At 40.7% G+C, this 57,438-nt stretch overlaps 1 protein-coding gene across 2 annotated transcripts; it reads left to right on the top strand.

The window, feature by feature from the left end:
• Positions 1-6,982: 6,982 nt before the first annotated feature.
• On the top strand, positions 6,983-45,669 carry OPTN (optineurin). Of its 2 annotated transcripts, XR_006271556.1 has the most exons (15): positions 6,983-7,201; positions 13,644-13,820; positions 14,695-14,897; positions 18,864-19,046; positions 21,284-21,357; positions 23,182-23,316; positions 32,373-32,475; positions 33,932-34,047; positions 35,207-35,356; positions 35,720-35,813; positions 36,601-36,759; positions 39,911-40,041; positions 41,296-41,378; positions 42,571-42,653; positions 45,489-45,669. XR_006271556.1 is itself a non-coding variant. In XM_043479434.1 (14 exons), exons 2-14 carry the CDS (start codon positions 13,655-13,657, stop codon positions 45,611-45,613), a joined length of 1,722 nt encoding a protein of 573 aa, XP_043335369.1. In that variant the 5' UTR covers positions 6,983-7,201; positions 13,644-13,654; the 3' UTR covers positions 45,614-45,669. The 2 variants fall into 2 exon arrangements, 1 of the variants encoding a protein (XP_043335369.1); XM_043479434.1 differs by lacking the exon at positions 42,571-42,653.
• Positions 45,670-57,438: the final 11,769 nt, after the last annotated feature.

Raw genomic sequence — 57,438 nt, forward strand, 5'->3', positions numbered from 1 at the left:
GCCTTGAGCTAGGGCATCAGTTTTATTCCTTCCTTCAGGTTCAAGTTGAAATATCAACTTCATGGGTCTCAAACCTGCCAGTTTTTGGCCTGGAATCACAGTATCAGCTCTCCATCACACCCAAGCCTGCATGTCTCAGCTTACCAACAGCAGCCTCCATAATTGTATTAGCCAATTATTCATAATAAGTCAGTATTTCTCCCTCTCTTTCTCCCTCTCTATATATATATGTGTGTATTTCAAATCATAAAATCAAAATGACATATATATGTAATATATAAGTATATACCATAAATATAATATATACTATAAGGATAATGTTGTTCAGTCACTCAGTCATGCCCAACCCCATGGATGCAACACACCAGGCTTCCCTGTCCTTCACCATCTCTCAGAGCTTGCTCACTCATGTCCATTGAGTCAGTGATGCCATCCAACTATCTCATCCTCTGTAATATATATATGTGTATATATATATATGATATATATGTAATATATAAGTATATGCTATATACTTATATATGTGTAATATATAAGTATATGCTATAAACATAAGCATAATATTATGTAATATATAACATAATTATATTAATATAATATAGTATAATATATAATATGTAATGTATAATATAAATATAGAATATAACAATAATATACAACATAATATAAAATATGTAGTCTGACACCCAGGTCTGTGTCCCTTACTCCACCATACAATTCTTCTGAGAAGTAAGACATCTTGTTTTAAAAAAAATAAGGGAGATAAGAACAAGAAAAATCATGTCCTTCAATACTGACAGATGAATTACTTAATCAAAAGCAAAAAACTCTCTAGAAAGTGAGATACCAAGCCCATTTCTCACTGAGGCACACAAAGAAAACAGGGATGCTTTTCAGACCATGATGAAGAATTATGGCGTCTCACAGTGATTATTTTCCCAAATCAACTATAATGGTTTAGCTGCTAAGTTGTGTCCAACTCTTGTGACCCTATAAACTGTAGCCCACCAGGCTTCTCTGTCCATGGGATTTCCCAGGCAAGAATACTGGAGTGGGTTGCCATTTCCTTCTCCAGGGGGTCCTCCTGACCCAGGAATTGAACCAGGGTCTCCTGCATTGTAGGCAGATTCTGCAGGCAGACTCTTGCATTGCAGGCCAATTCTTTACTGACTGAGTTATGAAGGAAGTCCCCATCAACTGTGATAGGTAATTAATACTTAAACAAAAAAGTCTGCACCAGGAATTCTTAGCAGCTTTACAGCAAAATGAAGAAATAAGAACTTAATGTTCCTCCATGCTCTGCTTTGATTTGCTGGAAAATCAAATTGCAGGGACCATGACAGCTTCTGTGTTTATACAACGAGAAGAAGTAGGAAGTAATTAATAAGTAGTATTACAATGATCATGGACCTAACATTCCAGGTGCCTATGCAATATTGCTCTTTGTAGGATCAGACCATCACCAGTCACATCCACAACTGGGCGCTGTTTTCTCTTTGATTCTGTCTCTTCATTCTTTCTGCAGCTATTTCTCCACTCTTCTCCAGTAGCATATTGGGCACCTACTGACCTGGGGAGTTCATCTTTCAGTGTCATATCTTTCTGTCTTTTCATATTGTCCATGGGGTTCTCAAAGCAAGAATACTGAAGTGGTTTGCCATTCCCTTCTCCAGTGGACCACATTTTGTCAGAACTCTCCACTATGACCTGTCTGTCTTGGGTGGCCCTACACAGCATGGCTCATAGTTTCACTGAGTTAGACAAGGACAGCATATTAAAAAGCAGAGACATTACTTCGCCAGCAAAGGTCCATCTAGTCAAAGTTATGGTTTTTCCAGTACCCATGTATGGATGTGAGAGCTGGACTATAAAGATAGCTGAATTGATGCTTTTGAACTTCAAGATTCATCATGTTGATGAACATAGTTCAAAATGTTCAATGATGAACATTTTGAACATCAATGTTCTTCTTCATCAGTGTTGGAGTGATCTCCTTGGACTGCAAGGAGATCAAACCAGTCAATCCTAAAGGAAATAAGTCCTGAATATTCATTGGAAAGACTGAGGCTGAAGCTGAAACTCCAAAACTTTGGCCAACTGATGCAAAGAACTGACTCATTGGAAAAGACCCTGATACTGGGAAAGATTGAAGGCAGGAGGAAAAGGGGACAACAGAGGACAATATTGTTGGATGGCATCACTGACTCGATGGACACAAGTTTGAGCAAGCTCCAGGAGTTGGTGATGGACAGGGAAGTCTGTCATGCTGCAGTCCATGGGGTCACAAAGAGTCAGACATGACTGAGCAACTGAACTGAACTGAACTGAACTATGGTCTTCTTATTCAGTGTTCACAGAGGCCTGAAGATCACCTAGAAGATAAACCCTCAGCTTCTTCTCACAGAGTTGACTATTTCAAAGTTTAGAGCTGTGAAGCTGTGAAGGAGAGGAAGGAAGTGTAGACCCCCCCACCACCACCACCACACACACACACACTTGCTCTGGCTCTTCAAAAGCAGAGCCATGGCCCTGGGACTCCAGATGCTTGTCTGAGGCTGCTCTGACGAACGGAAGCCTCACTTCTTATCCTGGGAGACACCGCAATGCCAGGTATCAGTAAGAGGAAAGCAACCTATTAGAGGCATTTACATGCACTTATTTGAGTCCCTGTTTCCAGTTCTTCAGGGTGTATACCTAGGAGTGGAATTGCTGGGTCACATGGTAATTCTGTTGAACTTTTTGAGGAACTCATTCTGAGAATATTTGGAGCCAATGGTGAACTGAATCTAACTAAAGCTCCAACAAAACCCAGACTCAGCTCAGTTACACAGTAGATGACTGACATGGCCATTACAATGCTGGCCCAACAGCAGAAGGGGTATACACTTTACCAGACAGCATGATGATTTACTTCTGGCATTATTTTCAGTAGGTTGTTTTTTTGTTTGTTTTTGGCCACACCACACGGCTTGCGGGATCTTAGTTCCCCCAACCAGGGACCCAACTCATGCCCTCAGCAGTGAAATCAGAGTTCTAACCAGTGGACCACCAAAGAACTCCCTTGGTGCTATTTTTGCAGCTGTGTTAAGATATAACTTGTTATTGTTCAGTTGCTCAGTCGTGTCCGACTCTGCGACCCCATGGACTGCCGCACAGCAGGCTTCCCTGTCCTTCACTATCTCACGGAGTCTGCTCAAACTCATGTTCATTGAGCCAGTGATGCCATCCAACCATCTCATTCTCTGTCATCCCTTCTCCTCCTGCCTTCAATCTTTCCAAGCATCAGGGTCCTTTCAATGAGTTGGCTTTTTGCATCAAGTATTGGCCAAAGCATTGGAGTTTCAGCTTCAGCATCAGTCCTTCCAATGAGTACAGGGTTGATTTCTCTTCGGATTATATGACTTAAAATTCACCCATTGTAAGTGCACAATTCAATCATGTCTATTCTAATAGAGCTGTGCAATCCTCATTACCAATCTTTGCATTCACCAACCCAGTTTTAGAATATTTCCATCAACTCTTCAAATTTCCGCAAGCTCCTTTGCAGTCAAAGCTACTCCCAGCCCCAGGCAACCACATGTCTGCTTTGTGTCTATGCTGCCCCTTTCTAGACATTTCACATATATGGAATCACGATATAGGGAGATCATAATTTAAATTGTCTTTGGATCTGGTTCCCAAGTGTGTACATTCTTCTACCACTAGCTCAGATATGCATTAAAATGTAATATATCTTTACCTTCTCTCCAGCCAGCCCTGGCCTTGTAGGAGTGTAGGAAAATCCACTCTTGAACATCTTGGAGGCCTTGAGTGGAGGCTCTCCTTTTGTGGGGTCATGAAACAATCCAAGAGGGCTTTTGGTATCCACTGGAGTTCGGGCCAGTTATTCTTCAGCCCACGTTAACTTGATCAGCCCATTGAGGCTGGTACCCTTGCCATCTACCATAAAGCTTCTACTAAGGAGAAGGCAGGTTGCTCTGCTAAGTAACTAAATAACTAACTCATAATAACTAATAGTAACTAACTAACAATAACTAATAATAACTAAATAACACTGGTTATTTCCAGTGACAAGCCTGGATTCCAGAACCTGCTGAATCTGTGAGATCAGTTTCCAGGGTCCAACAGATGCCTCATACAGCTGTGTCACTCCCAGAGCTGGCTATGGTCCTAATACTGTAGAGGTTGAGGCGTCTTTGATGCTCAGGAGACCACCAGCCTCCACCCAACTCCCACTCTGAGGGACTCACTCTTCCCCTCAACCGCCATGAAAGCCCCCCACCCCACCTGGGTTCTCTGCAGTCTCCTTCCAGGACACCTGGGGTAGACGATGCATTTACTGGGATTGGGTTTTCTCTAAAGACAAGAGAAAGGTTGATCTTCCAAGAATCTTGCAAACACCCCCGTGACAGGAAACACAAAGTGATTAGCTGCCTTTTCCAAGCAAAAAGAAGGGGCACCGAAAGCATGAAACAAATGAGTATCTCACTAAATAGCCTACCACACTGCTTTGCATTCACCTACCACAAAACCACATCAGTGAACAGCGGAAGGCATATCATAATTTCAGTTTTCTTAGCTGTGCTTAGATTCTATCTACTCATGGAACCGTGAGAGAGGAAGAAGGCACCCCTCTGGACTACTCAGGCTAAGAAACAGAGTTGGTTCTAACCCCAGCAGTAAGAATAGCAACTCACATTGTGCATCAGGCATGGTTCTGAGTGTTTTACATGTATTATCCCTTAATCTTCACAGTGACATTAGGCAGTAAGCTCTGTATATCCAAATCCTTTATTTAAAGCCCTTGGCGCAAGCTGTTCCTGAATCCAGAATTTTTTGGACTTTACAAGGTAATAAGGTGCATGTAATTTACATAATATAATTTCCCCAAGAGGGGCCAAAACAGATCTCATACAAACTAAATAAGTTGCCTTCAAAGAAACAATCATATCAAGTGGTGCAAATAAAGACAATAATTTTACATTGGTTTGGGTCAGTTTTGCCACCAAAAGAACCAAGGAAGGCATTGAATTCTCAGATCTTTGGAATCTTGGACCTGTATTAGAGGCCCCATTTTACAGATAAAGAGAATGAAGCACAGCTAGATTAGGTAGCTTGTCCAGGGTCACACAACTATGATGTGGTGGGAGTGGTCAATGTTTCCAGAACAAGTGGGTCTGATCGGTTTCTCTACCAGAAACTCATCCACTCTCAACCTTCACACTCCATAACTAAGGCAGTCTTGGGTATGACACCCCCCCCCGGCCCCCGCCAACTGCCATCCTCCCGCCCCATCCCATCCCCTCCCTGCCCCTTTAATGAGTATTAGATTCTCTGACACTCATTTTCTCTCTCCTTGGTGGTTTAGTTGCCAAGTTGTGTGGACTCTTGGGGAATCCATGGACAGTAGCCCACCAGGCTCTTCTGTCCATGGGATTTTCCTAGCAAGAATGCTGGAGTGGGTTGCCATTTCCTTCTCCAGGGGATCTTCCTCCCCCAGGGATCGAACCTGGGATTCCTGCATTGCAGGCAGATTCTGTTTAAAATAACGGAAGTAAGGCAGCATAGCTGACTCGCCCCTAACAAGCCCAGGAGGGGCCGTCTGCAACGGGGTCTGGGGCAGGCCCTGATTTGCTTGTCCTCTGTACCTTGAGTGGGTTTCCCTGGTAGCTCAGAGGGTAAAGCATTTGCCTGCAATGTGGGAGATCTGGGTTCAATCCCTCAGTCAGGAAGATCCCCTGGAGAAGGGAATGGCAAACCACTCTAGTATTCTTGCCTGGAGAATCCCATGTACGGAAGAGCCTGGTAGGCTACAGTCCACAGGGTCTCAAAGAGTCTGACAGGACTGAGAAACTTTACTTTCTTTCTTTCTACCTTGAGCAGGGGGTTAAATCTCAGGGTGATGTTAAGGGCCGAGTAAGAAGAGCTGGCCTGGAGCAGGCTGTCTAAATAGAGGAGTTGAATCCTTCAGGATACCAGGAGAGGGCGCGTTTCCCCTTTTCCTATTTGGATTAGGGTTGTGTGTGTGGGGGGCGGGGGGGTTGTCTGTTTTGTTTTGGGTTTTTTGTTTGTTTGTTTGTTTTTTTCGTTTCTAACCAGCGAGCAGCCTCGATGTGCAACAATGTGCTTGGTATCCCGCTGATTTAAGCGGCGTCAGCCTTTTCATTCATAAATTAAGTTCTCTCTTGTGATGTCCTTCTTGGTCTTCGGGACAAACCTGCCCCCAGGCCCTCTCTCCCTTAATTTTTGTTTTCTGATCTTGCACGGGAGGCCTGTTACCGGGAGAACCGGCCGCACTGGCTTGGAGCCCCTGACCTTGGTATCAGACGCCTGTGTCTGCGCCCTTGCTAATCCCTCCTCGCAGTGCTTAGTTTGCAAACCTGGGCGGCTCTCCCTCCTTCCGTGTCTTGTTGCCTCCCATTTCACTCTGTCGAGTCCAGAGGCATCCACCCTCCTCTAGTTCAGTAAATCAGTACCACTGCTTTTCAGATGCAATCCAGGTTAATCCAGTAATCCCACCTGTCTGGAGCATTTGGAGCCAATGTCGACGGTTGGCCTGTTCCCCGGCAACAAAAGCCTCAGAAACATCCTGCTGGCTCTGTGTTTTTAATTAAAAGTCTGTTTTAAGGGCAAAATTGGGTGGAAAGCAGTGCGTGCTCGATTAACTGTATCTAAATGGAAGTCCTTTAACAAGAGGCTCATCTCCCTCTTTCGGTGGGATGCAGCGACCCCCTGTGGCTCGACTTCTAAAAGGACCTCCTTCGACGATGACCGATTGCTCACACTTCATTTACTTAACAGTTTGCTTTAATTAACCCCGTCCTTCACGGCCGTCACACTAACACCTTGGCGCAGTCCGCATTAACCCGGGTCCCCTGACCATGAGCGAGCCTTGGGATTGGGAGGATGTGGGCTGGTGGAGGAAAAAGGAGGGGCGGAGAGCTGGGGCGGGGCCTACGGGGGCGGGCCTGAGGGCGGGGCCTGGGAAATTCCCGGGCGGAGGTGAGGAGGCTGCCGCGGCGGTCAGCTGAGCAGCGCTGGGCGGGGTCGCGAGGCCGCAAATCAACCTAAAGCTCGCCAACCCCCGCCGCCGCCCCGGCCGGTCCCCCGCTTGGCCTTTGCGTCTGGGTCCGGAGCCCTCTCCCAGCGGGAATGATGCCCAGGAAGCAGTGACCCGAGGGAGGCCGGAGCCCGCGCGCCGGTGAGCCAGGGCAGGGGGCGGGCAGGGTCTCCCTTTCCGCCCTGGAAGCTGTTCTGAAGCCCCCTTCCCTGCGACCCGGAGCCGGTAGGGACGTGGGTGGCGAGGGGTGGGGCGTCTCCTCCAGTTGGACGGCGGCGCTCGCTAGGAGGGTTTCCAGGCCCTGGCGATCCTGACCTGGTGCCAAAGGGCAGCAGGGGCGTCCATCCCAAAGCGCCCTTCCCCCTTTTTTCCCCGCAGACTGGCCGCAGGTGACTTCCTCTGTAGGTCATGAAGGTGGTTTAAGGGTGACATCCTTCCGCAGATTGGGGATGATTATACAGCCAGTTCCTCATTATAAGAGAAGGGGTTAAGGACACACCTTCGAAAGACGTAAAAACTAGCTCCACGAGACGACCCAGTACACTAAAGCGCCAGTGGCCGCGCTCCAAGGTGATGGGATTACTGAACAGCTGAAAGGAATCTTCATAAACCGTTGTGTCTGGGGGAGCTTGTGTGTGTGTTTGTGTGGGTAGGTATAGATACATACGTAGAGAATATGAATATTTGCTGAAGCGAGAACCCCAGAGGGGTTGTTTCTGTTGTGTAAGCTGTAGGCAGTAAGCATCACTAAGAGAAAATGTAACTCAGGCTCCAGCTAGGCTCCTCCCTCCACAAGAAAAACTGTTGTTGGAAATTATGTGCCACAGAACTGCTTAAGGGTGAAGTGGGAAACCGAAACTTTGAACATCAAAAGCCTAGGCTCGATCTGGTTAAGCAAGCGGCACTATTAACAATGGGTTTCCCTGGTGGCTCCGTGGTAAAGAATCTCCTGCAGTGCAGGAGATGCAGGTTCTGGAGAAGGGAATGGCAACCCACTCCAGTATCCTTGCCTGGGCAATCCTAAACAACAGCAATTATTAACGGAAGAACCTCTCATGCTTCCTCCTTGCCTGGAGAGAGGAGCAAGGGGGCCCTGGCCACCTCCCCCCACCCCAAGATAGGCCCAGTTTGGGAGGGGACTGGCCAGGTGTAGTATTTTTTTATTTTTTGGTAACTGACCACAAGTTGCATATTATGCTGTGTACTCTGACTGAACACCAAAAAAAAAAAAAAAAAAACAAAATCAGACTTTATTTTTGAAAGGAACTGGTCATTGTTTTACCTTCCCATGCGATCTCCCGCCTTAGGTAGAGGCACAGAAGTCTTCTCTTCTCCAAGCCTCACTCTTTCTGAATTTTATAAAGACTTGGAGTGTTTGGTATGTTCTTTGGGATTTATGGAATAGTAAATTCAAAGGAAAAGAGGGAAATTAAACTGTGTTTTAAATAAAATCTGTTTCACTCAGAAAATAAGTTTTCTTTTTCATTTTGACATGTGTATATGTGGGCTGAGTGATGAAATATGTGTTATGAAATGACACCCAGATACCTTTGTAGTGATATTTTTAAAATAGTACTGATTTTCAAAATAAGTTTAGTTCAAGAATCTGGAAATGAGTGCCATTGTAAAACTGTAGAAAAACTTGTAATACTAGTTATGTTGGATTTGTTGCCTACTGAGCAGAAAGTGTTTTACAAGTGTAAGGCTTTTACCTCGTAACACTTGATAGTTTCATTTGATTTCAACAAATGTTTACTGAGAGCCTGCTCTCAGTGTACCAGTCTCTAGGAAAAATAAAATAAACACCTCGACTTAGGTTTGATGGGAAAGTTGACTGGCATGGGATAATACAGTACTTTGCATAAAAGAACCAATATGTAAAGCACTATTGGGTACTCAGAGGAAAGCGTAGGTCTTTTTACATAAGACATCTATTTGAGCTGGACGTTAAACTGTCCAGTAGACGTTTGCCAGGGTAACAGCAAGTCTAGGCATCTTGAGAAAGGATAGAAAAGCAAAAAGCATGGAACTGTGAACTCTTTAGTGTGCCCCAGGCATGAGTGGTGTTGGTGACAGGAGATGGTACTGGTGGATGAGTGGGGGCCAGACTCTGAAAGGCCGTGTTTGTTTTGCTCGGGAGCTGAAGCTCTGTCTGTATGGGAAGGGTGGAAGTAGGAGGATGCTCTTGTGTTGGGGAAGAAACCATGGAAGTAGTGGTGCTGCAATGGAAAGAGATGAGTCAGACCATGGAGGAAGCTATGTAAATTCATTCAGCATCTATTTGTTGAACCCCCATATATTTCTGGGAATGTTCTAGGTGCTAGAGACAGTGCAGTGAACAGAACAGACAAAAGCCCTTTCCTCTGTTGAGGACAACATTGCTGTAGGCCAGATAAGACAAGAAGGACCTGACCTAAGTGGTGGAGATTGAGAGGAAGTGGAAGTAACAGGACTGGGTGACCCTTTAGACTCACGGGAAGAGGAGATAGGAGTCATCAAGTATAGCTCCTGCCCTGGGAGATGAGGCTAAGTCTTTTTCCATTTTCTGTATGTCCAAAAGTCAGACTACCATTTCTGGCATAAAAGGTAAGGCCTCTTTTGCCCCTTAATAGGATGTGTACTTTGAGTTCTTTTTCCAGGATTGTGATGAATTTTGTTGGTGCAATCTTGGAGTGTTACTCAATCCCCTTGAAAAGCCAAGCCAGAATTTTCCAATAGCCAACTATTCTCTATGGTCAGGAAATAGGTTTTCACTGTTGAAAACTAATTTTTGCATGTGCGGGGTGAACCTGTGAGTACTTAGCAAATTCAGAGAATCAGCCACACCAGGGTAAGGGCATGGGTTTATTCTGTGCTATTCTTGCTGGTCCGATGTCCAGTGGGTGGAAGTCAGTATAAGGCAGATTTCTGTTGGATACAAAATGACTTTCTGGCAGTCACAGCCATCCGGGAATAGAATGGGCAGTTGCCTGCTAAAGTCATGTGCCCATTTTTTCTGCCGTTGAAGTCATTCAAGCCTGGTCTATATGTCCATCTGCCGTGGAAACCAGCAGGACATTCTTGCATCAAATAAGTTGGGCTGGGCCATTTTTAAGACCAACTCAGGAATGCAGTTCAAGCTCATGCCTACAAAGCCAAGTCACTGCTATAATTACTTGACCTCTGGAATTAAGAAGGATTATTATAATCAAGAATTCAGATAGCAAATCTGGCAATAAAATCTAGAGATTTTGCTTTTGATTTCCACCTTCCAGGTAGTTCCCATTCTTCCTCATTGGTGAAATCTTGACATATCCATGCTAAATTATTAAATCACCCTTCTGCCTAGAAATGATGCATTTCTGATTCAGATTGGTTGGGTTTTTATGAGAAATTCAGTTACTAAACAGGCAGAACCTTGCAGTAAATGCCTTAGGTCCAGTTTCTGTAACCTTTGAGGATGTATGTGTGCAAGGATTTATAACCTATCTGCATTTTCTCAACTGAAAGTAGTTCAAGGGGATGCTAAACATTTAGAGAATTCAGCTTTTCTAACTGGCATTCTAACTGACATTTTACCAGGAGACATCTCATATATACACTGTATTGTGATAGCTTGTAATGATGGCCCCCCAAATATTTACAATCATAAAATGCACTTTGAGTCACCAAAAATCAATTAAATTGCTTTTAGCAAAAGTTTGGTTCCAGTATTTATATGCTTATCTTTGGCATTTATGCTAACTTCCTATTGCTCTGATGGGTATATTTCTGGGAATGTTCTAGGTGCTAGAGACAATGCAGTGAATAATTTTTTTCTAGCAATGCCGCATAACAAAGAATTCACTATAATTGGGACAGGCATTTGTATTAGTGAGAGAGGGCAGCATGGCCATGAGGGTACTGGGATATATGTGTTGGATAGTGGGAACTAGACCGTGATCTTGATAGAACCTTAAGAATACTTTTTATAGCTCTTTTGAACTGAAAGCAACCATAATGATCATCATTTGCTAGACAAGTCAGTAAATCATCACAGGAGGTCTTCTCAAGGTCACACATCTGGTTAGTGTCTTCCAGTTTATTTTTGTATTGTCTCCCTTATTATAACCCTGCTTTTTTTTTTTCCCCCTCATGCCCTGTTAAAACCTGGGCAACCAGAAAGTCAGTAAGTAGAACTGGTTTTAACTGTTATGGTTGTGCCTCAAGTCTTGGTGGAGATAAAACAAAAAGTCAAAGATGAAAAGGAACAGTACCTCTTCCCCTCCCCTTCCCTCCTTTCTCCTCCCTTCTCTTCATCCATCCCCTCCCCTCCTCATCTTTCCCTCTGCTTTAGATACTTTTTTTTTAAAAACCTGTTAAATGTTTCCTTTTACTTTTGAAAAGTATAGTCTAATCCTTGAAAACTTGAGGAAATTTAATATTGACAACTGAATAAAACATGTTACAAGGATTTTGCCTTTGTCAGGTATTTAGAATTCTCTGCAAAATAGATAGGAGCACTTTTTATTTAGTAAAAAACCCATTTTTATGAAATTTCAGCTCCAGCATAGTTCTGTGAAAAAGTGAGTTTTAGGGAAAGCCAGAAACTGGCTTTTTCCAAATTATTATCATCCAAATTATTTTATGAAAAATAACCCAAATAATTTTATTGGGGAAAACAAAAGCAGTCTCTTCTGGTCACCTCATGCCAAGAGACAGCACACTTCGGCAGTGTACCTCTTTCTAAATAAATCAGGATATGTAAAACACAGCTGCTTTCAAAAGACTCAGAATGCTTTATCCGTGTTTAACACTTCATAGAATTGCCATCCTCATTAAAGAATTCCAAGGATGCCTTTCCTGTGCGGGCTGCTCTAGAGAAGTCAGCAGGCCACCAGGGCCAGGGCCCGCTCTCCCCTCAGTAGTCCTACAGGTATCTTGCACTGTCTCTAGTCCTCTAGGTGCCTTTAGACCAAGAGCAGGTCACCAGACTCTCAGTTCTGGGAAGGCTCCAGAGAGCCCAGGAATTGCATCCTGCCAGAGTGGGGAGGAAGCAGTGCTCTGCGCTCCGAGGGTTTGCTGCATTCACGTGCGAGCACTCATAGCTGGTACTTTCCCCAGCTTCTCCCCTCACACATTGAGGAACTTAACAAAAACCATAACCAAAGTGTCCCTGGTAGTCTCTTAAAGACACAGTTGTTTATACTTGGCCCGCCTGCCAGCAGTGCCAGGTTCCTTTGGCACATGTGGGAGCTACTTAATAGGGATGTGGTTCTTGGGACACAGTGAAAATGTAAGTTAGTAGTAACCTGTTTGTAAGCAATTCATTGCTAAGAAGTAGGGGAAAAAAGCCTTCTGGAAGCCTTAGTTATTTGTTTAAGATTGCTGGTAGTGCAGGATGGAGGGGTAAAGTAGAATCTGCACTTTGGGTAAGTTGAATGGGGCAGCCTTCAACGCTCATCTAGAGCACACACCCAGAGGTTATGACACAGCGCTAGATGAGAGAGCACTTCTCTCCCGTCAGCTTCCAGTGACTCTGCAGTGCCTCGTGAAGGGACGAATCATCTTTGTGAAATGTGGAAAAGAAAATGTTTGCCCACGGTCTTTGACTTCTGTGCCTGCTGAGGTGGTAGGCCATACAAAAATACAGTTGGGATATACCCATCTATCTTATCTATGGGAAGGGCATACACACTCCAGTAGTCTTGCCTAGAGAATCACATGGACAGAGGAGCCTGGCAGGTTACAGTTCCTGGGGTCACAGAGAGTCGGACACTACTGAGCAACTAACCCTGCATTTTATTTGTGGCCACAGTGACCCCTTTACAAATTATATGCTTAAAATAGTCTCAGAATATGCAAGAACTAAGCAAGGTTTTCTTAGTCTTTTTAGTGTGCTTCTAAAAGTAAACTATGAAAGCCTAGATACTCAGTGGTACCTTCATTGTATGACAGGGCTGGGTTTTAGAATCATCCTTAATGCTCGATTTTGCCTCTCATTAAGTGACCTTGGATGAGCTCTGTGAATTCAGCTCTGTCACCCAGGAAGTACCCATCTAGTTGAGTTTTAGTGAGGATTAGACCTTGACACTCTGGTGTGACAATTGAGCACATAGTAATTATCTGAAATACGTTACTTCTCCCCTTCCTCTTAGCCAAAAATATAAGAAATAAAATATGGAGATTCTTTAACAGTTAATTGTTGAGATATAATTCACATACCATACAGTTCACCCAAAATATGGAGATTTGAGCTTAAAACATTTTTCTGGGAAAAAATCAACTTAATAATCCTTTGCCCACATCTACAAATACATACAAAAACCCTCTTGAACGCCTCACGTTAGGATTTCTTACCATCTTGATATCATTCCCATCTCTTCCTCCTCCACCCCCCCAGCTCCTCACTGTACCCCTTTATACACAGACACATACATACAGACTGAAGCAAGGATGTATCTTTCTTGTTTGAAAGAAAGAATCAAGATTGTTCAAAATGTAATGGGAAAGAAAGTCAGCCCCTTCTAGAATACTTCTTAGGACTTGCATATGGGTTTGTGAACTCCTGAGGACCCAGTGTGGTGGGAGATGGTTATGTTTTCAGTTTGTGATTTTTCCGTAGGAACTGCTGCCATGTCCCACCAACCGCTTAGCTGCCTGACTGAGAAGGGGGACAGCCCCAACGAAACCACAGGAAATGGACCCCCCAATCTGGCTCCCCCAAACCTGGACACGTTCACCCCACACGAGCTGCTGCAGCAGATGAGAGAGCTTCTAATCGAGAACCATCAGCTGAAAGGTAAGCAACACCCCGCCCGGTGTTTCTCCATGCACCCGTGGCCTTTGGGAACACAGTCCCTTGGTAATAGCTTGTAGGTGAATCCCTTTCTCTGCACCTGGTTCCTTGGGGAGAGATAGAGCACACGACTAGCTCTTAGTCAGACTAAAACTGCTTCCCGGGTGGCTCAGTGGTAAAGAATCCGCCTGCCAATGTGGGAGATGTGGGTTTGATCCCTGGGTCAGGACGATCCCCTGGAGAAGGGAATGGCAACTCACTCCAATATTCTTGCCTGGAGAATCCCATGGACAGAGAAGCCTGGTGGGCTATAGTCCTTGGAGTCACAAAAGAATTGGACATGACTTAGTGACTAAAAACAGCAAGGCTAAAGCTGTTCCCATTGTTTACTTTTGGATGCAGGTAAGAATAAAATTACGTATCTCTGGGAAATGGCAAAATGACATTTAGCCTTAAGTTTAAAAGGAAAAATAAAAAGGCTGCTATTATTACAGTTAGTCCTAAATATTACCTTAAGAGAAAGGATTCTAATATCTCTAGCCATGGCTTTTGGCAGAACTAGTATTGGAATCCAGGAGTAATGGACCTCAGTCTAGCTAGTTATTAATAGACATTTTTTTAAAATAAATCAATAAAATCAGTTTTATTTTCTTGAGAGTCTTGAGGGCAGTTGGTGACATTAGACCTTGTAGTCCTGTTTGAAAGCATGGACTACTCATTTTGCTATGTAGTCTTTCCAGCTGACCCTGGAGCCCACGCCAACCCTGGCATTTTGATGTTCAGAGCTACATGGTGAGGTGATCTATGGGGAGGTTCTCTTCATGACCCCAAGTCCAGTCCCCTGGTGTTTTGACCTCTCTCTCTGAACCCCATGCAGAAGCCATGAAGCTAAACAATCAAGCTATGAAAGGACGATTTGAGGAGCTTTCAGCTTGGACAGAGAAGCAGAAGGAAGAACGCCTTTATTTTGAGACTCAGAGCAAAGAAGCCAAAGAGCGCTTAACAGCACTGAGCCTTGAAAATGAAAAACTGAAGCAAGAACTTGGAAAATTAACAGGGAAAACTGAAAGGGCATTTGAGGTGAGTGGACTGATCAGCTGTAATTTTATTATGTTCGTATTTGTAGTGGGATCTTACTTGTCTAGACTTCGAGATCAAAACTTTCCCAGTTCCAGCTAGATGCTTGCATTATCTTGAAAGAATAGTGATGAGAAGATTGGTTTCAGTTTTAAGGGTCATGTGTAATCTCTGGTGAAGGAAAGAAATGGGTCAAACTTTGACCTTATTGATTATAGTCAGAAGAGTGTTATGGTTATAAATCAATATTTTGTATTCATTGTAGATGGTACAGAAAGACCTCTGCCTAGAACCATTCAAATGTTGGTCTTTAGTCCTTGATATAGAATTACATTTTTAAAATCTATCTCTCAGAATTTTCACTTATTGACCTTGTCCTTTCTCTCCATCTACAGTAGATTCCTCACTTTGTGTTCTACATTTACTTTTGAAAAATGGTTTGACAGATATTATATCGTGTGATATGAGGCTGTAAGGTTGCCACATTTCCACTAACTCAAAGAACCTGAGAAATGTGCTTTGATACCCTTGAGAACAGGTATCGAAGATGTGAATGAAAAGTCCTGTTTGTTTTCCAGAAAGGTCCCAGTATTGAAAGAAGTTGAGACTAGAAGCTGGAGCTCTGGACAGCTTCTTTCAGTGTAGAGGATCCGTTGAAGCAAACTATAGGCAGGACTCAGAAATGAGTCCTTGGGACAGAGAGACACTGAGGATTCTTCAAAACCCTTGGTCATCAGTTTTTTCTCCACAAGCTGTGCCTTCCAGGCCCCCACCTGCCCCCCACCTCTTTTAATTTTTGTTTCATGGACCACTTGAGGTGTGTGTTTGTTTGTTTTTAATTTAGCCTCTCATCTTCCTGATTTACTGAAGCTCTCAAGGCCTCTCACTCACTCACGCTGACCTGTCTTTGCTGCTGCTTCTGCAGGCACCCCCGCCCCGACCCCCTCCAGCCATCAGGGTTGCCCTCCGTGTTCTGTGAGGCACAGGGAAGGAGCAGGGAGTTTCCACTGAGACCTGCCTTCCAACCCTCAGGGTGAGGCTGAGGTATGACTGATTCTGTCCTGATTTCACTGAATTACAGACCTGGTGGCTCAGAGGGTAAAGCATCTGCCCGCAATGTAGGATACCCGGGTTCTATCCCTGGGTCGGGAAGATCCCCTGGAGAAGGAAATGGCAATCCACTCCAGTATTCTTGCCTGGAGAATCCCATGGACAGAGGAGCCTGGTAGGCTAAAGAGTCGGAAATGACTAATCGACTTCACTTTTCATAGACATCATGGTGATCTCTAAAGAATCCTTTTTTTTTTCCTTTTATTTATTTTTAATTAAAGGATAATTGCTTTACAATTTGTGTTAGTTTCTGACATAACATCAGCATGAATCAGCCATAGGTTTGTGCGGTGGTAAGTCACCGACTCGATGGCCATGAGTTTGAGCAAGCTCCGGGAGCTGGTGATGGACAGGGAAGCCTGGCGTGCTGCAGTGCATGGGGTCGCAAAGAGTCGGACACGACTGAGTGACTGAATTGAACTGAAGTCACTTCAGTCCTGTCTGACTCTTTGCGACACTATGGACTATAGCTCGCCAGACTCCTCTGTCCATGGGATTCTTTAGGCAAGAGTACTGGAGTGGGTTGCTATTTCCTTCTCCAGAGGATCTTCCCCAGGGATTGAACCCACGTCTTTCACATCTCCTGCATTGACAGCCAGGTTCTTTATCACTAGTGCCACCTTGGAAGCCACCATAGGTATACAGATGTCTAAAGAATCCTTTTTGACTTTTAACTACAAATTGCCAGGCAAAGGTCATTAGACTTGTTTTGTATTATAAAATGACATATCAGCCTGGGCACATTTCCAAGACAATAGAAGCACAGAAAAAGGGAAATTGTTTCCCAAAGGCTAATCAATGCTAAGTGCTCAAAAAGTGATGAAAGATAGAAATAATTTAGTTGGGCTTGAGATCCCAGAGAACAAACCCTGGGAGTTTCATCCAGGAAGATGATGGACAGAGCCTAAACAGTGAAATGAAGAGAAGTTTTAAGTGTCACCTCACAAGGTGTTTTGCAGATCCATAATTTCCCAAGGATAATTAAGTGTTAGTCATTCAGTAGTATCCGACTCTTTGCAACCCCATGCACTGTAAGCTCCTCTGTGTGCCCAGGCTCCATGGGATTCTCCACCCAAGAATACTGGAGTGGGTTGCCATTCCCTTCTCCAGGGGATCTTCCTGACCCATCAATCAAATACGGGTCTTCTGCATTGCAGGCAGGTTTTTTACTGTCTGAGCCACCAGGGAAGCCCGAGGATAAAGAAGAGATCCACACAATTGTGAAAAAGAAAATTAACCTGACTTCTGAGACTCAAGAGTCATGGCCTTATATCCCTGGTCCTCAGGCACTTGTTTAAAACTCTGTTTCCTTCCTTTGTGGAAAGATGTGGAAGGAATGGACTTCTATCCATTCCACTCAGTGTCCTCAGGAAGGTCAAGAGAGTGGATGTGAAGGTTTCTCACAGGGCATAGTCTTCCCCTTGCCTGCTTGCTTCCTGGTTCCAACTAGGCAGTACCTTTCCTTTTTTTCACTTTTATGCCTTTAAATATACATTTCTGTGGTCTGAATCATTAGCAGGAGAGACTGTACAAACTTTGAGCTTTTCCTTGCAGACCTAACTCTTCAGTTTTAGGAGTTGCTTTTTCCTAAAGCCTATGAGAGTTTCCTGGCAAGGGGATGGTCCAGAAGAAGGCAGAGCGTGATTCCACTGGTGTGATGGGCTCTTCCATGTGCCAATTACTACCTAGCTCTCACTATCTTAACACTTCACAGACTAGCTGGTTTATGATCCATACACATGCCTTTCTGATTATTTTTTGGTTCTACTATGAGCCTTTGGGCCTGTTTACCATTCCTTACAAAATCTGTCAGAGGGTGTTTGTTGGGGGGGTGGGGGGTGGGGCGCGGGGGAGGGGGTTGAATTTTCAATGTTGCAGTCCTCTGGTAATCTCAAGTATACATATTTCTGGTGGTGCCATGTTTATAAGAGCCGTGAGGGAAGAAATCAGGAGGCCAAGGTTACAGCTAGATGAGGCCACAGAGACAGCATGATACCAAGTCTTTCTGATCCAAGAAAACTGAAGCCAAGACTTTAAGGGAATCTGTTCAAGGCAACACATGCTCTGATTAGCAGAGTGTGGACTAGAGTCTGTTCTCCCTTCTCCCGAGTAAAAACACCACATGTTAGCAAGCTCTTTCTTTTATGACTTTGTCATATGTGGTAATTGCAACAGGATGAACACAACAGGTACTCGACATTAGGAAAATATTAATGTTTATTAGTTTATCAAGGGAAGCCCGTTAATGTTTGTAGAGGCCAAAATTAATTTTCCACCCTTGGTACCAGCCTCTGAATTTTCAGTTTTCTTATTTCTCACCAGATTTACCTTTAGCAACCTTAAAACACCAGCATAAAATATTGTAACAACCAACCTACATGGCTGGGAGGATTTGGGACCTTTCATTGTGTTTTGCCATCACCATACTGTCATACCCTTGATGCTTTGGCTTGTAGGCAGAAATGACAAGTATGAGGAGAGAGGGGGTGGAAGGAGAAAAAAAAAGAAGGAAGAGGTTGAGTTGTGGCAGTTCTTTATCCTTATTTTCTGGGATTTGGGGCTGTAGTTTACTAGTCAACCATTGCCAAAGTCTGGTTGGTTATTTTCATGATAATCAGGTTATTTCTTTCAGCATATTGAGGAAACCTTGCTTGTCATGAGTTTAACTTCCTATTATTTGCACACGACAAAGTAAATTTTTCCTTTTTAAATGGTATATCAAAATAAATTGCCGAGGAAAAGCTAGAATTCTCTACTGTGAAGCACAGCTCTGTTACCAGGAGGTATAGAGGCACTTGAGTTTGATGGCAGAGTCCTTGGCTTGAGTCATTCATTCACTTTGCTCCACATTGTTTCCAGGACATCACTGGGGACCCCAAGGTCCCCAAGGCAGAAGTGGAACAAGAAGTGGAACAGCTGAAGACCCAGGTGGCACGCCTCCAAGCTGAAAAGGCAGATCTTCTGGGCATCGTGTCTGAATTGCAACTCAAGCTGAATTCAAGCGGCTCCTCTGAAGACTCCTTTGTTGAAATCAGGATGGCTGTAAGTGTGTTGGTTTTGGTTTTGTCTTAAGCAAATTATAAAACCTCACCTGGACAACTGCTAGAAATATCACTGCTTCCTTTCAACATGGGAAAGCCAAACAGTCAGCGTAGTCAGCATAAATATAAAACATCATGCTTGTGGCTATCACAGCTGAAATGGAAAATACTGATTACCTTTTATGACTGGAGAGATAGTCCTTTTTTTCCCCCAGTACATCCTGAATAATTTATCTGACCTAAAAAGGAAAAAAGAAAAGTATAAACTTGTTCAGCCCAGGTTTCAAAGCTGTGTTCAGCATTTCACTTAGGTAAGCAGAATCATGATCAGATGCAGTAAAATCAAAGGCTCGCCACTTACTAATCATAGAATCCTCTTTTCAGACAAGTCCTATGAGGAACGTAGGCATATTAAAAATAAGAAGTGGAGAAAAGCAGGAGCAGAGGTGCTCTGGCTGTAGCCCCAGGGGATAGCCGGGCTTCTCCCTCCGCTCCAACAGCAGCTGCTAGGGAAGCGCCGAGGACAGATTCTGAAGCCAGCATTATCTTACTGGCTTTTATGTGCAGCCCCAAATGAAGCGAGCTGGGCAAGGCAGCACAGGCTGGCCTGTTCTGATGAGAAGCATGTGTCGGCGGGTAGCTGGTGTGTGGGTAGTCCTGCTAGAAGGGAAACCTCCTTCTTTGCTACTAGAAAAAAAAAAATGGAATACAGATTGAGGGAGACAGGCACAGGATGGTACAGTCCTCCACTGTACAGTCAGCCCAGCTTTGTCAGAGCACACGTCTGATACAGGAAGAGAGCTTAACTGTGTCTCTGGAAGAGAAAACCCTCCATGTAGACAAGTGGGGGTGAGGTGGAGTGACAGTGCACCTTACAAACAACTCAACTACTGGATATGTCTGAAACACCAGAGCATGACTCTCTTCACTTTATCATTAATCTGCTGCGCTAAAGATGAACAGAAATGGAAAATGGCTGTTAATAACCCTGCCACCCACACCCCTCAGAAATTTTAGATGAATAGGGGCTGAAGTCAAGAGAAAATCCTAATCAGGAGGTACCCTGTGTCAGAGCACTCATTCTGCACACGAGCAAAGATTATGAAAACATTGATCAAAGAGCTTTCACCTTCTGCAAATAACTGATAAAATTCAGGAAGTCTAAGGAGCGTATCAGAAGTTTCCAAATGAGGCTTCTTTCTTTGGGGTGCATGGTTACCATAATGTTCTCCCTCACTGATGAGTGACAGTTATTTCTAGTGTAAACATGTTTTTCTTGCCTTGCTCCTATGAACAGAAAAACACTGCCCAAGACTTAGGAACAGTGTGTGCATACAAAATTATCGAGAACCACCTCTGTATTTTTCCACTAGCTCACTGGACTAGAAATGTCTTTCAAATCATTGAAGTGGTCTTAGCGCCCCCTGTTCCCTAAGTGACCCAAGAAGCAGATGAGTTTCAATTCAATGGGAGCCAGCCTTTCACTTTGTGAGCCTTGCCCACAGAAGACAGCCTTCTTTGCAAGTGGCTTCAGCAAGTTCTAGCATTTTGCATTTTATTTTTTTATTTTTTCAGATTTATTTACTTATTTCTGGCTGCTCTGGGTCTTTGTGGTTGTGCACAGGCTTTCTCTAGTTGCAGCGAGTGGGAGCGATTCTTCTCTTTGCAGTGGCTTCTCTTGTTGTGGAACACAAGCTGTTAGGTGAGTGAGCTCAGGAGTTGTGGTACATGTGCCCAGTTGCTCTGCAGCACGTGGAATTTTTCTGGACCAGGGATTGAACCCATGTCCTGCATTGGCAGGTAGATTCTTAACCACTCGACCACCAGGGAAGTCCCACATTTTGCATTTTGAAGGAGTGTGTGGGAAAAGCATGTGGAATTGTCATTAGCTGTGTGTGACCTTAACTTGTAGAGAAGGGAACTGCCAACGAGAGAGAGAGAGAGACGAGATAAGCTTTCCTGTATGTGGGGTCAGGATGACTGTGCTGAATGAGAGGAGCCCGGCCTTCTCGTCTTCATCTGGATATTTATAATCCTGACGGGGCATGCAGGTTGAGGGAAGGATAAACTTCCATTCCATTTGAGTGACTGAACTGAAGCATCTCATGTTTCTGTGTTTGGTAGATTCCTTGGGTTATGTGTCATCCAAATTCTTGATCTTTCACCTTTTTCTCTTTTGCTGGAGAATTTGTCTTACAGGCATGCTATGTTAAACCTCTCTCATTTCTGCTTTTACAGGAGGGCGAAGCAGATGTGGCAGCAAAAGAAATCAAGACAAGTCCTAGGCCCACAAGAACTCATTCTGTTGACAGGTGTGTGAAGACAGAGTCAGGCTATCAGACAGGCACGCTGGGCGGTCCTGTGACTTTGCCCTCACCCCTGCGAGGCCAAACATGGTGGGCTGAAAAAGCCACTTACCGATTTACACTGGGGCCTTTCCAGAATGTTTAGTTTGAATGCTATTCATATTTATTGTTGCAGCCCACTGGTAGAGAATAAAAACTATGTTTGGTGCCTTGGTAGGCTAACTAACCCCTCACCACTCTGTGTAGAGGTGTTTCATCGCCATCAGGTGAGAAGTGAAAACAAGCTGGTTCTCAGTTAAGAGACCCATGTTTCCTCATGTGTTTACGAGTGCAGTCTGCCCCGGACTAGGCTTCCCAGCTGTTAAGGACGATGTTTCCTTTTTCTCTTCCCTGTTCATTCCCGAGTACAAGGCAAAGTGGCTAATATAGGATAGTGTTCCATAACAATGACTGTAGTTGCTCTGGGTTATGGCTGTTTTTTCAGAGTGTCCAGATATTGTACCTGGGGAATCTTCAGTAGACTTGTGCCTAGTAGACAGCGATCTTAAATAGTAGGGGGACCTTAAGGAGGCGATGGCAGGGGGTCTGGGCACCTGAGTCTCTTACAAGTAGCTGTGACCCAGAATGTGCTATTAGCTCATCCCCTGTAAGCAGGTTACTACTGTATGAATCTGCTTAAGAAGATTTACCTGAAATTTCCCTAAGCATCTCTTCCTTCAGAGACTTTTAATATCTTTTTTCTGTAACTTGATGAATGGACTTATAAAAATGTTTTTTTTTCCCCTCAGTTATGCTGCCAAGCCCTTGTATGAGGCAAAAAATCAGGATTAGATTTCTTTCACCAAACAGGGCAGTTGGCAGAAATGAAAGTTACTCCCTTTTTTAATTAGAAATAACTACCCCCGCCCCCCATATTGCCTTTTTAATATCAGAAGACTTTCCTGAAAGTGGTGAGAAGGAAGAAAGATGTGTTCGAAATTTCTAAGCCACTTCCTCTTCATGTATAGCTGTGTAAATACCACTTCTTCTTTTAAACCACACAGCTGTGTTTTAATAACAGCTTCTTTACCTTGTTTGAAAGTATTTTAAGGAGTCAGAGATTGATCTCCGGGGTTGGAGTTTGAGCTTTGGTGATGGGAACTGGGATTGAATCCTGAATCCTGGCTCTTTGTTAGATGCGTGAACTTGGGTAGGTTACTGAAGGCATAGCTGCTATTAGTATCAGCGTAGATTTCCAGAATGTTTAGTTACTGCAGTGATGGCCGTGGTTTTCTTCATCATTGAACTGCCTCTTCATTTAATCTGAGTTTGAAGTCAAGAAATATATTTGACATATCAACAGTGCCTACATTTCTGTACTCTAGTTATTAGAAACCAAAAACAAAAATGCTTTTTCTTCTCCTGACTTAAGAATGTGGTGTTTTCTGTCAAGTTGGAGAAAGACCAGTGGACTGCATGTCACCACAGGCAGCACATGTGTGACCGTGGTCCTCTTGGAGATGAGTCCTCTAGGAAAGCAGGGCTCCAAAACCGGGGCTCCCTCTCCTCCACTGCCTCTGTGGGTCCTGGGGTCTGGTGCTGTGGACACTGTGACCACGTGGAGGGAGTGAGCGTGTGCAGAGTAAGGGGAGCCGACTCATCAGCCTCACTCCTTCCCCGGACAGCATGGAGGACCCAGGCTCTGGTTGTCACCAGGCCAACTATGCTTGGTCTGTAAATGAGAATTAACAAGAATATTCTGGAAAGCTGTTCCTTTTAACTAGTTCCAGTAATATTGTTAGACTCCAACATTTTCATATTCTCAGAAACCTTTCTGCTGTCCTGATGTAGGAGCAAATCTGCAGAAGGTACCAGGAATTACGTGGAGTTTGAGGAATTAACTGTGAGCCAGCTCCTGCATTGTCTAAGGGAAGGAAACCAGAAGGTGGAGAGACTTGAAATTGCCCTCAAGGAAGCCAAAGAAAGGTATGAAATAAGCAACGCAGAAAATGCATACATTGCTTTTTTAATGGCTTTCAGTTCAGTTCAGCTCACTCACTCAGTCATGTCCAACTCTTTGTGAACCCATGAATTGCAGCACGCCAGGCCTCCCTGTCCATCACCAACTGCTGGAGTTTACCCAAACCCATGTCCATTGAGTCGGTGATGCCATGCAACCATCTCATCCTCTGTCATCCCCTTCTCCTCCTGCCCTCAATCTTTCCCAACATCAGGGTCTTTTCCAATGAGTCAGCTCTTCGCATCAGGTGGCCAGAGTATTGGAGTTTCAGCTTCAGCATCAGTCCTTCCAATGAACACCCAGGATCTCCTTTATGATGGACTGGTTGGATCTCCTTGCAGTCCAAGGAACTCTCAAGAGTCTTCTCCAACACCACAGTTCAAAAGCATCAATTCTTCGGCACTCAGCTTTCTTCACAGTCCAACTCTCACATCCATACACGACCACTGGAAAAACCATAGCCTTGACTAGACAGACCTTTGTTGGCAAAGTAATGTCTCGGCTTTTTAATATGCTGTCTAGGTTGGTCATAACTTTCCTTCCAAGGAGTAAGCGTCTTTTAATTTCATGGCTACAGTCACCATCTGCAGTGATTTTGGAGCCCCAAAAAATAAAGTCTGACACTGTTTCCACTGTTTCCCCATCTGTTTGCCATGAAGTGATGGGACCAGATGCCATGATCCTAGTTTTCTGAATGTTGAGCTTTAAGCCAACTTTTTCACTGTCCTCTTTCACTTTCATCAAGAGGCTCTTTGGTTCCTCTTCACTTTCTGCCACAAGGGTGGTGTCATCTGCATATCTGAGGTTATTGATATTTCTCCCGGCAATCTTGATTCCAGCTTGTGCTTCTTCCAGCCCAGCGTTTCTCATGATGTACTCTGCATAAAAGTTAAATAAGCTTTATTGGAATATAATTAAGATGCCATAAAATTCATCCATTTAAAGTGTACATTTTAATTTTTTTTTAGAATAGTCACAGAGTTATGTAGCTTTTACCACATTATAATTTTAGAACATTTTTTCCCCCAATAAGAAACCCAGTACTTGTTAGCACTCATTCCTCTTTCCTCCTGGTAATCTACTTTTCTGTCTCCATAGACTTAGCTTTTCTGGACTCTTCATACAAATCGAATCATGCAACATGTGGTCTTTTGTGACTGGCTTATTTTATTTACCATAATGTTTTCAAAGCTCATTCATGGTATAGCATTTGTCAATCTTCATTCCTTTTTGTTGCTGAATAATATTCTATGGTGTGACTAGACAGCATTTTGTTTATCTGTTCATCATTTAATGAACATTTGGGTTGTTTCCACTTTTTGCCTATTACGAGTAATATTTGCTGTCTACATTCAGGCACAGTTTTTTGTGTGGGCATAGTTTTTTAATTCGCTGGGTATATACCTAGGAGTTAAATTGTTGGGTCACATGGCTACTCTCTGCCTAATGTTTTAAGAAACAACCAAACTGTTTTCCACAGTGGCTGCACCATTTTACATTCTCACCAGCATCCACGCCAACACTCGCTGTTTGTCTTTTTGATTATGGCCATCCTTGTGGATGTGAAGTGGTATCTCACTGTGATTGTGATTCTGTTTCCCCAGGGATGAATACGCATGTTGGCCATATGTGTATCTTCTTCTTTGCCCATTAAAAAGTTTGGATTGTCTCTTAATTATTGAATGACGTGAGGTATATGATTTGTAAATATTCTCTCCCATTCTGTGAATTATCTTTTCATTTCTTTGATGGTATCATTTGCAGCACAAAATTCTTTTTTATTTTGCTCTAGTCCAATTTATCTATTTGGATTTTGGGTCACTTCTGTTTTTGGTGTTGTAGCTAAGAAACCACTGCCTAACCCACAAAGATTCACTCCTGTGTTTTCTCCTAATTGTTTTATAGTTTTAGCTCTTACATTTAAGTCTCTGATCTATGTTGAGAGTGCATTTTTGTGCATGGTGTAAGGTGAAGGTCCAACTTCATTCTTGTGTCTGTGGATACCTGGTTGTCCTGACACCATTTGTTGAAAAGATAATTTTTTTCTCACTGACACCCCTGGCGTAAATCAGTTGACCATAAACAAATATAAAGATTAATTCCTAAATGCTCAGTTTTGTTCAGTTGATCTAAGTGTCTGTCCTAATGGTGATACTACACTGTCTTAATTAGTTTTGTAATAAAATTTGAAATTCTGAAATGTAGGTCCGCCAATTTTGTTGTTCTTTTAAAAAGATTGTTTTGGTGGGTCCCTTGTTTTTCTTATATAACTCTTAGAATAAGTTTATTATTTTTAAGCTGGGATTTTGTTAGGGATTGCATTGAATCTGGAGATCGATTTGAGGAACATTGCCATCTTAACAATATGAAGTCTTCTGATCCATGAACATGGGTTTCTTTCCATTTCCTTAGGTCATCCTTAATTTCTTCCAATGATGTGTTATAGTTTTCAGCGTATAGGTCTTGCAGTTCTTTTTCAAAATTAATTCCTATGTATTCCAGTCTTTTTGGTACTATAATACATGAAATTATTTTCTTGATTTCATTTTTGGATTTTTCATTGTTAGTGTTGGTGTTCAGTTGCTAAGTCATGTCTGACTCTTTGCAACCCCATGAACTGCAGCATGCCAGGCACCTCTGTCCTTTACTTAATCTCCCTGAGATTGCACAAACTCATGTCCACTGAGTCAGTGATGCCATCCAACCATCTCATCTTCTGTCATCCACTTCTCCTCTTGACCTCAAACTTTCCTAGCATCAGGGTCTTTTCCAAAGTGTCAACTTTTCACACCAGGTGGCCAAAGTACTGAAGCCTCAGCATCAGTCCTTCCAATGAATATTCAGGGTTGATTTCCTTTAGGATTGACTGGTTTGATATCCTTGCTGTCCATTGTTAGTGTAGAGAAATATAACTGATTTTTGTATATTGATCTTGTAGCCTTCAACCTTGCTGAATTCATTTATTAGCAATAATCTTTTTTTTTTTTTTAGTGGCTTCCTTAGTATTTTTTTTATACAAGACCATGTCATTTGCAAAGAAATAGTGTTACCTCTTCCTTATCAACCACTATTTCTTTTATTTATTTATTTATTTATTTATTTATTACTTCCATGATTGCCCTGGCTAGAACTTCCAGTACAATGTTAAATAAAAGTAGAGAAAGTAGATATACTTGTCTTGTTCCTGATCTTGGGGGGAATGCGTTCAGTCTTTCACCACTAAATTGGTGGTATTAGCTTTGTTTTTCATAGATGCTTTTGTCAAGTTGAGACGCTCTTTTCTATTTCTGGTTGCAATCTTTATCATGAAAATGTTTTGCATTTTGTTAAATGCTTCTGCTGAGTCTATGAAGATGATTGTGTGTTTTTTTTAACTCTAAAAGTATTGATTGATTTTCTGATGTTAAACTAACTTTTCATTCCTGGATAAATCACACTTGGTCATGATATATGATATGCTGTATGTTGCTGGCTTGGATTGCTAGTCTTCTTAGTAAAGATTTTTGCATGTGTATTCCTAAGGGGTGTTGGTCTGTAGTTTTCTTGTAATGTCTTTGTCTGGTTTTGGTATGAGAGAAATACTGACCTCATAGAATGTGACATACACACACACACACTTTGGGATAAAATTTATTTACCTTATAGAGTTGTGAAGTCAATGAATTTCTATGTGTGAATGAACTTCTTAGGAATGCAGAGTGCTAAACCACATAAGACAGGGGGCATAATGGAACAGTTTTAGGGTTATAATGATTGCAACATTTAGTCATAAATATACTGTATATAGCATATACTAAAAGTATACATAAATATAATATACATGCATAATTCTCTCAGACATTATAAATGTTTCATTAATCTTAAAACTATAGCACTTTCTAACTGAAGCAGTTGAAAAATTTAAGTATAAGAAAATCTGTTCTTAAAATATGAAACAAAAGTTATTTATTCAGAATGAGGGTTATCTAAAAGAAATCAGTGTTTTTCCAATGACTTATTTGATAGTCAGTTCTTTTCAAAGGTGAAAAGGAATGACGGCTATGAATTGTAGATCTTTACCTCGTATCCTGATCTGCATACAGGTTTCTCAAGAGGCAGGTCAGGTAGTCTGGTATTCCCATCTCTTTCAGAATTTTCCACAGTTTATTGTGATCCACACAGTCAAAGACTTTGGCATAGTCAATAAACCAGAAGTAGATGTTTTTCTGGAACTTTCTTGCTTTTTTGATGATGTTGACAGTTTGATCTCTGGTTCCTCTGCCTTTTCTAAAACCAGCTTGAACATCTGGAAGTTCACGGTTCACGTATTGCTGAAACCTGGCTTGGAGAATTTTGAGCATTACTTTACTAGCGTGTGAGATGAGTACAATTGTGCAGTAGTTAGGCAGGTCAGGAAGCAACAGTTAGAACTGGACATGGAACAACAGACTGGTTCCAAATAAGAAAAGGAGTACATCAAGGCTGTATATTGTCACCCTGCTTATTTAACTTATGTGCAGAGTACATCATGGGAAACGCTGGGCTGGAAGAAGCACAAGCTGGAATCAAGATTGCCGGGAGAAATATCAATAACCTCAGATATGCAGATGACACCACCCTTGTGGCAGAAAGTGAAGAGGAACTAAAAATTCTCTTGATGAAAGTAAAAGAGGAGAGTGAAAAAGTTGGCTTAAAGCTCAACATTCAGAAAACTAAGATCATGGCATCTGGTCCCATCACTTCATGGGAAATAGATGGGGAAACAGTGGAAACAGTGTCAGATTTTATTTTTGGGGCTCCAGAATCACTGCAGATGGTAATTGTAGCCATGAAATTAAAAGACGCTTACTCCTTGGAAGGGAAGTTATGACCAACCTAGATAGCATATTAAAAAGCAGAGACATTTCTTTGCCAACAAAGGTCTGTCTAGTCAAGGCTATGGTTTTTCCAGTGGTCGTGTATGGATGTGAGAGTTGGACTGTGAAGAAAGCTAAGTGCCGAAGAATTGATGCTTTTGAACTGTGGTGTTGGAGAAGACTCTTGAGAGTCCCTTGGACTGCAAGGAGATCCAACCAGTCCATCCTAAAGGAGATCAGTCCTGGGTGTTCATTGGAAGGACTGATGCTGAAGCTGAAACTCCAATACTTTGGCTACCTCATGCGAAGAGCTGATTCATTGGAAAAGACCCTGATGCTGGGAAGGATTAGGGGCAGGAGGAGAAGGTGACGACAGAGGATGAGATGCCTAGATGGCATCACCGACTCAATGGACATGAGTTTGAGTAAACTCCAGGAGTTGGTGATGGATAGGGACGCCTGGCGTGCTGCAATTCATGGGGTCGCAAAGAGTCGGACATGACTGAGCGACTGAACTGAACTGACCCTGTATCCTGCTGCTGCTGCTAAGTCACTTCAGTCGAATCTGACTCTGTGCGACCCCATAGGTGGCAGCCCACCAGGCTTCCCTGTCCCTGGGATTCTCCAGGCAAGAACACTGGAGTGGGTTGCCATTTCCTTCTGCAGTTCATGAAAGTGAAAAGTGAAAGTGAGGTCGCTCAGTCGTGTCCGATTCTTCAGGACCCCCATGGACTGCAGCCCAGCATGCTCCTCCATCCATGAGATTTTCCAGGCAAGAGTACTGGAGTGGGGTGCCATTGCCTTCTCTGTACCCCGTATCCTACCACTGTCTTAATAGAAAAGTTCAGAGGTCAATTTCCAGGCAACTAATACTATGTATTCTAATTGAGTAAAACATTTGTCCTGCCTTTTTGATAAGTCCCCAAACTGAGTAATGATGCACAGAAAAATAAATAAGTAAAAGCATTCATTTTACACCTCAGTTATTATAGGTACAGCTGATTTTTTAAAAGGAAGATGTTTTGCTTTGGAAAAAGACCTTTAATATTGATGAGTAATCAGTGCATTTCTGTTTCATTGGCACATTTACCCTCCTGAGTTCTGTACAGCATTCAAAGAAGTCAAGTTTAGCTGCTAATTCATCCTTCCTCAGACAACATGATTAACTTTAATAATAAAAGTGTAAACTTAGGAATTTGCTGATTATACATCCTGATCTTTCATATGATCTAATATATAATTCCTGCTTTCAAAATAATGATAGCTCTCTGTCTGGCGTTGTAACTCTGTCTGGCTAGGAAGTCAGGCCTACCTTTGAGATGGGTGTTTCCCTCTCTTACCCTTTCTCAATAACATTAAATTTCCACTTTGTGAGTCAGACTTCTTGCAATTTTTAACACCTGGTAAGTCAGCGATCGGTTGCCAGGACCAGTGTTCTCCATGTCTGTGTTAGGACAACCTCTTGGCTAAGGTCAGACTGAAACCAAGCAATAAAATCACTGATACATCACCTGACTTGATTTACTGTGCAGGATATGATAAAAAGACATTACAAGACCTAACATGTCTTTTTCTCAAATACGTAAGTCAGTCTTCAACTGTTTTCATTAGTCGTGAGAAATAAGAGAAATTGAAAAATTTTAGGTGATAGGTGGGGAGAGGGGATAGTAGACTTGTTTTTCTTTCACTGTTTGTCAGGATTCATATTTTGTATAATTTGTGTCTTCTGAACAAACGTAAATTGATAGCCAGGAAGGAGAGGGAAATTGTATATGAAATATGGCCCAAGATAACAAGAGAGGGGGCAGGAAAAAGTCAGCCCAAGATGAAAATTTGCCCTAGAAACTTAAGTTGAAATTCACATGTGGGTCGGAAGCCTGCATCGTTTGTGAGTGGTATGATGAAGGCCCATCCTTCCACCCTGCACCAACCAGCTCTAGAGACGGTGCCTGTGCACCAATTAGGTTTGGCAGTTTGCAACAGATACCAATGCTGTTTGTTTATTTTGTATTATCATTAAGTTCTTTTTGAAAAATCATTTTTGCATTCACATAGTTTAAAGAATTGGTTGCTCCACAGGCTTTTTATGGAAAGATAGTAGTAGTACTTTGGCTAGTCACACACCCCCACCCCACCCCCACCACTTCCTTCTCCTGCTTCTTAACCACTTATAACATATTTTTTTGATCATTTTTTTAACTTTTGGCTATACTCCACAGCACATGGGACCTTAGTTCCCCAACTAGGGATTGATTCCATGCCCCCTGCATTGATTGGAGGGCAGAGTCTTAACCACTGGACCACCAGGGAAGTCCTGGCTTACAACTTATTTAGCTGGTTCTTTTGATACTCCCATAGATCAAGATTAAATCACTACTCAAAAAAAATTTTCCCCTATCTTAGACATAATCTATTGACCTCCCAGCTATGAAGGAAGAGAATTTAACTGCTTTTGACTCCCACCATTGTCACCACACCCACTTCTGGACCCTTATTCCCATCCCATGCTACACCACCCTACTCCAAAACTGATTGTATTGACATTTAGTTAGATCACTACTCAGTGTTTTTTATTATTGTTATTATTATGCAAACATATGCACACATGCGTGCACAGTTCTCTGTTGAGCTCTGCTCTATGCCTTGACCACTTTTCCTTTCTAACACTTTAAAAAACAAAAGCAAAAAACTCTATGCAAAATTACATTTAAAAATTTGCTTAGTTCACCATACCCTTCCCCAGTGAGGAAATCTCAGTGACATGCAAACGTGTTAGTAGTCTAATAGTTTCCTCTTCTTGAGAGTCGGCCTGGTTGCTGTCTAGGTCCTGTTCTACTGCAGTTACCTTGGGGCCTCTCTTTGGCCACTTGTGGAATTCCCGCAGCTCTGCTCTTTTGGATCACCTGTTTTCTGTATCCAGTTTTCTTACTCACTAAATATCTTTAAATATCTCCACTAACTTACTAAGAAAGAATATATGGGGAGGATATTTTCTGAAATCTGCATATCTGAAAATCTCTCTTTCTAACTTTTTACTTAACAGATAGTTTTGCTAGATACACAATTCTATTGATATATTGGATATAATTTTCCCGCCAAATTTTGAAAGCATTAGTACTTCATTGTCTTCTGGCCTCTGGTGTTAAGGCTGTGAAATTCATTGCCATTTTGATTCTTGATCTTTTGGCATAAAACTTCTTTTGTTTGTCCTCTCCCCCAAAGGTTCTTTGCTCCATCCCTAGTTTTCTGACATCTCATATGTGCTTTGGTGAGGGGCCTGTTTTCATCCATTTGTTCTGGACACTCTTGGCCTCATTCATCCTTCAGTTCTTGAAAAATGATCTTGACTTAATTACCCTCAGTTTTCTGTGTTCTCTCATTCTAGCAGCTACTATTATTTTGAATTGAACTCCTGAACCAGTCCTCTCATTTTCTTAACTTGGTGTTCCTCTTTGCCATTTGTCCCTTTCCTTATCTCTTTCTTCCTCCCCCTGCCTCCTCACCCTTCACTCTTGCTGTCTTTTTCTGCTTTCTGATATATTTGACCAACTTTCATCTTCTGTTTTTTGCTGGGCAGGGGTAGAGGGGCGGTGCAGTTCCTTTGAATGTTCTTCTTCCAAAGTCATTTTAGTGGCATTGAGGGTGAGAGAAAAATTACATGCATATATTTAATCTACCATCTTTAACCACAAGTTTCTTTTTATTCCATTTGTATTGAGGTAGTTTTCATATGATTTTGATTCAGTATAAGAATATTGCTATATTTGTTTTAGGACCTCATAAACTTAGATGCATCTTCTTATAACAAGTATAAAGATTTCCTCTCTGCTGAATCCTTATAAAGAGGCACCCACTCTCACGTAAGCACATGTGCATACACACATAAAAATACAAATTAAAAAAACAGTTCTGTGCATTTCAGTGATGTGGAAAAGGGCAGTGTTTTTCAGTGTTCAAGATAAATTATACCCATCTTATACCTCCATGTGCATTCATCCCTTAAATTGGTTCCAGCCAGTATCTGGTTGAAAGCAAAACCAGAGCTAATATATAGCATATGAAGAGATTTTGAAAACGTTCATCCTTTATCCAAATTTTAGACAATGTCCTTTTTAATGCTTCTGCGATTGTTATTCCTCTGGAAGCCAAAGAAAAGGTAACTTTTCTATATTCTGTAATTTTTTTAGAATTTCTGATTTTGAAAAGAAAGCCAAGGATCATTCTGAGACTGAGACCCAGACAGAGGAGCACACAGAACAAGAGAAAGAAGAGGAGAAAGACACCAAAACTGTGGGTACTCAGAGTCCAAGACGGTTACCACACTCTCAGTGGATGGAGGGCAGTGAGGGCACAGGAGCCAAGTCGTGTGATGTGTGGCTTTAGAAATAGAGAAACAGTTTTTCATGTTGAATATTTTCTATTTCTCTCTTGTTTCCTTGTCCTGATCTGAATTTCATTCACTGTAAATTGCAGTGAGATGTATTCCTATCCCAGTGATTCTAGGAAATCACTCCTTTATCTCTTCTTGACTGATTTCCTCTCCAGAATTTCTAAGTAAACAGCCCCACAAATTGAGAAAGGAATTTTGTCCAATATATAATGAAATCATTTGAGTATATGATCCAGAAACTTCAGGTAGAATTGAAGGGTCTTTGTTCTCTCCCACTACTCATTTGAATATAATAGTTTGAACAAGAAAGACATTTGTTTACATACATATTTATATACACTTGTGTGACAACTCAGAAACATGCCTTGTAACCTGCGAACACGGTCGGAAGCTTAGGGAAAGGTGATGAGGGCAGGAAGTTGTAAGACCCACAGTAGCCCACAAGAAAGGCATTTACATGAAACACTCACTTTAGCTAAATTACTCAGCAAGCCTGTATCAGATGCCTGCTGTATGCCACGCTCTGAGCTGAGTCCCCTGCCTTCAAGAGAATGGAGAATATGTTAAAAACTGAGATGAAGAGACCAAAACTAATCAACAACTAATGATAGAGAAGTATTGAGACTTCCCTGGCACAGTAAAACTCATTGACCAAACTTCTGGAGCTGCCAGGAAGAAGCCAGTACAGTGAGAACAGCTGAGTAAGCTAGAAACACGAAACAGTGAGGGAATGTGGGCGTGAGCTGCTAGCTGGGTGAAGTAGATTGTGCTTTGACAGCACCGTGACCTATGATCCCCTGAAGTGTGGTCAGGGTCCATTTGATTATGATAAAGGCATTATCACAAGAGTATCCAAACTGATCAGTTAATGCTCTGTGAGGAAACAGAGCTGTATCCAAAGCTTTTTCTTTTCTTTCCATACAAGATATTTGGTGCTGCTGCTGCTAAGTCACGTCAGTGGTGTCCGACTCTGTGCGACCCCACAGACGGCAGCCCACCAGGCTCCCCCGTCCCTGGGATTCTTCATTTGGGTTGAATCTCCCTGGGATTCTCCAGGGAGTTGCCATTTCCTTCGCCAGTGCGTGAAAGTGAAAAGTGAAAGTGAAGTCGCTCAGTCGTGTCCGACTCTTCGCGACCCCATGGACTGCAGCCCACCAGGCTCCTCTGTCCATGGGATTTTCCAGGCAAGAGTACTGGAGTGGGGTGCCATTGCCTTCTCCAGATATTTGGGGCATTAAGTGCCAAAAGTTTAATCAGTTCACAGTCTTAGTTGGACGCCAGTGGTTCACACAGTTTCCTCACAAAGAGGTTCATTTAAGTTCTAATAAGTGCATGTTTGGATTTCCTGGATGACAGATTGGAAGTGAAGTGGAAACACTGAACCTTCAGGTGACAACCCTGTTTAAGGAGCTTCAGGAAGCTCACACAAAACTCAGTGAAGCTGAGCTAATGAAGAAGAGACTTCAAGAAAAGTAAGAATGAGAGATAATGTTTACCCCCCACTTCAAAAAGTGTACTGTTTAACAAAATATGTTAATATACAAAAACATCATGTTGTTACTGTGTTACTGAGTAAAAGGAAAAGACACATAATTGAAATATGAATTCAGAAAACACCAATGTTCCGGTTAATATGTAACCATGAAGTCCTTGGGGATTGAATGGACCCAGGGGACTCTGATTCTGCTTTTCGGGGGCCTTTTAAGCATATATGAGGACCTGGAAAAAACAGTAAGCCAGACTTCCTGTGACTTATGTAAGCTGACAAAATTGATGTGAACAAACATAAAAGAAAGCTACGAAGGGCAAGAAGAACCTGAGTGAGATTTATTTAGGGAGAAAAAAAAAAAAACTTGATTTTCTATCAGTTATGAGGGCTAATATCTAAATTGAGAGAATTTTGCATCTGCTTGTTTCTCTTGATGTAAGGAGTTGCCCCAAATTTAGAAAAGCTAAGTTGATGTTGTTCTCTTAGATTAATTGGCAAGCATATTTCCAGCACAATATACAAATATATGTTTCTGTGGAGTTACACTGACCAAGGCTATACAGTATTATTGTCAGCGTAGCAGCTGATGCAAAGGACTTTGGATAAACAGACCCAGGTTGAAATACAGATTTACCCCTTATTTGTGGTAATATCTTGGACAAGTTATTTATTTAACCTCTCTGTGCCTCAGTTTTATCATCTGTAAACTGTGTGTCATAACTCAAACTTTGTATTAAGTAAGCTAATGTTTAACATGCTTTTTGCATTAATGCCTTACACACAGCAGTCATTGGCTCATTTTGCTCTTGTTACATTGAAATTCTCATTCTGATCTTTAACAGGACTTAAAGCACTTCCTTCTCTCCTACTGAATCTTTATCAGAAACCATATTTTTTGTACTTGAGCCTATAAATTTCTTTTATAAAAATCTGTGTATTTTTATATTCAGTCATAACAGTTCAGAAACACTTCTAGTAAAAAAGCAGGAAGGATAAAATATTTAATTTTGTACTGTTAAATTTTTGAAGAATATCATCATGAAATTCTTTGTATTTGCTACATAATCTGAGAATCTGTTTAGAAGCCACTGAGAAATGTGAAGGAGCATTGTTTGTCCTCATGAAATTTTGCTCTTTCTTAGATGTCAGGCCCTTGAAAGGAAAAATTCTGCAAGCCCATCAGAGCTGAATGAAAAACAAGAGCTGGTTTATAAAAACAAAAAATTAGAGCTCCAAGTAGAAAGCATGCGATCAGAAATCAAAATGGAACAAGCTAAAACAGAAGATGAAAAGTGAGTGTGCAATGACTGGATGGCTACTTGCTGAAAGAAGATACAAGAGCAGTTTTATGCGATTGGAATCAGGATTTGAGGATAAATTTATTTTTTGTGTTTTGTTTATTTGAAGGAGAATTAGACCTTTTTGAAGAGATAAAATTTAAGTTTTATTTTAACAATTATGAAAATAATTTGTAATCTATCTTGATTATTTGAAGAAAAATCATTTTCTTTGAGAGTGAGAATATGCTAGTAGGTGGTAGGATTATAAAGGTGGAAGAGATTTTGCTACTTGAGTGTTCAGAAGAAAGTTGGGAGGCAAGACTAAGTTTCTATGTATTTTCCCCAAGATTTCCTTTTTAATTTCTTTTTAAATAGGTCCAAATTAGGCACTCTACAGTTGACACACAACAGGCTTCTTCAAGAATACAATAATGCACTGAAGACAATTGAGGAACTAAAAAGGAGAGAGGTACTCATAAAAAAAAAAAATTACTTTCATAGCCTAGTAGTGAATGGAACTACTGAACGTTTTATGTAAATATGTGAGGTAGTTGTGTTAATCCTTAACTAAGTCTGGTTTCAAAGGTTTTTTTCCATTTATATCAGTAATTGATTTCTTGTGTTCATAACTCCTGCCGCATATGTATAATTTGCCGTGTAGTCAAAGATGGGGTGCACGTCTTGTGGTCATGAAGTAAGCTGTCACCCACCATTTCTAATGGTGGGTGAGTTTGCAGGAGAGCTGAGCATGGGCTCCTACATGAGTAATGGATGTACAATGAGACTGCTGCTGGGAGCTCTCTCAAGGCTAGCTTGCCTCTGTCAGTGAACTTGAGACCCTGGACTTACTGGGCTGCAACTTAACTTAGTAATAATGTCCCTAGCATGGTGTGATAGTTTAAACACCATGGATAGATATGTCAGATGAGAGATGAGTTAATTAACCCAATCGGGGGAACCTTTTCACAGTGTATTTGTATATCAAATCATCACGTTTTACACTTCAAATATTTTACAATTTTGTCAGTTTTACCTCAGTAAAGCGGCAATAAGTAAAGAGCAGGGGAGCTTTGAATTAGAAGGGGTCTTTGAGTTTATATTCTTAGAAATATACTTTGTTTTTCATTTGATTTTCCTAGAATATGGTTCCTCTCTGAAGACCTAGTAAATTTTTAATTTAAGCCTTCATGTTACATTTTACTAAAATAGGTTGAATTATTTCAAAACCAAGTCCAGAATAAGCTTATCTTTTTCAGTCAGAAAAAGTGGATAAGGTGGTGCTGCAGGAACTGAGTGGGAAGCTGGAACTGGCAGAGAAGGCCCTGGCTTCCAAGCAGCTCCAAATGGATGGGATGAAGCAGACCATCGCCAAGCAGGAGAAGGACCTGGAGACCATGGCCGTCCTCAGGGCTCAGGTAGCGTGTTCCCAAGCGGGAGCCTAGGGGGGCCAACCTTGACTATATCCTCAAACAGGAGAGTGGTGGTGCTGAAATACATATTTTTGATATTACACTATTTCCACTAATATATTTTTTAAAAACCTTTTTACTGAAGTTTATCACATGTGGAAAGCATACCACACTTCTAAGTGTACTGCTCATTAAATTCATCCATTCTACAGTTGATGGACAGCTGGATCATTCCCAGCTTGGGAATGATGTTTAATGTTGCTCTGACATTCTTACGCAAGTCTCTTTATTCACCTGTGCATTCATTTCTGTTGGGTGCACACCTAGGAGCACAACTGCTTGTTCCTAGAGTAGGCAGGTTACTCAGTGTTCACTGATAATGCCAAAGAGGTTTCCAGAGTGGACGTACCTACCAGTTTTCACTCCCATCAGCAGAGAGTTCCTATTGCTCTATATCCACCTTGACCCATACTTGTATTATCAGTATTTTAATTTTTAAACATTCTGATGAGTTTATAATGGTGTCTCATTTAATTTGCATTTCCCTGCTGGTTTGAACATGTACTTTTTGAAACGTTTACTGGCCTTTTAAGGATCTCCTTTTGTGAAGTGCCTGATCAGGTCTTTGCCCAGTTTTCTTCTGGTTTGCTGGCTTTTTCTTAATTTTATAGGAGTTCTTAATATATTCCAGATATAAGCCCTTGCCAGTGTTTTTGGCAGATTTCTTCACTCTGTGATTTGCCTTTCTACGCTCATGAGCATGTCTTTTGATGAATGGAATTCTTAATTTTAATGTAGTCTAGTTTATCAGTCTCTTCATTTATGATGATAGTACTTCTGTGTCCTGTTTTAAATGCTTTCATTACCTCAAGGCTATGAATATATTCTCCTGTGTTGACTTCTAAAAGATTTATGGTTTTGTCTTTTACATTAAGATACAAAAATATCTGAAATTAGCTTTTCTATATGCAGTGAAGTAAGGGTAAAGATTCATATTTTTTTTTCTACATGAATATCCTATTCATTTAGCACCATTTATTTAAAAGGTTGTCTTTTCTTAAGGACTCTGTTGCCCTCTTTGTCACATATTATGTCAATGTACCCACAGGTCTATTTCTGGATTCTACACTGTTCCATTGGTCTGTTTGTACATTGTTGGTCTGGTACATACTGTCTCACAAATAATCAAATGTTTTGATTTCTGGTAGAGTTAGTCTTCCTACCACCTCATTGCTTGTGTAATTAAAACCAGGATCATGCCATACATATTGTACTACTTTTTCATTCCTGATCTATATTGGATATCTCTCCATGTTATTACTCACAGCCATATGTACTTTTTAAAATAGTTGTATGGTGTCCAAAGTGTGCATTACCCTGGTATATTTAACCAGCCCTCTATTAATGGACATGTAGGTTGTACCAATATTTTTGCTTTTTATCAACAATGTTGAACTGAATATTCTTGTATGTATATCTTTGTGCTTTTGTGGAATCTCTAGTAAGATACAGAAATGGAATGGTTGGGTCATTGGGTTAGATTGTTTTTAAGTTAAATAACTATTTCCAAGTTGTCTTCCGGAAGTGCATAATCAAAATTTTTTACTCACCAAAAGTAGCTGAAAGCCCCTATTTCCCTACATCCTTGCATTACTCTTTTAAACATTTGCCAAACTGATAAACAGATTATTTTCAATGTAACAATACCAGAAGTTTACTATTCCCTATATACATACTCATTACCTGCTGCCCATAGTGGCTGGCCTAGTGAAATACAGGAGTGGTTGAATGGACTTACAGCTTTAGTTTTATTTCTATAGGAATAGAATTTCAACCTGAGCTCTTTTAGGTATTTTCTTTGACTGGGCCTGATACTGTAGTTATAGGCTTCCCTGATAGCGCAGCTGGTAAAGAATCCGCCTGCAATGCAAGAGACCCTGGTTCAATTCCTGGGTCGGGAAGATCCGCTGGAGAAGGGATAGGCTATCCACTCCAGTATTCTGGGGTTTCCCTGGTGTCTTACCTGGTAAAGAATATACCTGTGATGTGGGAGACCTGGGTTCAATCCCTGGGTTAGGATGATCCCCTGGAGAAGGGAAGGGCTACCCACTCCAGTATTCTGGCCTGGAGAACTCCATGGACTGTATATCTCACAGGGTCTCAAAGAGTCGGACATGACTAGCAACTTTCACTTTTCACGGCTTTGGTTTTATTTCTACAGGAATAAAATTTCACTTTGAGCTTTTTCAGGCATTTCCTTTGATTGAGCCTGACCCTGGAGCCATGTACTTTTACCATGGTCTATACGGAGATGTTTGCTTTGTTTTGATGGATACTCTTTTTTGAGCACTTATAATTAATGTCAGACACAGTTTTCATTGTTGGGGATATAGAGATGGACAAAACAAAGGCTTAGTTCTTACTGACTCAAACCTAATGATGTGATGGAAATGAGATCTTAACTCAGATTTATGTCTGACTCAAAAAAAAAGCCCATGATCTACCAATGAAAACCATAAAATGTTAGAGCACTCACAGATGGCAGGAAGTCCCTTAAAATGATCTATTTCATACTTTTTTTGGCAACTAAAATTGTGATTAGAATATTCAAATGTTTATTAACTTTTTTAAATAATAGATAAAAAAAAATATCCTAGAACCGCTAAATCTGAAAAGGAAAACCTAATTGAAAATATAGAAAGTTAAAAACTGGTATTAAAATAATGCTCAGTTCACTATTAAGGCATTCATTTTTACTTTATAATTTTATAACAGTGAAGAAATTACATATTATAGCATAATATTTATTTATTTAGAGGTAACAGATTATTCTCCTAATGAAGCTGCTAAAGCAACAAGCATTTATTTTCTCAGTTGCTATGGATCTGGAATCCAGGAGCAGCTTAGCTGGGTGATTCTGACTCAGGGTCTCTCATGAGGCTGCACTGAGGATGGACTTGAGGCTCTATTTTCAGGATGGCTCACTCACATGGTCACGGTCATTACGCTGGTTTCTAGCAGGAGCATGTACCTGTTATTAATCTTTGTAAGACGTGTCACAAGATGTAGCACAGCCTCTTCCACTTAGCAGCAGATAGGCTGTAGAGAAGACACATTTGTCTGGGTAGTAACTTCTCTTTCTTTTTCCCTCTAACAGATGGAGGTTTATTGTTCTGATTTTCATGCTGAAAGAGCAGCAAGAGAGAAGATTCATGAAGAAAAGGAGCAGCTGGCATTGCAGCTGGCAGTTCTGCTGAGAGAAAACAATGATTTCGAAGATGGAGGCAGGTAAACGAGGGGAAGACGTGGAGCACAGATCACCCCGGCTGTGGGAGAGGGACCCACAGTATTTTAGCTGTTTGAGCTACAAGACTCACTTTGAGTACTCCTGGCCTGACACTGTTCCTGATACTTGGTTTGCTTTAAAAGGCTTGGCAGTATCTTGTGGGAACCTGATTGAGTTTCTGCTTCTAGATAAATTGTAAAAGCATAATAATATGGGTTCCAGTCATATCCTGCCATTGTCATGGATGAAACATTCCTAATACTTTAAGTAATTCTGTAATATGTTTTACAAGAAAACACTGCTAAAATTACTTCTATCTTTAAAAATTTCCTTTTGAGAACAAAATATAGAGGAGTAAGAAACAGAAAAATACAGAGAATAAAATAACACACACCAGTGTGTGTATGTTAGTTGCTCAGTCATGTCTGACCCTTTGCAACCCCATGGACTATAGCCCACCAGGCTCCACTGTCCATGGAATTCTCCAGGCAGGAATACTGGAGTGGCTTGCCATTTCCTTCTTGACGGGGTCTTCCTGACCCAGGGATCAAACCCAGGTCTCCTGCATTGCAGGTGGATTCTTTACCATTTGAGCCACCAAGGAAGCCAATATGTACCCATCGAGGATTGACAGTTACTAATACTTCTTTTATTTGCTTCAAGTATATTTTTATGAAAAGAAGAACTGTAGATGAAGTTGCAGTCTCCTTTCTCCCTATCCCTCAGTATCATCCTCTCTCCCTCTCCCACAGTGCCTAGAACTCGTGTGTAGCATCTCCAGCTGTTTTGTATTTTTGCATATATACACACACCTATATAATATCTTAAAACAAGGTAATATTAATTTCATAAAGCAAGGTGCATAGGTTACAGAATGGTCACTAAAGGTATTATTCTGCAATTTGTTTTATATATATAACTGATTTTGAACTATATATATATATATATAAATCTGTATGTATATGCAGATTTAATTCATTATTTGCTTTGTTGTGTCCTGCTTTAGAAATATGCCACTTTTTTCCAACCTATTCCCCATTGATTGACATTCTGTTTATTTCCTGATTTTTAAAAAATCATATTTACTACATTGTGTCCTAGTGCCAGTGATATTTAAAACTCAAATTACTCATAAGTTCTGGTTTCTGTGAACCTTGGCTTTGTAGTTTACCTCTTTTTTCTCACACCTGTGTTGAATGCCTGCTTAATGTTGTCATATTTCAAGGTTTCACAGATAGCATTGCTTTTTATCCCAGCAGGCAGACCTTGATGGAAATGCAGAGCCGTCACGGGGCGAGAGCAAGTGATGCTGACCAGCAGGCTTATCTCGTTCAAAGAGGTGAGTCACGTGTGATGCCAAGTGGTAGAGGTTCCATGGGTTTGCTATCCTGTGAAGATGCTTGAAGGAAAATTTCACTACATTCTATATACACTAAAATCTCACTACATTCTATATATTCTAGGTCAAGTTACCAAAAATACAGCAAAAATCAGTCTTATTTCCAAAGTACCCCAAACTCCATCCATTCCCTCCTGAATCCAGACCAGACTCTTCACACTGGCAGTTAGCACCTGGCATAGCCAAAATTCTAAGCCTTCTCTCACGCTGTTCCCCTATGGATATTAGCCAACAGAATCACTCCCTGTTCCTTGAACTTGTCCTAAACTTATACACCTATGTGTACTTGCTTGTGTGGTATCCTTCATATAGAGGCCCTTCCTTATTCCTACAGTCTCTTTCCAGTGAACTCTTACCCCATCTTTAAAACCCATTTCAAATACCATCCCCATGAATCCAACAAAATGTGACCTTTCCCTCCTCAATTTCCAAAGTACTTTATTTCTGTTCCAGTACTTATCTGCTATTTTATAGTTACTTATGTATTCTAAATATGCATTTAAGTACTCTATTAAATAAGCCCCTGCAGAGCTGATATCCTCACCCAATACCTGGTGTTATGCATATAGTAAGGTTATCATTTATTGAGAGTTTACTATGTGCTGGTGCTATGCTGATCACTTCATACAAATTACTTCATCTGATCCTCACAAAATTCTATCAGGTATATTGTATCACCATCTTCCAGAAGACACGGTTCAATAACCCAGGATCACAAGGCTTCTAAGGGGCAGAGCTGAACATGGAGCCCAAGGTTATCTAACTCTTCGCCACTACACAGTACTGCATGTAATAAGCCTGTCACTATGTTCTATATCCAGATTTTAATTCCCTGAGTGAAATTGATCATAATATTTAATCAAAATATAGTGCTGTGTTTATTACATGGTTTTAATACTCCAAGAATAATGTTCTGTCACTTACAGTAAATTATGTCACTGAAAGGGACGTATTATCCTTGAGTCTAGATAGGAAAAAACATAATAGTCAAAGGGTCAAAGACTGACATAGCTAGATGAAAGGTTAATAGCAGTGCCACTAAGAATAGAATCAGATGTTATCTGATTTGATTAGATGTTATAGATGTTATCTAAATTTTACATAAAACTGATTCTTAATTTTTTATTGCTAGATCAGTCTGAATCCCTTCCACATACCAACTGACCATTGAAATGGAGCTATCAGTGTGATTATCAACAGCAAGGAAGCAATATAGTATGTATAGTTCACTGTTAAATTGTAGCAAAAGTTTTCTGAGCATCCCTTCTACCGCCTGTCTCTGCCAATGCCCCTGCCAAAGTCCTGCTACAGGAAAAAATAGATTAAAGTAAATATTAGAGGTAGTGATTGAGGTTAAAAATACACATTAAAAAAAATTCCAAAAAGATACATATAGTATTCATGGGGCATAGGCAGGAGCACAGTGCATGCTAAGTCACTTCAGTTGTGTCCGACTCTTTGCAACCCTAAGGACTGTAGCTGGCCAGGCTCCTCAATCCATGGGATATTCCAGGCAAGGATACTGGAGTGGGTTGCCATGTCCTCCTCCAGGGGATCTTCCTAACCCAGGGACTGAACTTTGGCAGGCAGGTTCTTTACCACTAGCACCACCTGGTGGTGGGTGGGGGGGGGTACCGAGCAGGAGCATACGCACTGGTCTAAATAATAGCCTTGGGCATTTTTTAGGATCAGAAGAGAAAGCGGCATCTACCCACTCGTGCACTGCCAGGCCTTTTCTCTAAGCTGAATTTAAATATCCTAGGAATACCCATATATCTCCTAAGTACCTCCAAGATTGTCTTGGTTCAAAAAAAGGACAGTTCTTACACCTAGATTTCTCAGGAAATTTTTTCTTTCTCATAACTATATAAGGCAAATATCTATTTACACCTAGGGAAAAAAAAAACTGACCAAACACTCTTTGGCTTATATTTATAATCTAAAACTCACCACAAAATACAAATATATTCATAATTATCCTAATAAGTTTTTGGTCGTATAAGTAACAATATTCCAAACAGAGATTGTCCTAAAATTTTTTGTTTGTTTCCTAACAAAGCAGCCTTAAACAGTATAACTCCTCTCAGTGTTATTTCATTGTGGTTGTCCTCTGCAGCCATGTAAGTGTCTTCTCTGGCCGAGGGCACTTAGCTGAGCATGAGGGAACAGGCGAGCATAAAGCACGGTCAGATCCGTGAAGGCCTGTGGTCTAGTTGGACAGGATATGCATGTAACAAGATGAATTCATAATATAACAAGTAAGGGGCAGAAACGATAGTGCTGGAGATAAGAGGAAAGGATGACACCAGAGGGCCAGGAGGCTTGAGAAAGGCCTTGGAAAGATGTGACTGTAAGCTTCACCTGGAAGCCATAACTTCTGTATAAGAATAAAAGGGCAAAGGCAGAAATGAGTGTGGTGCATAAATAAGGAAAACTGACTAAGCTGATTTTACAGTGAAGAGCCAGGAGGTGGAGGGAACCATTAGCTGAGTGATACAACAGCCTAAGTCTGCATCTTGAAACCTAAATAAGGTTTCAGGACAAAAAGAAAGGTGCCAACGGATGCCATGAAGTTTAAAGGGATGAATTAACAGTCCCTGGTAAGTGGCTGGTTGTCATCTAGAGCAGATTTTGACAAACTGCAGCCTACAGGCCAAAACTGGTCTGTCAGCTGTTTGAATAAGTAAAGTTTTATTGCAACATAGTCCTGCCCTCTTGTTGACATACTGTCTGGCTACTTTCTTGCAACAATGGCAGAGTTGAGTAGTTATGCCAGAAATTTATGACCTGTAAAGCCTGGAATACTTATTCTCCGGCCCTTTACAGGAAAAGTTTACTGCCCCTAATCTAAAACAATGAGACCATTAACAAGCCCACTGCTTCAGAAATCATGCCTTATGATCAGTATTTCTATTCAAAGTTGCTTCTATAGTTTGCTGGACACAAACTATCCATAATAGTCTCCCGTGTTATTCAATTCAAATAATATGCTCAGAAGTAGATAATAATTTTAAACGTTACCTCCACTGTCATCTGCAAAAACAAACATTTGGGGGGACCTGAACAAGTCTAGCAACCTGGGCGGAGATGCTAAAAAGCTAAAAATGGTTTGCATCAGTGCAGCAAGGTCAGATCAAAGAGGTGTCCTGGGAGCCAGAAATCATTTCCTGCACAGAGTGTGGTTCGCACACGTGGGACCTGCCAACAGTCAAGTCTTGTTTTGAGCATTCTTTTTTATATATTTATTTTTAATTGCTGATGTTTGTTTTACAGTATTGTTTTGATTTCTGGTATTCATCAAGCATTCTTTGATTTAGACTTGAATCTCAGTCCAACTCCAACATTGAGGGAAATGACAGGACTCTTTCTTCAGTCCCTTCACTCTTCTTTGCCTGGATAACTCTTCATTCTTAAAACTCCTCTCACATGTGGAATTGATCTCAGCAGGGGAGCCTGTCTGCACCAAGCAGTCTGAGCCCTTCTCTGCCCTCCCAGGAAACCAACTGTGGCGCTTCTCGCACACCCCACCCCTGTCACTCACTTTTCTTGCCTGATGTCCCCATGATGTCTATATCCCTCTCACCCCCGCCCCAGGTGCTCAAACACAACTGCTGAATGACCCTAATTATTGTCTCCACTTCTGAGAAGGTACCTACTGTTCCCGGATCCCTCTCAGTGTTCTGCTTGCTGTCTTTCCACAGTCTCCTTCCCTTTCGCTTACATCCTCATCTGTTTTCTTCTCTCAAATATCCTAGTTTTTAGTAGAACATGTATTGTCCTATACCTGGAACTGAAACCACATGTTTTCATATACCTAGAACCTTGAATAGAGGCTAAATCCTAATATCACAGGGAAGCAGGCACTGCTTCTGGAGATTTTTTTTCTGCGTATATAGATTACTTCAGTTAAAGACTGAAAAGCCTATGTTCATTTCCCACGAGGTATTGATTACAAAGTTTACCTGAACATTAAAATTAACCATCTATTATTAAAAACTGCTTGCACTATGGAAGGAATGGATTAACATTTCATTTAATGCTTCTTCCCAGGAGCCGAGGATAGAAACTGGCTGCAGCAGCAACAGAATATTCCAATTCATTCTTGCCCCAAATGTGGAGAAGTTCTGCCCGACATAGATACACTACTGATTCATGTTACGGACTGTATCATTTAAGTGTTGACCTTTCACCTCCCCCAAGCTGTTGGTAAATCTCATTTTTTTTCCTCCAAGAGTTGTACTTTTGTGTCATTTGTTTCATGCAACTATTTTGGCTCATTATTTTTATTTTAGGAGAAAGAAAAATCACGTTCTATAAAGGACATTTTGGGGCACATTTCCATAACTCGCAAAATAGAATCTTCAGCGTACCACTCTTCTGATAATAGGCTCATTGTTTTTAATATTTAATTGATGTGAGCACTGAACTGTTCATGTAGGTAATGAGCGTATGACATCATGGATGGAGTAAAGGTGGTAATAAGATGGAAGACGCCTCACTGATTAGAACCTTCTAGGGAGGCAGGAAAAATGAAGTGGTCACAGATTTAATTGAGAAAAGTGTCTTTGAAGTATTTTTAAATAAATTATATTGTTACCTTTCTTTATCCATTTAAGACAGATCTATTTGGGGTTGTGTATATGTGTATATCTTAAAGTTTTATTTCAAGCACAGCACCAAAGTTATGATGTGGCTCTTTTCAGATGAGCCCTGTGAGCTTTTACTTGATCATCAGGACAAGTGAAAAACTACTGGCCTACACAAAGCAGATACATTAGTTTCACTGGATTTCGTGTGACCATCCACAGTGTAAAGTTCCCTTTTCCTTCCCTTGTGATGCAGGTACATGTTATCTACTATACAGTAGATAGTATATGAATTTCTAAAAAGAATGGCTATCAATTTTCTTCCTGGATCAGGCTCTATATTCATAATCACAAAAATAGTTACTGCAAAATAAAATTTTCCTTATGAGTCTTACACATTGTTCATATGTGGTTAGCTAATTTCACAGGATGTGTTTTCTGTATTCAGCTTCACATAAATTTAATACTTATTCAGATCTGTCTTGTTAATTCCATGAATATAAGCAAAATCTCTTTATTAGAGACCAGTAAGTGTTGTTTGAATTAGAAATTGTTCTTTCTAGGAAGATGAAAAGATAGGGCTTTGCCATATTTTATAAATCTAGTTTACCAAGATGAGCTAATATTGGGCCACCCTTAGAAGTTATTAATGTCCTTGTGTATCTATATACTAAAACATTTAAGAGAAAAGTTTAAAATCTCCTCTGTTTGGCTTTGTCCTAAGACTCTCTCCTAGACAAACCTGACGTGTGTGTGTGTGTGTGTATATGTGTATATATATATATATTTTTTTAAACAGGAATTAAAACAGGTAATTACAGCTTCATTACAATAGAACACATTGCACAAACTCAATAGTAATTTAGATTTCCCTACCTCACCCCACGGAGAATGTTTTTTTAAGACATTTTTAAAATAACTATTAAAATTTTAATTTCTTATTTATAGTTTCTAGTTTAACATTTTTTTCCTTATTACTTTATATTGGAGTAGATAAATTTCTATAGTATCCTAAATAGAAAACAAACCAAATGGTTCCACTCTTAAGTTACTGGCAATACCCTTATGCTTTGTTCAAGTAAAAATATTAATCTGATCCCAATGTGAAGTAACAGTGTGAATGTGCTTATTAAGTCTGGGATCAAATTGTTTCCTTGGTAATTAGGACTGCAGGTGAAGGCAAGTTCATATGGTGAAGTTAAATTAAGGCTATTGTTTGGGTGGACTCAAACAGTTTGGTAAACAACTTGTAAAATCTACACATGTCTTGTTCCATTAATTTCATCTTCAAAGGCCTTGTTCTAGATTACCAGTTAACTATACTTCATTGGAATTTTGGCCATGCTTTTACCTTGTGTGGCTTAATGGGAATAATAGAAAGATGGGAACTATGAAGAAATATGAATGAGCAAATGAAAATGCCACATTTGATCATTTTACAGAATTCAGTCTTCAGATGTTACATGTAAAAGTAATTTTGATCTGGTCTGGTATGTAAGGAGTTTAGACATCATCACTCCTATCCTTATAATAAGAAAAAAAACTGAACGAACTTAAAGTCATCCATGCTTTTTAAATCCTTCAGAGATCTGAGGTCACAGGGCAAACCTCTGTTCCCAAATTGGAGAGACAGACAGGCATAGTGTCACTGATTACAGGACCAAGGTCTCTGAAGCAGAAACCACGGGAGGAGCAAGTACCTGAGCAGACAAACTTAAAGCTATTATTGAAGAATTGCTAAAGTCTCACATGGATGAACTCAAAAGTTAAAAACTCTAGAGGGAGCAGAGTCTTGGGGGGGACCCCTGAAGTTTTGTGAATTTTACTTCCACGAGCCCTACCAGATTCTCACAGTAAAGATTAGAAAAAAACTCCCCTATAATTGCAGCAGGGGGAGGGGAAAAGTAGACATTCAAAAAGACACCAGAACATTCTGCTCTTCTTAAGGCCTGCCCTCAAGGGAAACTCTTTCACCTGAGCCTAACTTGCTAGGAAGTTATCAGAGCCTAAGAAACCTGGGGAAACAGATATACCCAACTTCTGCCCCCTCTAGCCTTCTTCTTCTCACCAAAGGAGGAGGGAAAATACTTGTAAAGGTCACTGCCCAGAGGCACAGTCTCACAAAAAGAGTGATCATAGACCTATAGAATGCGTCCCCTCCCCACAACACCTCATCATCACATCAACAGGGCTCTTGTATAATAACAATGGTTACAACAGAAAGAATTGCACAATCTTCAACGTTCTCTAAGAAGAATTCTGTAAGGAAACCCAGAGACAACAATGGAGACCAAAGCAAGGACATCAGAGGAAATTTTAGCATATGACACTTAGAGCTGCAGCAAACGATAAACATGGCCCAGCTCCTCACAAGATAAACAAACAAGCTCAAACTAAAGGCCTGTGTACCGTAGTTCTTTCTTACCTAGTACATCATGTTCAGTGTTCAACAAAAAATTATAAAGCACAGTAAAAGACAAAAAAACCCACACAGTTTGTAAAGATAGAGAAGGCATCATAACCAAACTCAGACATAATGATATAAGCATGGGAATTTAAAGCAACTGCAATTAATATCCTATAAGCTCTAATGGAAGAAAATGACAATATGCAGGAACAGAGGGGTAATGTAAGCAGAGAGATGGAAATACTTAAGAAAAAGTCAAAAGGAAACACTAGAAATGAAAAATCCTGTAACAGAAATGAAGACTGCCTACGATGGGCTTATCAGAAGACTGACCGTGGCTGAGGAAAGACTCAGTGAGCTTGAAGAAATGTCATGAGGAACTTCCAAAACTGAAAAGCAAATAGAAAAAGAAATTTAAAAAAAAACAATATCCAAGAACTGTGAGATAGTTATAAAAAGCATAACAAATGTACAATGAGAATACCAGATAGGAGAGAAGGGGACAGAGGAATGTCTGAAGTAATAATGGCTGAGAATTTTCAAAAATTAATGACAGGCACAAACCACAGATATAAGAAACTCAGAGAACATGACTTGAGATAAATGCCCCAGAAGTCTTCACCTAAGTATATCATGTGCAAAAGGCAGAAATTCAAAAGCAAACAAAAATTTTTTGAAAGAAGCCAGAAGGGAAAAAATCTTACCTGTAGAGGAGCAAGGATAAGAGATATGTGAGACCTCTTCAGCAACCATACAATCAACAAGAAAGCTGAGTGTGAAAAACCACCAATCTAGAATTCTGTATGTATGGAAATCATCTTTCAAAAGTGAAGGAGAAGTAGGCAGATGGCATCTGTTGCCAGTAGACCAGCTTTGGAAGAAATGTTAAGAGTTCATCAGAGAAAAGGAAAATTATATAGATCAGAAACTCAGATCTGCATAAAGAAAAAAAGAGCATTAGACAATGTTGTTTTAGTTGCTAAGTTGCGTCTGTTTGTGACCCTATGGACTGTAGCCCACCAGGCTCCTCTGTCCATGGGATTCCCCAGGCAAGAATACTGGAGTGGAATGCCCTTCCCTTATCCAGGGGATCTTCCAAACCCAGAGACTGAACCCATGTCTCCTGCATTGGCAGGCTGATTCTTTACCACTGACCACCTGGTAAGCCCCAAGAGAAAGAATGCATGAAGATAAAGTCATTTATTTTTCTTATTCTTAATTAACAGACAATGGTTTCTTCAGAGTAACAACAGCTACATGTATTTGGTGATTATTTAATGGATAAATGAAATAAATGACAATAATATTTTAAGGAGGGAATGAAGAATTGGGGATATTCTGTTACAAGGTATTTTCCCTACCCATGACGTGGTATAGTATTCTTTGAAAGTGAACTTGGATTAGTAGTCAATGTATATTGCAAACTTTAGGGCACCCTCTCCCTTGCAAAAAAAAAAAAGTTTTAAAAAAGAAGTATAATCGATATGCTAAGAGAAGAGAGGGCTTCCTTTGTGGCTCAGCTGGTAAAGAATTCGCCTGCAATGCAGGACACCTAGGTTCAATCCCTGGGTTGGGAAGATCCCCTGGAGAAGGGAAAGGCTATCCACTCCAGTATTTTGGCCTGAAGAATACCATGAACTGTCCATGGGGTTGTATGAAGTCCAAAGAGTGAAGTCAAGTGGGCCTTAGGAAGCATCACTACCAACAAAGCTAGTGGAGGTGATGGAATTCCGGTTGAGCTATTTCAAATCCTAAAAGATGATGCTGTGAAAGTGCTGCACTCAATCTGCCAGCAAATTTGGAAAACTCAGCAGTGGCCACAGGACTAGAAAAGGTCAGTTTTCATTCCAATCCCAAAGAAAGGCAATGCCAAAGAATGTTCAAACTACTACACAGTTGCACTTATCTCACACGCTAGCAGAGTAATGCTTAAAATTCTGAAGCCATGCTTCAACAGTACATGAACCATGAACTTCCAGATTTTCAAGCTGGATTCAGAAAAGGCAGAGGAACCAGAGACCAAATTGCCAACATCCATTGGATCACTGAAAAAGCAAGAGAGTTCTAGAAACACATCGACTTCTGCTTTATTGAGTACACCAAAGCCTTTGACTGTGTGGATCGCAACAAACTGGAAAATTCTGAAAGAGATGGGAATACCAGACCACCTGACCCGCCTCTTGAGAAAGCTGTATGCAGGTCAAGAAGCAAGAGTTAGAACTGGACATGGAACAACAGACTGGTTCCAAATAGGAAAAGGAGTACGTCAAGGCTGTATATTGTCACCCTGCTTATTTAACTTATATGCAGAGTACATCATGAGAAATGCTGGGCTGGAAGAAGAACAAGCTGGAATCAAGATTGCCAGGAGAAATATCAATAACCTCAGATATGCAGATGACACCACCCTTATGGCAGAAAGTGAAGAGGAACTAAAGAGCCTCTTGATGAAAGTGAAAAAGGAGAGTGAAAAAGTTTGCTTAAAACTCAACATTCAGAAAACTAACATCATGGCATCTGGTCCTATCACTTAATGGTAAATAGATTAGATGGGGAAACAATGGAAACTGACAGACTTTATTTTGGGGGCTCCAAAATCACTGCAGATGGTGACTGCAGCCATGAAATTAAAAGACGCTTGCTCCTTGGAAGAAAAGTTATGGTCAACCTAGACAGCACATTAAAAAGCAGAGACATTACTTTGTCAACAGAGGTCTGTCTAGTCAAGGCTATGGTTTTTCCAGTAGTCATGTATGGATGTGAGAGTTGGAATATAAAGAAAGCTGAGCACCGAAGAACTGATGCTTTTGAACTGTGGTGTTGGGGAAGACTCTTGAGAGTCCCTTGGCCTGCAAGGAGATGCAACCAATCCATCCTAAAGGAAATCAGTCCTGAACATTCATTGGAAGGACTGATGCTGAAGCTGAGGCTCTAATACTTTGGCCACCTGATAGGAAGAGCTGACTCATCGGAAAAGACCCTGATGCTGGGAAAGATTGAAGGTGAGAGAAGAAGGGGACAACAGAGGATGAGCATCACTGACTGTATGGACATGAGTTTGAGTAAGCTCCGGGAGTTGGTGAACGACAGGGAAGCCTGGTGTGCTGCAGTCCATGGGGTCGCAAAGAGTCAGACGCAACTGAGCGACTGACCTGAACTGAGATAAGAGAGAAAATGGAGTAACTTAAATGCTGCATTAAAACCAGGAAAGTCAGAAATAGATTGAAAGATAACAGAAGAAACCAAGAACAAGGGCAATGAATAGAAAACAGTAAAAATGAGATAGATATTAATCCAATTACCAGGAATCAATTTAAACATCGTTGGTCTAAATACACCAATTAAAAACAAGCTTTAAGAGTGAATAAAAAACAAGACTCACCTATATGGTGCATACAAGAAACCCACTTTGAATATAAAGACACATACACATTAAAAGTAAAAAGATGGAGGAAGATATAGCATGCTAACATATAATCAAAAGAAAGATGGAGTAGCTATATTAATTTCAGACAAAGACTCAAAGCAAGGAAAATTATCAGGGATAAAGGGCCATTATCAAATGATTAAGGAATCAATTCTCTAGGAAGACATACAATCTCTATTATATATGTATCTAAAAACAGAGCATCAAAATACATAAGACAAAAACTGATAAAAACTGTAAGGGGAAAACCATGAATCCACTAGTGTAGTTGGAGACTTCAAAATCCTTCTATCAGTGATTAACAGACCTAACAGGCCAAAAATCATTAACATAGTTGAATTGAACAGCATCAGTCAACTAGATCTAACTTCATATTCTATATATGACAGAATACACATTCTTCTTAGGTTCACATCCAAGCCATAAAACAGCTTAAAAAATTTAAAACAACAGAAATCATACACAGTGGGTTCTCATGCCACAATGGAACTAAACTAGAAAAGAGTGACAGAAAGATACCTGGAAACTCTCAAAACACTTGGAGATTAAATACAGTCTGTAAATAATACATGCCTAAAGAAGTCTCAAGAAAAGTTTAAATATAAACTAAATGGAATAAAATATAACATCAAAATTTGGGGATGAAATGAAAGCACTGGAAATGTGTAGCACTGAATGCGTAAGTGGAAAAGAAGATCGATCTAACATCAATAATTAGAGCTTTTTTTAGAAAAAGAATGGCAAGTTAAACACAAAATAAGCAGAAGAAAATAATGGGAAAAAATAAGCCCAGAAATCAGTGAAATTTAAACCAAGAAATCAATAGAGAAAATCAATGAAACCAAAGCTGGTTCTTTGAAACAATCGATAAAACTGATTAACCTTTAGTCATGGTAACTAAGAAGAGACACATATTACCAATATCAATACGCTATGAACAACTGGAACTTGAAATTAAAACACTCTTAACATCTACATTAATATCCCAAAATGAAATGCTTAGTTATAAATCTAGTAAAATATATATAAGATCTGATGAAAGATAACTAAATAAATGGAGAGATACTCCATGTTCATGTACAGGAGACTCAAAATTGTGAAGACTGTCCCAACCTGATCTACAAATTCAAAGTAATTCCAATTAAAATCCCAAATTATTTTGTGGTTATTAATAAAGCAAAAGATGCAGAATAGCCAACACAGCATTGAGTGAGAACAGTTGGAGGATGACAGTAACTTCAAGAGTTACTGTAAAGCTACAGTAAAAACCAGTGTGGTGCTGGTGAAAGAGCAGATAAATACATGAATGGAACAGAGTAGAGAGCCCAGAAATAGACCCAGAGAGTCCACTAGTCTTTGATAAAGAAGCAAACACAATTCCATGGAGAAAAGATGGTATTTTCAACAAACGCTGAAATGCTGGCACAATATCCAAATGCAAGAAAAAGATTCTAGACACAGACCTTATACCTTTCACAAAAACTAACTCAAGCCACAGACCAGGAATAAATCTTTACAAAACATATATCCGAAAAAAGACTGGTATGAAAATATCCAAAGAACTATTAAAATGCAATGTTAAGGAAACAGCCCAATTTTTTAAAGGGCAGAAAGATAATACATACCTCACCAAAGATGTACAGTTGGCAAATACTGAAAGGATGCTAAACATTTTATGTCATTGAAAGTGAAAGTGTTAGTAGCTCAGTTGTGTCCGACTCTGCGACCCCATGGATTGTAGCCCCCGAGGCGTCTCTGTCCATGGGATTTCCCAGGCACGAATACTGGAGTGGGTTGCTGTGCCCTTCTCCAGAGGATCTTCCAGACCCAGGGGTTGAACCCGGGTCTCCTGCATTGCAAGCAGATTCTTTACCACTGAGACACCAGGGAAGCCCATATGTCATTAGGGGATTGGAAATTCCAGCAAGATACCATCACATACTTATTAGAATGGCTGCAAATTCAAAACAATAACACCACCAAATTCACCTGGGGAGTGTGTGGAACAACAGGAATTCATTGCTGGTGGAACTGCCGAATGGTACTTTGGAAGACAGTTCAGCAGTTTGTTGCAAAACTAAGCACACAATCCTTGCTATTTACCCAGATGAACTGAAAACTTATATCCACACAAAACTTGCACCTGAATGTTCATAATAGTTTTACTCATAACTGCCAAAACTTGGAAGCAACCAAGATGTCCTTCAAAAGGTAAATGGGTAGTCAAACTGTGGAGTATATCCATATGATAGAATATTATTCAGTGGTATTAATAAAAAGAAATAAGCTAGTATCTAACCACAAAAAAGACATGGAGGAACTTTAAATGCATATTGTCAGTGAAAGAAACTAATCTGAAAAGACTACATACTGTATGCTTTGAGCTGTGTAACACTCTGGAAAAAGCAAAACTGTAAGGATAGTAAACAACAACAAAAAAATCAATGGTTACCAGGGGTTAGGTGGAAGGAGAAATGAATAGTAAGAGCACAGACGATGTTTAGGGCAATAAAACTTTTCTGGATAATACTGATGGTGGATACCTCTGTCAAAACCTATTGAATGTATAACATAAAGAGGGAATCTTAATGTAAACTATGTCATCATTGTTCATTTGCTAAGTCATGTCTGGCTCTTTGCAACCCCATGGACTGTAGCACACCAGGCTTCTCTGTCCTCTATTATCTCCCGGCATTTGCTCAAATTCATGTCCATCAAGTTGGTGATGGTATCTAACCATCTTATCCTCTGCTGCCCCCTCCTCTTTCTGCCTTCAATCTTTCCCAGCATCAGGGTCTTTTCCAGTGAGTCAGCTCTTCACATTAGGTGGCCAAAGTATTGGAGCTTCAGCATTAGTCCTTCCAATGAATATTCAGGGTAACTATACCCCATGGACTGCAGCCTACCAGGCTCCTCCGTCCATGGGATTTTCCAGGCAAGAGTACTGGAGTGGGGTGCCATTGCCTTCTCCGTCAGGGTAACTGTAGACTTTAGTTAATAATAATAATGTGTCAATATTGGCTTATCAGTTGTAACAAAAAGTCTGATACTAAGGCAGGATGTTAATAATAAAATTGTTTGTGGAAGGGGCTATGTGGGAACTCTATTCTCTCCACTCAATTTTTCTGTAATCCTAAAGTAACTCTAAAAAGTATTATTTTCTTAAAAATGAAAAAACCTTTGAACTATATATGATTATTTAATATGAATACACATAAAATATACTGTGTACATCATACACTCAAGATTCTGGTAAAAACTGGCTAACAATTTCATCTGACCCATAATGAAAGGACTCAGTTGGAATTGGTTTTAATAAGATATCAGATTCATTATGCTATCATTAATTCAATGGAAGAAAGCTGACATAACAGCCAGTTGCAGCGTTTAAATGTAACAGGAATCAAGCATATGAACCAATATTCAAATGTTTCCATGAAAGAAGGAAAGGTACCAAAACTGCTTTGCTATGAAAGGCAAAAAGTAGAAATAATGTTCTATCCTCTTTGGTATCTTTTGACTTCCAGAGTTTTTCATTTTAAAAATTATTGAAGGAACATTATATTCTCATTGTGAAGATGCTAGTCATCACTGAATACCGTAGGTGTTCTTTTTTTCTAGCTAAGTAATTACAAAGATATGAAGTATAATACAAAAAAAAAATACTGGTCCAGGAACTCTCACTGTTTATGGAGCAATTTTGTCCTTTAAATATATGGATCCATAATCATGGATAACATTTATTCCACATACATAAAGTATATATTGTATTTAACTCAGCAAAAACCAAGGAAGAAATGTGTTGAATGTTCTTATGAATTAATTAAAACCAGCAAAGCTAGAGTTTATTAGCTTCTCTTGTAAAACATCAGTAGAGATGGAGAACATGCCCTGTTGCTTAAAGTAACCTCTAGATTGTTTGAAAAGTAACAGACATTTATTTGGGCAACAGAGACAATATTCTATTAGGAAAACTAGAGGTTGGGTTTTCCTCTTTCTCAGAAGGGTCGTTCATCTCTCAGTAGAGTGTTGCCTCTATGGAAGGATATTTTTTTCAGTAGAGTTTTGTCCAGATAGCTGGACAAATTCAAATTTGGGATAAGACTCTAGAGAATTCTGTACCATTAAGCATGAGACATGAAGGCAGATGCCTTACAGGCAGGTGACAGGGATGCTATGGAAACTGGCCATTATTCCTAGAAGATCTGATTTTGAATAGCATTGCTTTCTACTGGGCCTATCGTCTGGCGTGTTAACCCCCAGAAACATACTCTAAGATACTCTGCTTCTAAAATCTCTACCTTAGAGAATTCAACTGTACTCACTAAACCTACACTTGAAGCCCTGATATGTCCTCTTGGCTTGGGTCACAAACCTAAAGGTAGTGCTGAAATCTCCACGCCATCACCACAGGCTGAACTCACCATGTCTACGCTGTGCAAAGCAAGTTCTGCCTCTATAATTCTGCTGGTCTCCCACCTATTGCCAATGTGGCGATCATCCTCTTCTTCCTGCCAAAGACAACTTTCCTTTGGTCAGTTATCAAAGCAGGTAAGTTTCCTTCATAACATGTTTCCCATTCTTCTCTTCCCTTCAGCTCTCACAGTCTGAGACTCTCACGATCTCCTATGGAGCTTCTTTGCCTCCAGTTTCTGGTATATGCAATTCCTGAGCACCTATCTTTAGTTAGCTTAATCATCCTAAGCATTGCCTGATAAAGTAGTAAGAATAAAAAATACACATTTAATGCTTACTTACATGTGCTGGGCACACTCTGCATATTTTTAAGTTTTTCTCATGAATTCCCTGTGAAACAACTATGACTGTCCCTGTTTTGCAGGTGGGTAAGTTAGGGCTCAGAGAGGTTAACTAATTTAGCCAAGGTTGCATAGTTAGTATGTGGCAGTTAAAAATCACACCCTCTTAACTCCAGAGCCTAAGCACTTAGCCACACCTTCCCCTATCTAGCTCTTGTACCTTCCTCCCCCACCTGCTCAAACATGGTCTTTTTAACACTTACAGAATAAAGTTCTTGACTTGGTATTCATCATCTGCCACAGTTTGATTTATCAACTTTAAAAAAAAAATGTTTTCACCTCACCTTCTCTTTCACCTCCTCTTCAGCAAAATTGGTGCCCTCTAGTCACGTTATGTAATTTGTCTTTTATGCATACATCACATCTCCCAAATTAGACGTCTTTGCCCACCCTTGCACATCAAAGGCACTAAGTGACTATGACTGATAACCAGAGTGTAAAAATGTACTGGAAATTCTCATTTGATCCTTCCTGAAACCCTCTAACCCAGGTATTGCTTTCATCAGCACTCTAGAGATGGAAAAAAAAAAAAAATGAGCCCTCCAAAGCTAAGTGATTTGCTAAGAAGGCAATGCTCTCGACATTTTCTCTCTGTAAACATTTCGTGTGTGCCAGGTACAAGCAAGAGGAGAGAGAGGAAGAGATAGGACCACGAAGATACAGTCCCTTGTCTTCAGATGCTGACATTTTGATGGGAAGAAGCAGAAAACAGTTACTCCCAACTCTGACGCAATTCCCAGTCTAAGGACCACGGACTCCTCTT

Source organism: Cervus canadensis, chromosome 10 (assembly GCF_019320065.1).
Source record: "Cervus canadensis isolate Bull #8, Minnesota chromosome 10, ASM1932006v1, whole genome shotgun sequence".
Classification (NCBI taxonomy): domain Eukaryota; kingdom Metazoa; phylum Chordata; class Mammalia; order Artiodactyla; family Cervidae; genus Cervus; species Cervus canadensis.

Bases quoted from the DNA above. Each gene is read 5' to 3' on its own strand.
- OPTN (XM_043479434.1), top strand. From the start codon at position 13,655: ATGTCCCACCAACCGCTTAGCTGCCTGACTGAGAAGGGGGACAGCCCC. The intron at 21,358-23,181 runs GTGTGTGAAGAC...GTCCTGATGTAG, and splicing joins AGAACTCATTCTGTTGACAG to GAGCAAATCTGCAGAAGGTA. The intron at 23,317-32,372 runs GTATGAAATAAG...TAATTTTTTTAG, and splicing joins CTCAAGGAAGCCAAAGAAAG to AATTTCTGATTTTGAAAAGA.